Source organism: Brachycentrus maculatus, unplaced genomic scaffold (assembly GCF_059751285.1).
Source record: "Brachycentrus maculatus isolate JH-2025_06_01 unplaced genomic scaffold, ASM5975128v1 h1tg000105l, whole genome shotgun sequence".
NCBI lineage: Eukaryota > Metazoa > Arthropoda > Insecta > Trichoptera > Brachycentridae > Brachycentrus > Brachycentrus maculatus.
The window spans coordinates 1,237,817-1,309,905 of record NW_028280859.1 but is presented as its reverse complement, the minus strand read 5'-3'; the positions used below and the strand labels follow the sequence as shown (position 1 = coordinate 1,309,905).

Here is a 72,089-nt window from a genome sequence, read left to right as displayed (position 1 = left end):
GAAGATCTTACTCATGCCGGAGTCCGCGCTAGCTAGGGGACGCCAGCCGAGATTGTGGTACCGTGCCTATAACATTTCTCATCGCACGCGTTAAAAAAACGAGAAGAAGTCACGGAATACGTAAGGTACCTACTTAATACGAGTTTTCTTATCACCGGCAACATATCGGAGACACGTTGACCATATCGCCCAATCGCCAGGCGTTGCTCCGCGCCGGGGGCGTGGCGGCCGCCGAACAGAAATGGGAAAAGAAGAATATGCGACCAAAAAAACGAGACGCGTTCTTCTCCACAGACGAGTCGGCGTTCCTATTTCGGGAATTTGAGAATAAGAGGCGGTTGGGGCATTGAAAAATGTCAGCGCTGACCTCGGGGCGGGCCGGCCGACCGGGCTGTGATGAGAATGGATTTTGTACACATTGTAGAGCGCATGGTATACCTACCTACTACCTACCTATAGTCAGGATCGTAAACATAATACATGTGTGTAAAAATGTATTCCTTTATTTTATTATTTTAAAAAGTGTTCTGCCGATAAAACAGTGTGCGACAGAGAAAAACCAACATGGCGACGTTACGTCGATTTTATGAAGAGTAATGATTTTATTGAAACTTTTTTGATAAATTTTTGCATCAAAATATACACACGTTGGACACTTTGGACACGTTGCGCGTGGCAACGAGGATTGCCTGGAACGACTAGTTGTGATCGGTAGCCTGGAGGGAAAGAGAGGGAGCGGAAGATCCCACACGATGGACCGATCAAATTAAGGCAGCAGCAGGCACCTCAGAGGTTGGAGCGCTACGTGCAGCGCAGTCAAGGGATAACTGGAGAAGAGTCATTGCTTTTGCAAGGGTCACAACCCTTAGCAATGAGAAATAAGACGGAGAAGATACCAGACGTATGCTAAAAATTAATAACATGCGTAATATGCGTAAATTCTCACAAAAAACGGTTTTATATCGTTAGTTTAATTTTTTTTTCGTAAACCACGTGTTCCAGTTTAGTCACACGATTATATCGAAGTTTTTCTTTTATTCTGAAGTTACATGTTACAATACTTACAACTTACAACTATACAATATATTGTCGACCCGAGGACCAACATGCACTAAGAATTGCAGAACAACATGCACTAAAGGCTAAGGTCTAACATGCACTAAGAGTGTGAATAGTGCTATGGCAGTGTCGTGTAGTATTGCTTGCTTGCTGGTGCAGTGATGAAGAGACGGGTGCATCTCGAAACCGGTAGATAAAAATCTTAGTGAGTGGTTATATACTTTGTAACATTACGGTCATTTTTGCAAAAAAATAGATATGACTAGCCACAAAGTAAACGCTTTCAATATCAATAATATATTTTCATTACACTATGTGTTATCATTGGACATACCAAATTAGAATTACACAAGCGCATCAAAGTCTCCAATTGAAATAATTGCTTGAGCAATGACATATAGAGGATCTCTACCTCGACAACGGATATGAAAATTAATCAACGGATAAATAAAATTAAAAAAATACTTAAAGGTTTATAAAATAGGCCTGCCTGCTTTCTATTTTACAACACAAATTTTCACTATGCCATAAAGTAAAAAGGACTAACTGCAAAGTAAATACCATGAACATGAACAATATTAATTAGATATTTTTGTTCATAAATACGTTCTGCCCAGTCCAGACCTGCGCATCTGCGCGGATAGTCTCGCATCTCGCCGTGGCGGCAGAGTGCTCCATTATTAATTTGTCTCCGTTCTGCGCGGAGCTGTCCGGAGCTACATACGACTATAGGATATACCTACAATAAAAAAAGAGATTTGAAACAAAAAACAGCTGAAACATGTCAAAACAAAAGCCGCGCAGCAGAAATAAAAGACGCTCGGCCAGAACGCGCGCTATATCCAATATTCATGCTGCGGACGCATACACCGATTCGCGCCGCCAGGGCTGGGAAAATTAATCTAAAAAATTAATTTATTATTAGATTAAAACCAATATTTTTAGCTTTTCCACTTTTTATTTGACCAGCGACCGGGTTTCGTCGTTACTGACATCATCAGACTGGTCAGTCAGATCATGTCATCACCAGTTTGATGATGTCGGTAACGACGAAACCCGGTCGCTGGTCAAATAAAAAAAGTGGAAAAGCTAAAAATATTGGTTTTAATCTAATAATAAATTAAAAATGCAATTCCATCACGAAGTGTCAGTGGATAATATAAATCTATCTAAAAAATTAAATAAATTATCATGGATAAAATAACTGGTCAAATTATAAGCGTCGTAAAAATTAAGGCGTCTTCACATTGACAATATTAATATTATTTATATATACTTATATATTTTTTATTTAATATAGTTAATTTTTTAAGTACAACATAATACATTTTTTAAACATTTATAAATATGGCAAACTTTTAGTTTTAGATTCGCTGTGCCTCTCCATATCATATCGGATATACTGACTTTATAGATTCCACCTTTCATCTTAAAGATTTAACATGAAAATCTCCATTAACAAGACAAAGAGCATGGTCACTTCGATACATCCAATACGATGCAAATCAATAATGAAATCATAAAGCAAGTTATGCAATTCAAGTATATGGGTGTCGAAGTGTCTAGCAGCAATAACCTGTACAATGAAGAGAGCAAGCAAACAAGGCCTCTGGTGTAGCTGGATGCTTAAAAAAATGAACGGAGAAATAAATAAATGCTGAAAAAGAGTAAGATGAGAATCTATAAGACCTGCGTAAGACCGATCTTGAAATACGGCACGGAAACAAGAGCCGACACCGCGAGAACAAAAAGCCTTCTTAGGACATCCGAAATGAAGACTCTACGACCCATTGCAGGCCTAACACTTCTCGACAGAGTTAGAAACTCTGAAATAAGAATAATCAGCGATTTTGAAGATGTTGTGCGATGGGGAAGAGAAAAAAGACGTTTCTGGAGAAATCATGTGGGAAGAGCGAGTTCGGATCGAGTAGTGAGAATAGCAGCAGACAGCAGCATAAGCGGGATCGCACTCCCAGGAAGACCTCCTAAACGATGGAGAGAGATGGAGAGCTGGTCTTCCACCTCCCAGGAGGGGACCGTAGAATGACAGGACATAATCCTAAAAAAAAGAAGAAGAAGAAGAGAATATACTGGATTATTGTCATCCTTTATGATAATCCTTTTTTATAAAAGAAGATAAAAGTCTGAGCATCCCAAGGCTTAGAGGTAGTTGTGTGATCGTTTAAACCCAAATGCCCAAGTGTTAGGTCGTAAACTCTGAGATGCTCAGACTTCCATTTTTTTTTCATAAAAAGGGAAGAATGCTACATGTTTCACATCAAAATTGAGACATATTTATTATAAAATTCTCCAGTATGTGAAATACTCGTAATTCGGATCTATAATAGGTTTGTGGGTTATTCCATTTTAAAAAAATCATAGGTGGTAGAATGGTTTATGTAACACGTTCATAAAAAAATTAACAACAGACAGATGACAACAGGTCGTGATCCCTGTAAGTACCCAGAATTCCATATTATTAATTCCTTGGTTGATTACTTTATTGTTTTATTTTATTATTATCATTAAAGGCATTTTATCAGCCCTGTTCTTTAGGCGAGTTGTAACGAATCCGGCGATTAAGCATCCAAGACCGTGTAGATGTAGGGCCGGCTCCTTGCACCGCCACCGTTGCGTGTAACGGCCAACAGCCAACATCCAACAACCAACAACCAACAACCAACAACCATCGTGTGGGAAGTGGGATGCAGCAGGCGGCAGAAAGGTACCTCTACATACCACGAGACTACGAAAGAAATAGCGGAGAACTCCGTGTAATAGTGGGGTAGGATTCCATGTTCCATTATTGATTATATCAACAATATTGATTCTTTTGTCCGCCTCCGTAGTGTAATGGTCGGCATGCTCGGCTACCGTTCTGGAGGTCCTGGGTTCGATTCCCAAGGGGGGTAAAATAAATACAAGTGATTTTTTCACTGTCATATTTATTCAATATTACCCTGGACTGGTACCTGAAACGTAGGGCTGATCACCTTTCCTTCATGTGTAAAACGATCAAGATAACACTGCGTTAATATGGCACAGTGCCCTATGCGCCATTGGGGTGCGGATAAGGGTTTTATTATTATTATTATATTCATTCTGAAGTCTGGGCATTTGCAGGGCTTGCAGCCCGTCACAGGCTGGTTTAAGTGATCACATTATATTTACACTTTATTTAAAATTTAAAAAGAAAGTACATATCACCTAAAATTGAATGCCATATCATCATCCGTTGATGAAGTTTTTTTTTATTATTTAAAAACGAAAAAAAAGAGCCATGGTCATTAGTTTTTCTAGGCAAACAATGATAGACCACACATAATTTAAAAAAAAAAAACAATATTTCATAAAGTATAGGGTTTTCCAATAAGAGGTTTCATTTTTAATAGCCCTCAATCTGGGCAGCTGCCACTTTTGAAGCTGTCATCTTTTGACATTTGACAAGTTAAAACTACGCGATTTATAAAAATGCAACGATACACGCTTCAACAGCGCATCGAAATCGTTAAAATTCACTACAGAAATGGTGAAAATTTTGCAGTCACAGTTCGCGAAACTAAAGCACTTTTTGGTCGTCGTGAAAGCGCCTTCTCGGCGATTGATTTATCTTAAAATATACTAGTTTTTTTCAAATATCAAAATGAAAGTGTTAATTTAATCAAACGTCATCAATAAAAAAAGTTATTTTTTAAAATTCTCTCACCATTAATGAAAATGATGGTTTCATTTCATTCGTCGTTCACTTTGTGTAATACCACTTTTATAAATTTTATATTTGTACTAATTTCAAATCGTAATAATTTTATTTTAATGACCTAATGATGGAATGATTTTCCGAAACCGGTAGTCACGAATATACATTCATTCAAACCCTTATCCGCACTCCAATGGTGCATAGGGCACTGCATCATATAAACGCAGTGTTATCTTGATCGTTAACACATGAAGGAAAGGTGAAGGAGAGGTGAATCCCTCAGCTTCAGGTACCAGTCCAGGGTAACATCGGAATAAGATTAGAGCGAAAAAATCACTTTTAATTATATTTTTATGACCCCCCCTGGGAATCGAACCCTCCAGAACGGTAGCCAAGCGTGCTGACCATTACACTACAGAGGCGGACAAATGTCAGGAATAAGTGTTTTTAAAGGTGGTATTACACAATGTGAAAAATGGATGATAAGGAGATTTACATATAAAATTAATTAAATTTACTGATCTAACAAAGCATGTTATATCTTCTTCTTCTAACCCTTATTCGCACCAAATGGTGCATAGGGCACTGCATCATATAAACGCAGTGTTTTTTTGATCGTTAACACATGAAGGAAAGGTGATCAGCCCTCCGCTTCAGGTTCCAGTCCAAGGAAATATCGAATAAATATTAAAGTGAACAAATCACTTATATTTATTTGACCCCCCCGGGGAATCGAACCGAACCCGGGTCCTCTAGAACGGTAGCCGAGCGTGCTGACCATTACACTACGGAGGCGGACAGTATGTTATACAGGTAGAGTATATCAGTAGGTATGATATTCGTGATACATCGCACAGTTAAAGGGCTAGCCCTGGAAACCGATTGCGAGCACAACAGGAGCCCATGAGAACGAAGAGATAAGTAGAAAAGTGTAGGACGAACGGAAGGAATGGCTAGAGCAAAGTGAAGTATGAAGAAGGGATGAAGGAATGGATTTTACGACTGCAGGAGACTTGAACCGTCTCAAATCGGCAGTTGTGAGACTTCTTCAGAACAAATATTACCAGAGTTCCGCGGAATGGCGAGCCAAGGTCGACTTTTGTAGGGCGACCACATATTCATTTTATTGGCACATGATATTGTTATATTACAGGCAAAACACTTCACAGAAAACTATGTGTTTTAAGATATTTAAAAAAACGCCATTGATTAAATCTGGACATACATAAGTAGTATATATCGCTCACTCCTTTCAACAACGTCATATATCAAAAATAGTCAATTTTAGGTTGTGCGTGTTTTCGGAATGCCCAGAATATGTACTATATCCCAGCAAAAGCGGCATATTTTTAACTTCATATTTACCCGCTATAGGGCAGAAAGTGATGTTTTTTTGCGTTTTGAATAAAAGGTATTGTTTAATTATTTTCTTAAGTATACTAAATATTTTTCAAATGGAGAAAAAACATTCTAGTTTTACCTAAAAAGATCTGTTGTGCAGTAAAAAGTTCAATAAGTGGCTTAATATTTATTTTATTAAATATTAAGTTAAAAATATGCCTCTTTTGCTGGGATAAAGTACATATTCTGGGCATTCCGAAAACATGCACAACTGAAAACTGACGATATTGGATTTATAACGTTCTTGAAAGGAGTGAGCGAATTGTCAAGCGCTGATTTGAGGTTGTGTATTAGGTTGCAAAATGACTACGGCGAATAAGAATATCATTATAAGTATATTAAAGGAAATTATATGATGTATGCTGATTTTGTAAAGGCATAAAGGGTGCCCGATGACGTATGGTCACATCTCGCAGTGCCCCCGACCGGGATTCGATTACCTGGTGAGTTATTGCCGTATCCATTCCGCGGAGCGATCTGCACGCCAGCGCAACACTTGCCATGGAAGACTCGTGGAAAAATATCAATGCAATTATAAATTCATAATTTTAAAATGAATTATACTATTTTATTTATTGTTTCGGCATTAACTTTGTGGTAAGACATGTTACAATGATTAAAGAAAACACTTGTTTTTTACCACTTGAGTTTTATTATAGACTACATGTTTCAGAAGTTAAACTTCCATCATTCAGGTCTGTATAATAACTAAAAAATAAAATATATAATTGTTCTATAAATAAGGAGAGGGGAAAGTAAGGGGAAGGGGTTAGTCAAGGTGCGGAGTTTGAAAACAAAGGAAAAATGGAAAGCAAAGGTGAAGAATTTTGAAACAATATATTATTTAATAAATTATTATTAGAATTTAGGTTTTTTAGGATTTCTAAATTTTCAAGATAATTCATAATTTGGCCTTTATATGGAACAAGGTGTAATAATTTTAAAAATTATTACACCTTGTTCCATATAAAGGCCAAATTATGCCGCTAGCTGGAGTACAAATAACATACTTACATATATTTCCATTAAAAATGATTTAAAATGAGGAATTCTAGTTTGTAAAATTATTACGTATTTGTGCGATTTAATGATTTCATATTGGTTTAACATAGGATTGGTCACTACTTTAATTAACATTTCGATAGAATACAGTAAACAGAACAGATTTGCATTTAAAGGATTTTTGTGCAATGTTGGAAATGTAACTTTTAGGTGAGGACCTCCACAAATATCATACAAGGCTATGCCTAAAGAGCCAAAATGCAGATAAACTATATCGCTCACTCCTTTCAAGAACGTCATAAATCAAAAATCGTCAATTTTCAGTTGTGCATGTTTTCGGAATGCCCAAAAAATGTACTATATCCCAGCAAAAGAAGCATATTTTTAACTAAATATTTTCCCGCTACAGGGCAGAAAGTGTTGTTTTTGCATTATGAAGAAAAGGTATTGTTTAATTATTATTTTTAAATATACTCAATATTTTTCAAATAGAGAAAAAACCTTCAGGTTTTTCCTAAAAAGATCTGTTGCATAGTAAAAAGTTCAATAAGTGACTTGATATTTATTTTAAAATATTGTATTATATTTTTAAACTTTAAAAACGTTCTCCTGAAAAATCTAGTTTTTTTATTTATGACGTTCTTGAAAGGAGTGAGCGATATGTTCGTGATTATTTAAGAAATAAATAAGGAAATAATATTGTACAACCTGTATTTTAGAAACCACAAAAATCTTTCTTCTTCTTCTTCCTTCTTATATCTTTAATATCTTTAGCCCTTGGATGCTCAGACTTCCATCTGTTTTCGTATAAAAAACCTATAATTTTCACATTTCATCCGTAGGATGAATATACCATTGTCTCTGAATAAATAATAGTACATTTTGGTATCTCAACATAAATGAAGTAGAATATGGAAGTAAGGATATTTACAGGGCTTGTGACCTGTCACAGACTGGTTAAGTGATTTCTTTACACACTACACAAATTTTTAAATCTCCTACATTTATCATAAATCTCATGACGCTTTATGTGTGAGTTCACTGAGGCCAACAATGGTTAGTTTGAGAAAGCTTTTATTTAGCAGAGACCCTTTATGCAAGATCCTAACCGGATTATTTTACATACTAGAAGACGTGTGAAAATATGATTTTCAACTTTTATGCAGCTTATAATTTGACTTGTTATTTTGTCACAACATTTTGAGTGTGTCCAAATCCTTGTTCACAAATCTAGGTTTATCCACGTATGAATTTATATAACTCTGTAATAATAAGATTTGAGAAACCTAGATTTGTGAACAAAGATTTGGACAGCTTTTTTGTCAGCTTTTTTTTTGACGTGCCGCCACTGCAAAGTCATCCGCGGAATCTTTTGTAGTTGCAATATGAGCATTATAAACATCCCGGTACAAGACTTCCCATCCACACTTACAAGTCCATTCCTCTCTTACTTACTCCTTCTTCCGCTCTCCTGTCTCCTCCCGTCTCCCCCCCTCCCGGTCCTTCTATTCAGGCTTTTATTATTTCTTCTTTGTTCCTTCCCCGTGTCTGCCGATATCTCCTGCACTCCATCATACGTACACGATACGTCATCTTCCATATCTACCTGCGTATGTGTGTACCTACCCACATACGAATGTCATACGTAGGTACTAATACCGTGATTAAAACTTCAGTACATTTTTGAATTGCAGATTGAAGTTTCATTCAATATCCTTTAATGCTTACAATGTATAAAGGACATATTTAATATGAAACAAAAAAATTGACTAATTTTTTATTTTGACACTCAACATAGATGAAGAAGAATATACAGAAGTCTGGGTACTTACAGTGGTTACTACCTATCATAGGCTAATTTGCCCATGATTGACAACCACACTTCGTTAATTTTTGGAACTCGTACATATTTGAGTTCGCGGTAAGATCTTTGGTTGATTTTTTCAAGATTTTATTTAGCAGAGACCTTGACTATTATACACACACACACACACATATATATATATATATATATATATATATATATATATATATATATATATATATATATATATATATATATATATATATATATATATATATATATATATATATATATATATATATATATATATATATACAGGTCAGGATTCGAAATAACTGACGTGTATGTATGAGGAGATGCATGAATTCATCTCCTCATACATATTCTCTCCACCCCTGCCGTGATGATGGCGTGATGGTTAGTTTTGTGTGTGTATGTGTGTGCAAAAATGATGCAGAATGCAACGAAACAAAATAGATTTCAAGAAAAAATGGCATTTACGTAGTGAAAATATAATTAAAATTAAAATAATTAACACAAAGATCTTTCAACTTTTGATCGACCCCCAAACGACTTCAATCGCTTTTGGTGTTGGTAGAGCCTAGCTGAGAATCACTGGTATACGACGAGTAAAATTCTATGTTTATATCTTGTAAAAACTACCTAGCGGTCGCAGGGGAATATTCGGCTACATTAATATCATCCCAACTCCCAAATTGCGGGGCATTTATAATTATTTCATGCCGGCAACAATGCTCACAAATTCCACATTCCGGTAAAGATCGAGAACGCTACCGACACACCCCGCAATTTGGGCAGAAACCTCAATCGTAAATTCAAAAAGGCATCCATCATAGACTCCTCCAATTCAAAATGGGATCCACCGCAAATAATTACGTAAATTAATACGAGGAACATCCCTTAGGGTCCCCGTGAGGCGAAACTATGTCTAGATAATTTTTTATTGTCTGCAATTTGGAAAAATTGGACCTTTGTTGCGAAATAATACACAATAGCTGGCCAATTAATTAGGCACCGTGAGGGCTGGAGGTAGTGAATAGCGAAACGCAATCCCGAAATCCCGGGATCCCGGTGGTTTTTATCCTAGAAAATCGAAAAATGGAACTAAAAAGTCTTTACTTTTATATATTTTTTCAAAAATGCTAGTAATATTAGTATAAAACCACTCACCGAGATTTTTATATCTACCGGCTTCGAGACGTACCCGTCTCTTCACCAGGACAATCACTACCACAGCATGCAAACAATACTACCCTTCACTACCATAGCACTATTTACATACTTAACTAACTAAAGTTAGTTAGTTATTACCCTGGACTGGTATCTGAAGTACCTACAGGACTCATCACCTACCTTCATGCAGTACACGATCAAGATGATACTGCTTCGATTCATTGCAGTACCCTATGCATCATTGGGTACAGATAAAAGCCGGAAGAAGAAGAAATCTGTATAAGATGACATTTAATAAAAAAATGTTAAAAAAATTATCAAATAATTTCATTTTATTTAAAAGTTGGAGATTTTTATCACAGAAATGCTTTTTTGTGATTCCTGGACTAGAATCGAGATTCCGGGATATAGGGTTCCCGGGATTTTAGGATGTCGGAGTCCCGGGATTTTGGGATACCGGTATCCCGGGATAGCACACCCTATCCGAAGGTAAAGAAATAGCGGTTGCAATTAGCCGTTTACCAAACTAAATAAAAGATCGTGGTATATGACAGGTTCACAATTGGCACTTTTATATCGCCCGCGGCCCGCCAGCTCCAAAGCTCATGGAATAAAACCTCGTTTGTTGCGATTACTGTAATTTATTTTACAAAGAGCCAATTAAGCTTTTACAGAAATGTGCTTTCGGTTGTAAATGGGATAGCCTGAAAGGAAAAGAATTCTTTTATATGAACTTAATCATTTATACACACTTATGTCCGTTCTTTTGTAAACGTTTTATGCTGGAAATCATATTAAAAGCGCTATTTTACGGGTTGATTTTTCATGAAAATATACGACATAAAATGACAGGTATTATCTACTAAAATCGATGTTTTGTCATTTGTAAATACAATTTTATATCGAACGATATAAAATATTTTCGGAAACACATTGAAAATGTAAATATTTCATATTATCTACATTGAGTTATTTTCGCATGGTACAAAATCCGTGACGTAGAAGTCGTTATGTTTAAATCACAACACTCCATACTTTTATCTACCTACTAGTATTATTTACAAAATATTATAACATAAAAATTTACCTGCAAATTTTCTGATTACCTTATAATACTCTTCATATTAGGGTAGATTTATGCCCGAATTGCAACAATATAAACTGTACCTGTACGTACTTGTGCTATGTGATATATTTTATTCCGTGTCATTGTTGCATAATTCTGTTTTTTTTTATGGTCCAGGCAGAGATCACTCTCCATATGGGTAGAATGCCTTATTTAAAAAAAAAAATACTCTTCAAAAATCCAATACACCTAAATATCGTATTGAAAACATTATACTATACATCATTCAAACATTGTGTATATATATATATATATATATATATATATATATATATATATATATATATATATATATATATATATATATATATATATATATATATATATATATATATATATATATATATATATATATATATATATATATATGTATATATATATATATATATATATATATCCGCCTCCGTAGTGTAATGGTCAGCACGCTTGGCTACCATTCTGGAGGTCCCGGGTTCGATTCCCAAGGGGGGTTAAATAAATATAAGTAATTTTTTTCACTGTAATATTTATTCAATACTACCCTGGACTGGTACCTGAAACGGAGGGCTGATCACCTTTCCTTCATGTGTAAAAGATCAAGATAACACTGCGTTTATATGACGCAGTGCCCTATGCACCGTTAGGGTGCGGATAAGGGTTTTTTTATTAAATTATATTATATATATATATATATATATATATATATATATATATATATATATATATATATATATATATATATATATATATATATATATATATATATATATATATATATATATATATATATATATATATATATATATATATATATATATATATATATAGCTTCTGGTTATCCGCACACGTGCGCCCACACAGCCCAGCCCTACTCGCCCTCCCATTCGTATTTCTGTAATCGCATAAACCACATGTTGCACAAAAAATGTGGAACGTTTATGTTTTGGGATATGTTTCAAATCATTAAATTCTAGATTCTACACCCTTATTTTATTAATACCCACTTTGGTCAATTTAATAACAGTGCTAGACACGTGCCAAAACCATTTTTTACAGGCGTTTCGGAATAGCTTCCCAAACGGAAATTAAATATAGAGAAAAACAGGCCAAAATTCTACAATGTATAATTAAGTTAGCCAAATATCTCTAATTTTTATTTTATACCTGCTTTAAAAAAATATTTTTATTTTTCTAATTCTTATCCTATTTTGCTCGTAGCTACTGATAATTATAATAATAAATTTGGACAATTTATACAGCGTCATTTTTTGTAAAATACTACCTCAAGGACGCTTCATTGTGATCAAATTGGAAAAAAATAAATTGTGGAATTGATTTAGCAAACAAAGGCATTTTTTTTGTTTTTCTAAACATCGTCTCACTCTCGCTATTTCTGACTACTGGTGGAAGGGCATTCCACGCCATCGGACCCGCAACAGCAAAAGCACGCTCACCTAATTTAATGTGCTGGTTGCGAGCTGGTAACATCACTTTACCCATAGCAGTTGTTGTAGCCGATCAAAGCATGAGACGTCTATCAACCAATTCGTCTGGAACACACAGTTCTTTTAGATACTTTGGAGCCATATTATATATTGATTTATACATGAGTAGGCAGAGTTTATACTCAACCCTTTCGGGAAATAGCTACCAGTGCAGTTGGTGAGGTAGTGGGGTGATGTGACTGAATTTAGAAATTACAAAAAAATAGTCTCACAACAACGTTTAACACTGATTGCAGTTCAGTCATTTCAATGTATGCAAATAAAGCATGAAGTTGGTAAAAGAAGAATGAAATAAGACTGAATGGAGTCGCAATGCGATGTCTCAGTGCCGCAAAACCATGTAGGTACATATGATATATGTTCGAATGGTGACGTTAGGAAAGAAAGCAAGGCTGAGATAAGCATTATCGATAAAACTAAGAAAGCTGTGTTGAGATGGTTTGGGCATGAGAATTAAATTAGTGAAGAAATAACAGTAAAACAAATTTATGAAGCGAATGTGATTGGTAGCAGAAGCAGAAGAAGACCGAGAAAAACTTATAATGATAAAGCATTTCAAATACTTGGACGTAGTCAGGTTAGTTAAGGTTAGGTTAGCTTAGATTGGATTAGGTTAGGTTAGTTTTCTCTCTAGAGTTCCCTGTTGAATCACCATGGCAACTCATACCTTAAACGAAATTCATATATTTATCGTTTCATCAAAATCGGTTTAGGATGATAGGGATTTTGATATGTTCAACTCGAGCTGATCATTATCAGCGCTGAGATCATTTAACATCGTCAGTCGACATTGATATCGTGATGTCGCTCACTCCTTTCAACAACGTCATATCAACAACGTTCAACATCAAAAAACTTGATTTTTCAGGAGATCGTTTTTAAACTTTAAGAATATAATGAAATGTATTAACAATAAATATGAAGACACTTACTGAACTTTTCCTGTGCAACAGATCTTTTTAGGTAAAACCTGAATGTTTTTTCTCCATTTGAAAAATATTTAGTAAGTATATTTATAAAAATAATTAAACAATACCTTTTCTGCAAAATGCAAACACAACACTTTCTGCCCTGTAGCGGGTAAATATTATGTTAAAAATATGTCACTTTGGCTGGGATATAGTACATTTCCTGGGCATTTCGAAAACATGCACAACTGAAAATTGACGATTTTTGTTATATGGCGTTGTTGAAAGGAGTGAGCATGTGTCCCTTGTTTCGTACAATTCATCTTTAACCTAAGCTTTGATTTTTCCTCTTTCTCCTTTTCCTCCCTCCCGTCCCTCTTCCAGGTATTTTCAAAAATGTGAAATTTTGTAATTAGAGTAGCACAAGTGCCCACTTGTTTTGATTTACTCGTATATGTCAATAACTTGATGTAACTGTTCTATTAATTTCCCAAATAAAATAAAGAATAGAAGCAAGGCAAAACAAACATCAGTTGAAGTGAATAAATGACATTAGTTCGTTAGAAAAATTCGATACGAAATTAGAATTAATATTTCACACTAACGAACATCGCATGTCGGGAATCCTATTGGCCGCATATTAAAAATTGTTACATTGAAAATATAAAGCGGAACACTACGGAGCTGACCCCGCGGGTGGCTTACTTAAAAATGGGCAAACTCGAGTTGTTCTAACAATTTTAATAAGGCAAATAAATTATAAATTTGATAATATTTATCATCGGTGTCCAAAGGGTTGGCAAGATGACCACAGGACGATGAATGCGTTATGATCTGTGGCTTCGGACGGTTTGTCCACACTCGACGAACTTCGTCGAATCTTCGTTATGCATTGAAACTTCTGCAATGTTTGCTAACGTTTCAGCCACCATTATTGGCTGTCATTGAGGTTGTGTTTTTTAATCACACCTGTTTTTAAAATCATGACATGTTTTTTTTTATGTTGGTTTATCTTATTTTATTGATCACACCTATCGTTTCTGCCACCATCGTAGGAGTTGTCATCAAGGTTATGTGTTTTCTTTAACACATAACTCTGTTTTTCGACTTTCATGGCCTATTTTTAATCTTGGTTTATCTTTCATATTATTGGTCATACCTATCTTTGTAATAATCATTTAAAAAACATTATAAATCGGTTGATTTCAAACCAAAAAAACGGTTTTAAACCGTTGAAAATCACTTTTGATGCTTTAAAACGGTTAAACCCAACAAATACAATTCAAGATATGTTGGTCGCAAACAAGATCCGACCAAATTTGCTATCTTCAACAGGTCAACCTAGAACAGTCGGTGATAACCGACTCACATCTGCTTTTAAAGCCCACATCTTCCGTGAAACTTCAGTTGTTTTAGTGGTTTCAATTTTATTTTTGTATCAAATTGACACCCTGTTAAATTCATCTTGTACGTTTTCTAAAGAAATAAATCGGAATAAGTTCGACTGTTACTGTTTTAATTCTAACTGTAAAGTTATCGAGTGCAGCTACCGTACTAAATGTCCCGGTTCGAATCCCAGTAGAGCTCAAAATGAATATGATTGATTTTTAACTTTGATGCTTGTTTTATATAGACGCCAGGACTGGTATCTGAAACACAGGATTTATCACCTTACCTTCATGTAAGTAACGATCAAGAAAACATTTCATTAATACGATGCTGTGGCCTTTACACCATTGGGTGCAGATAAGGGATAAAAGAAGATTAATATCTATAGAAGTATTTGTTCTTTTCCGAATTATGTTAATCAGGACTATTACTACACAATTAAAATGACCTTTTTTACGAAGTCACAAAGAAATAAATAAAAAACATAAACAATTTCTGTACATTTAACGAATCTCCTATTTGAACATATAAACTGAATGTTAGAAGACAGACTTCCACGTGTCGTCCTTCAAAGAAACCCCGAAGGATGTAGACCCTTCATCAGAAAAGTGGAGAGATGGCTAGCGGTCGATATCGCAAGAGAAACAGGCACAGACAGATCTATAGAAAGACGATGAAGAAGAAGAAAACGACATTCGTTGAGCGTGGACAAACGTGGGTACTGTATAGAGCGACAATAATTCACGGTACGGGATGAATTAAAGCGCAGCATCGACACGTCGGCGGAACCCTTTCAGTGGGACACGCATCGCCGCGGTGTGGCGCTACTCGCCAGGTGACCACGAGACTACGCATCCGTGGAACAATTACTTTTATACCCGATTCAATTATACCTGCCGACATCCGTAATATCCTAACTAACTAACCTTCACGCCGCTTTCTGCAGGGGTAGGCAGACAGAATTGAACGCCACACCACTCCAACCTAACCTAACCTGACCGCATGATTCTGTAATATCCTCATTTCTCCTAACTACTAATACCTTTCGCTGCCTACACTGAGATACGTCTAGTAACTTGGTGGAGCTTTTTCGAAATCTGTATTTATTTAGATTGTCAGTGGCAGGGACATGTTGAAAGGGACAGGGAAAGTTGTTGAAGGGTCTCTTGTTACTCTCAAACAAACAATTCTACAAGCGATCGGCGTCGCGAGAAGGCAGACATGTTATCTGCGCATATTTTTTTAGGAATTCATATTGGAATTTGATTATTTTTACATATAAGTATAGAAAAATTAAAAAATATATATAATTTTTTTAACTCCTAACCAATAACTCTTATTTTTCAGAATAATATATTTATTTCGAAGAAAAACTTATTTTTCAATACTAAAACGGTGTTAAAAGCAACAAATTCAGTTAGGTCGGTACATTAAATGTTACCAGGGTTTAAAGAAAATCAGTTTGCGGTTTGTCGATTATCCCGCCTTAAAAGTGAATTCACGGTAAAATCAAGATACAATTTTGTTTCACATTTATTAAAAAAATTATTACTCAGTTCTTAAAAAAATAACTTTGCAAAAGAGGCCTGTCGGGAAGTCTAGATGCTTCTAAATTAGATTTCAGGGCCTCAGATATGTTTGCAACACGAAATATATATTTTTTAATCCGCAATTAATGGTCACCCTACATCAAGGCCCCGAGAATCGTGGTCGACTGACACAGCATGATATGGTCTGTTTGTTTAATACATATAAGAATATCAATAATTTATTTAAAATATTAAACAAATAAATAAACAGTTTAAATTAAAATGTTAACCGGTAGAGCTTTAATGCTCTTGTGACTAGATATTTTTTTTTAAATATTAGTTTTCTATCTAAAAGACTATTAATTATAATTTATAATACTAATTATTTTGACAAGCATTTAAGTACAATATTTTTAGAGTGTCCAAAAATTTTGAGTCACAAAATTGTTTAATGTATAAGGGTTTGAAAATGTATGATGAGATGCCTGAATGTATGTAGAATGAAAAGAGTCTGAAAGAATTTGAAAATGTATGTTTTGTTTACTGTAAAAAGATGTAAATACATTTATATGATGTAAATTTAGCGTAAATAATAGTTTATATTAGTGTAATATAAGCTAATTAAAGAAATAAATTAAAATAAATTAAAAACTAAAATACTTGTTCACAAATCTGGATTACCTATCTCCAATTTTAGAAGTTATTTTTCATTTTTTTGTATTTTTTTTACATTTCTGCATCGATGAAGAAGAATATGGAAGTCTGGGCATTTTTACGGGGCTTAAGACCGTCATGGGCTGGTTTGAGTGATCATTTTACACGTGTAACATTTACCAACTCTACCCATGATTGACAACCACACTACTCAAATTCTTGGAAGTTCTAGTATTTGGACACACTCAAAATGTTGTGAAATTCACAACTTCATCTAAAATCGTAATCAATTTATATACTAGTGGCGTTTTTGTTGTTGTTGGACCGTATTTATTATTTTTTGTTATTGTAAATATGAAGAATCGTTCCAGTTTTCATAATAAATAAATGAAACCTTTATCATACGTTTACGCGGGAAACCAAAAAATCCCAAGGAACGACGTCCTCCAAAAGGACTCAAGCGCTTCTACATAATACATCAAAGGACATAATAAACCAGAACCTTATATTATTACATGGAGGTATACTAAAATGCATATTTACTTTTATTTAAACCTAATTTTGTCCGCCTCCGTAGTTTAATGGTAAGTACGCTCGGCTACCGTTCTGGAGGTTGCCGGGTTCGATTCCCAAGGGGGGTAAAATAAATATTAGTGATTTTTTCACTGTAATATTTATTCAATATTACCATGGACTGGTACCTGAAGCGGAGGACTGATCACCTTTCCTTCATGTGTAAACGATCAAGATAAAACTGCGTTAATATGACACAGTGCCCTATGCACCATTGGGATGCGGATAAGGGCTTTATTATTATTATTATTTACAATGTAATCGATTTTTTTCTTGATACTTTTTGTATTGAAAAAATTAGTTTTTCTTCGAAATAAATGTATATTTTTGAAAAAAAAAAGTTATTCAAACGCAAAGAGTTAAAAAAAACGATAAAAATATTTTTTCAATACATATTCCAATAATATGGAGACACGTCAGGCTCTTCGCGCAGCCGGTGGCTTACTGAATTGTATGTTTGCTAGGACCCCCTTAAGTGAGTTTTTTTAAATACCATGGTCGTATGATATTTTCGGTACATTATTGATTTTATAATTGTAATAATTAATAATGATATTTTTGTATTTGGTGTACAAGTATTTGGACACACTCAAAACGTTGTACCTATATAGTTTATTTTATTATATAAAATGTAGTTCCACCAAGAAATATCAGCAAAAAACTTAAATATAACTTAATGTATTAAATACTCTTCAAACCCTTATCCGCACCCAATGGTACATAGGGCACTGCATAGTATAACCGCACTGTTACCTTGATCGTTAACACATGAAGGAAAGGTGATCAGCTCTCAACTTCAGGTACCAGTCCAGGGTAATATTAAATAAATATTTTAAATATTAATAACATTGAAGTATATGTTTTGTTTATTGTTTCGGCATTTACTTTATGGTAAGACATTTTAAAATTATTACAGAAAACACTTGTTTTTATACCACTTGATAAAAAATTTCCCCCTCTCCTTATTTATAGTTTTACCATAAGTAAGGAGAGGATTTATTTACCATAATAAAACATAATAACAATTTATTATTAATTACGTTTTTTTTAATTAAACACTTGAATATACCACTTCATGAGCTTTATTTATATATACTACTAGTTTCGAAAACTTGGTAAAAATTAAAACATTAAAAAATCAAAAATAATTAACATATCATTCCAAAGTTAATGCGAAATCAATAAATAATATAATTACGTTTTAGTTAACATTTAGACCTGAGGATGGAAGCTTAGCTTTCGATAGAAATAAACTACTAGAGTCATAAATAAACTCAAGTGGTATAAAATCAAGTGTTTTGTTTAATAATTTTTAAAAATATGGTTTAAAAACGATAAGAAAATATTACTTGTCGTTAGTAGTCCTCTTTTCGGTTAGAAAAGACAATATTTTATTGAAAAAATATGATCTTATGAAGGATTTGTCAAAACCCTTGTTGTCCCTTTATGGTATTTGAATGCCCTACGTGAAGGCTGTCATTCCGCCTTACGTCAATTTGCCATTTTGGGGAATAAGCGAGGCATCCTTGAGGATAAAGGTACACACCCGTTCATATTATTTAGAAAGGCGTATTCAGGATCCAAGGAGGAAAGGGAATATAGGTGAAAACGGGAGAGAAATGATATTTTGGGTAATAATATATCCAAAATTAAACACGGTTATTGGATTGAATTTTTTTTTATTTACATATTTATGAAAATATCTGACGCATTTTGTCTTTTAAAAACATTATCAAACACAGAGTTTTTTTATAATGTCTTAATAAGACGAAACGCGTCACATATTATAATATGCATCGCTCACTCCTTTCAAAAACGTCTTAAATCAAATATCGTCAATTTTACCGGAATCCCCGGAATATTTACTATATCCCAGCAAAAGAGGCATATTTTAAACTTAATATTTACCCGCTACAGGGCAGAAAGTGTTGTTTTTGCAATTTGAAGAAAAGGTGTTGTTTTATTATTTTTTGAAAAATACTAAATATTTTTCAAATGGAGAAAAAACCTTCAGGTTTACCTTCAAAGATCTGTTGCACAGTAAAAAGTTCAATAAGTGGCTTGATATTTATTTTTAATACATTGTATCATATTTTTAAACTTTAAAAACGTTCTCCTGAAAAATCAAGTTTTTTTATTTATGACGTTCTTGAAACGAGTGAGCGACATGTAAATAAAGGTAGAATTCAATCCAATAACCGTGTTTAATTTTGGATATATTACCCAACAATTCAAAATGAAATTCTACCAACTGTCTGCAGTTACAATAAATAAAAGAAATGATATTTAAAGTCGAAGGATATCATCTCTGGTCCATATTAAGAAGAAAAAAACTAACTCAACAATATTCTTTTTTAACATCTTAACAAATATGAAGAAGAATATGGAAGTCTGGGCATTTACGGGTCTTACGACCATCATAGGCTTGTTTAAGTGATCACACGTATAACATTCACCAATTCTACCCATGATTGACAACCACACTACTCAAATTCTTGGAACTTCTATACATATGATCCAATTTCGAAACATTGTTCTTCAATCACTAGACATCTATTGGTGAGATGAAAAGAAGCTTTTTATTGAGCAGAATCTCTTTTTTGTATAAATTTGCATGTGAGGTCCGAATCCTGGTTTATAATCATATACATGAGAAACGCCATTAAAATATAATTTTCATTTTTATTATTTTAGCTAATAATTTGACCAGTTTATAACATTTTGAGTGTGTCCAAAATAACTCCCATAATTGGAGATAATCGAGATTTGTCAACAAGTATTTGGACACACTCAAAATTTTGTAACTCACTAATCATAATGTCATACAAATCTGTCTTTGCAAACATTCTTCACCTCTTCCACATTCAGGCGTCTTCTCCTACATATCCGCCGATTATTCCAACTCAACAGGGGTAGGCAGAAATAAAAGTACGCCACAACTCCGTATTTGTAAACATTATTGGCCTCTTCCTTATTTATTCATCTTTTAAACCATATCAGCCGATTATTCCGACTCCTGACCGGATCACTTAAAAGTATTCTAAATTCTTTCGATTACCAATTTTTTCTTGGTCCTAATCTGCTTCTGATTCCAACTGCATTCGCCTCATATGTATGCCTCTCATCCATGATCACTACAACCAGCCTATGACAGATCGTATGTCCTATAAATACCTAGTTTTTAATATTATTCTTCATCTATGTCAAGATGTTAATATGTATATAAATAACCCGTGCGTGGCTAAACCCAGATTTGTGAATAAAAGTTTGGTCTTACTCAAAATATTATGAGATATAGCTGCATAAATCAAATGCAGTACCTTATGTACCATTAAATAGAAATATACAAATTTTAAAAAATGGAAAGAGTGGGAGAGACTCATTAAAATATTTTTATTTCACCTTTGCTGTCTGTGAACATCTCTTTATAAGATAATTTTGAATGAAAGGAAGTACGTTCGCCAATGTTCCCTAGGGTATGTAATGAAAGCCTGAAAGGTTCCGCTGCTGAAAGATCCCGTCCTGAAAAGGCTCTATTTTTATTCAGGCTGCTTCATCTCGACTTTATGATCCGAGGGACTCTTCACTCATTCAGCCATATGAAAAGGCACCCAACATGAAATTATTTTGATCTTAATATGAACATGCTAAACAATAGACTGGATGTAAAAGTTACAAGTAACATGTTAGAAGCATTCATTTCACCCTCTCTCCCCTAATTTACAGCATACTATTAAATTAAATACATACGTTAAATATCTCTAAGTAAGGTTCTGATGCGGGGTCGTAAGTCGAAATGACGGAACTCGAGATTTATTTGTTTTCATTTTAAGAGTCCGTAACGTATTTATATGGCATTTTTTTAAAGCAAACATCAGAATTTAAAAAGCTGAAAACTTTAAACGGGAAATTGTTTTTTTAAGAAAAACTAAAGTTTTTTTTTTAAATTTCTTAATTCTAAAATATGATCAATGATTAATTAAGTTAATCCAATACGGTACGAGGAAGAATTCTACAAAAAAATTACATATATTAAATGTAATATGATAAATCTGTCTTAAAAGGAGGCTTTGAAACCATAAGACATTATAATTAAGTTATAATAAAATGTTTATAGTGATTTTAAAACAAAGTCATTTTTTAATTGTACAATAGAAAATCACAAAGTTATTGCTTCAAATATAAATGAAATTTCTTGTATGATTTTTGAAGATATTTTGTGGCAAATTTCACTAATGTTTTTTCACTCTCACTCTCAATTCAATTTTCTACTTATTTTCCAATATTTATTTTTATTTAACATTATCTTTTTTAACATAATTTTTTTAAATTAAATAAGCATACTAGCTCGTTTATGCACCAATTTTTCTGTTTTAAAATTCTATATGGTCAGAAGTTTATTATGTCAATTAACTTTAAAGTATATTGTTAATTTGATTGCAAATTAATGAATTCACTATAAAACACTAAAAACCGAAATTTAAGCAAAAAATGGAAATAAATATTTAATATATTTTCTTTATTAATATTATTAGTGTTGTTTTTTTAATGGCATTAATCATTTGAGAACTGCTATTAGTTGTAAAAAAATATTTTAATATTTTAATTTGTTCAAATTGTCGAAAAACATCATTGTTGAAACTCTCTTTAACATTTAATTTGTCGAATTTCGCCCTGCTGTTCGGGACAGACATGGGCCATGGATAAGCCTCAGTGTCTGAAAGCCTTTCTGTCCCCCCCCCCCCATCCGCTCTCCCCACCTAACACCCCGCCATCTCACCCCAAACTACTTCCTCTCAATCTTCACCCAAAATCCCAACCCAAAGTTTGTACAAACCACACTTCAACATTCAACTGAGAAAACGACATAGTTCTCAGATTACAATATACTTTATTTTTTATGTGTGCGATTCTCGTGTATGTGATTATAATCCAGGATTCGGACCTCACATTCTAATAAAAGAGTTTCTGCTCAATAAAAAGCTTCTTTTCGTCTCACCCATAGATGTCTCTAGTGAAGTTCTAGTGATTCAAGAACAAGGTTTCTAAATTGGTTCATATATATAGAACTTCCAAGAATTTGAGTAGTGTGGTTGTCAATAATGGGTAGAATTGGTGAATGTTACACGTGTGTAAAGTGATCACTTAAATCAGCCTTTGACGGTCGTCGGTCCCGTAAATGCCCAGACTTCCATATTCTTTTTCATCTTTGATGAGATGTCAAAAAATAATATGAAAATCATAATAATGTTGTCAATACTGAAGACGCCTGAATACAGAATGTAATTGGAGATAATCCAGATTTTGTGAACGAGTATTTGGACACACTCAAAACGTTGTATATTTATTTCGTCTCTGTTGAGACTTCTTTTGAGATAAGTATCGAAAAATTCTAACCACTGCGCCGAAAGAAAGTTTTTTTTCCATTTTTCACGTGATACGTGGTCACCATATTCTTGTATCACTAGAATGTGGAATCTGTAACACCCTTCACTCCAGCCGGGGCGACCTGTGACGTCAATACACCCCCCCCCTCTAGAGCCACCCTACCGCCCCCTACCCTTCAGTCTCCGACACAGACACGCCCTGGTATATTTTGTCAAAGAAAAGTTATCTCATTCGTATACATATAAAGAAGATACGAAATCCTTTTATGAAATGCAAATAATAAATAAATAATTTTCTAGAATTTAACAAATCGCTCACTCCTTTCAAGAACGTCATAAATAAAAAAAACGTGATTTTTCAGAACAACGTTTTTAAAGTTTAAAAATATAATACAATGTATTAAAAATAAATATCAAGCGGTTTATTGAACTTTTTACTATGCAACAGATTTTTTTTAGTTAAAACCAGAAGGTTTAATCTCCATTTGAAAAATATTTAGTATATTTAAAAAAATAATTAAACAATACCTTTTCTGCCCTGTAGCGGGTAAATATTAAGTTAAAAATATGCCTCTTTTGCTGGGAAAGTGTACATTTTCTGGACATTCCGAAAACATGCACAACTGAAAATTCACAATTTTTGATTTATGACGTTCTTGTAAGGAGTGAGCGACATGAGTTAATATAAATCTTTAGATTTTTATCCACGATACATATCAATCTTTTCTCATTAGAACTATATAGGAATGAAACAACGAAATGAGACAAATATACAATATATTATTTAATATAAATCATACGTGTTTAAGCGTCTGTATTATAAAGTAAGTCATATTATTTTTTAACATCTCATCAAAGATGAAGAAGAATATGGAAGTCTGGACATTTACGGGGTTGACGACCGTCATAGGCTGGTTTAAGTGATCACTTTACACACGTGTAACGTTCACCAATTCTACCCATTATTGACAACCACACTACTCAAATTCTTGGAAATTCTATATATATGAACCAATTTCGAAACATTGTTAAAATGTATTATATTTTAATAAAGCCTCGTCTTACGATCGCGGTGCGTTTCTCAAATTATACCGTTAGCCGAATTGCCGCTAGCTGGAGTAGGTACCTACAAATAACATATAAGCTTCATCACTTTATACCCGTGTAACATTCACCATTATACCCATGATTGACAACCACACTACTCAAATTCTTGGAAATTCAAATTATTTGAACTAATTCCGAAACATTGTTCTTGAATCACTAGAACTTCACTAGAGACATCTATTGGTGAAATGAAATGATGTGTCTAAAAAAATAATAAAACTGTCTAAAAAAAACTCTTGTAACTGTGTTAAATAAAGTGATGAAATTATGTAAACCTGATTACGATTTTTTAAAAGGATTCACTCCTCTCAAGTCTTCCTCGAAGAGCTTAGAATGAGGTCGTATATTAAAATGAAACATGAGGATGAGCACTATCTTTCTCAAAATGGAATAAAATAAAACTTGAAATACCCGATGGTATATCAGATCTGTTATTCCCGGGTATTTTCAATTTCCCGTCATCCAGAAACAGGAACAAAATGGCAGCAACACGTTTGTTTCATGTTCTGTAAGTAAAAATGGCGAGTAATTCCAGCGAAGGATGATGTCCATTCTGTACAGGTGGTAATACAAGAGAATCCCAAATCACGATGTAAAACTTAGTTAAGCAGAACAATAATATATGTGTGTGCAGAATAGCGTTTGTTAATTTGAGCTTTCGAAAATATTATATTAAACTAGACAAAAACTTACAAAATCACTATATGTGTACCTTACTATGAATTCGTTGTGGTGTCTGCCGATCAAACAAAATTGTTTGGCAAGTTTATATTAGAAAATTACAAACGCACTTTAAAGTATTAAATGTTGATTACATATTTTTTTAAACTTTCATTTATCTAAAAAATCCATAGGCAATCTTTTATATTAGATTTTACATCTTAACACAGATGAAAAATACGAAAGTCTGGGTATTTACAGGGCTTTCTACAGGCTATTTCAGTAATATTTTTTCTGTAGAAGTACGTCTCGGAACTTTATGTTTTATGTTTTGGCGATGAGAAATAGCATTTAAATCTGTTTTTTGTTTCTTGTTTTTATTGTAGGATTGTGGCCTGTTTTTAAGAGGCATCATTACTCTCCTGCGATGTTGATTTCCAAATGTCAATCCATCTCTTTGATGCTCTGCCCGGGAGTCGTCTTGCTTGAGATTGGCCTAGCAATGCAATGTTCTAGTATGGTTCCTAGAATGGAATTATCTTGGCTAGAGCCAATTGGATTAGCCAATCCCTGTTTGAAACTGGCCACAAAGTCTACAACAAGAAGATTATGAGCCCTCTGACCTCCACTACTGGATATAGGCCTCTTCCTCATCTTTCCATTTCCTCTGGTCGGTTGCTGCTTGCAGCCAGTTTCTACCCCCCACAGCGACTATGTCGTCGGGCCGTATCTTTTGGGGTTTTCCAACACCTCTTTGTTCTCCCAAGGTCACCATCGTAAAATTCTTGGGGTCCATCCTCCTTCCAAATCAAACAAAATTCCCAAATTCCAGATAATGGGTGAGAAATATAAAAATCTAGGATGATCTTTATGCTTGATATTTTGGTTATTATATGTATGTAAGTATCGGCTAGTTTCAGCTGTTTTATCAGCTTCCATAAATTGTGAGATATTTCCTCTCCGTGTAAACCACATTTACTAAACCGGCCTTCCCAGTCCGATAGCCTTCACTCGTTATAGACGAGATGCATCTGCCAATATAGCGCTTTATAATAAACGTCGGGTTCCCGAGAAGTCACGAACTGCTGGGCGCACGTTTCAGTAGCTCTCCTGCTCCCGCTACCGGGAACTCAGAAAGTGCTGGGATGAGATTTGCACTAGCGCCTGGCCGACTCGCAACGAGCTTGGCAGTCTTGATACGTGTATGACTAGGCATTCCGTAGCGCCAATCTTTACATCTGATATCCTTGATACTTATCATTCCCTGGTATTTATTTAGTCTGAAAACTAATTATTGAAAGATGTCACCCTTGTGACATCTTTCAATAACTAAGATGAGATAGACCTAGTCATAGCGAACTTTATTGCTGCCTACGTATACTAACACAGCTCTGATCTTCACATCAGATTCACTGATCCCCTTATCACTTATCACGCCCTGGTACCTAAAAAGTTATTATTCACCTCAAAAAAGAATTTGTTGCTTTATAGGTACCCGAGAATGTTTGTGGTTTCGAATAATGATAGAGGATCGACTCACGGCGCCCCTCTTTACTTTCTACGGCGCACCAGCGCGCCGCGGCGCACACTTTGGTAACCCCTGGATTATACTGTTTTTACGTCATGTTTCTCTTCTGTTTTATTCTTCAAAACGACCAAAAGACTGTTGAACTATTTCGACCCTTGTTTTTATATTTCCCTAAGAAGGCTTTCCCAAACGCAACCTAATCCATCTCCTCCGAACTGAATCTAACATCATGCAGCAAAGTTGACCTGCGAACCCTTTAGCGTTTAGCATCCCGTACGGAAGGGGGTGGGTGAATAATCCCCACCCGGATGTTTACTCGTCAGGACAGGAGCGACTCGACCGATCAACCCCTATTCTCCTCCCCACATCCCTTTCAATATTCAACTATGTGTCTTCGCTTTAAAACAGGCATACCTTTATACACGCATGAGGTTGTATTTGAATTTACTCTATTATTACATAAAAAAAACTTTTAAATGCAAGTCTATTATGTTTACTGTATTCTATTGAAATCTCAATTAAAGTTGCGTCAAAACGTGACCAATCCTGTGTTAAACAATATGAAATAAAAATTTTATTGTTTTTCGCAGATACTTTGTGGCACATTTTATAAACTTTGTAAAATTAAACAACTTTGTTTTAACCACTTTTTTATCATAACTTAACGTATGCGAGCGCGGCTTCATACTGTTTTTGGGCGATTCCATTCATAGTTGTTATTTGGAGTTGCTACGAAATGCACAATAAAAATAACATTTAGGAGTTTTTAAATCATATTTTTACATGATATTTTTAAATCGTATTTTTACATGATATTTTTAAATCATATTTTTACATGATATTTTTTAAATTATATTTTTACATGATATTTTTAAATCATATTTTTACATGATATTTTTTAAATCATATTTTTACATGATATTTTTAAATCATATTTTTACATGATATTTTTAAATCATATTTTTACATGATATTTTTTAAATTATATTTTTACATGATATTTTTAAATCATATTTTTACATGATATTTTTAAATCATATTTTTACATGATATTTTTTAAATCATATTTTTACATGATATTTTTTAAATCATATTTTTACATGATATTTTTTAAATCATATTTTCATATGGTGTGCGGAGTGTGTGGGAGTTTTTGGTAAGGGAATGTAATTAACTATGAGTATTTTAATGTTTTAGAATTTGATAAACCCTGATGATGACAAGGTTCTTGCCGAAACCGGTGGGTTAAAGTGTACTAATAATAAAAAAAGTGGTTAAAACAAAGTTGTTAAATTGATAAATAAATAAATAAAGTTCAATATGAAATCATTAAATCACACCAAAACGTAACAATTTTTCAAGCTAGAATTCCTGAATACTTAAAATCATTTATAATGGAAATGTAACGTTTTGGTGAGGACCTCCACATTTGATAATTTTCAAATTTGTACTGTTTTTTATTTTTTTTTTATTTAAAGGAATACTAGTAGCCTTATATTTTTAGAAGCTCGCCTGCATGTTGGATTGTAAGGATCGGATAGGCAGAAATACAACATATTATACTAACACCCAGACCAATTTAAAATAAATATAAAAAAATCACACGTTTACATCTCAACATGGATGAAGAAGAATAAAGAAGTCTGGGTTAATTAACAGGGATTACGATCTATCTATAATAGGCTGATTAAGTGATCACTTTACACACTTGCAAAATTCACCATTCTACCTGTGGTTGATAACCACACTACTCAATTTTTCGGAACTCCTAGATGTATTGATTAATCTCATGATAACTGTGTCACTACGTACTGACATATGAGTTCACAACTGCCATCTGTGTTGGATTGAGAAAGCTTTTATTTAGACCAGACCCTTTTATATGTATGCATAATGCTAACCCTTATCCGAACCCAATGGTGCATAGGGTATTGCATCATATTGACGCAGTGTATCTTGTTCCTTACATACATGAAGGCAATCCTGCACTTCTTAGACCAGTCCAGGATAATATTAAATAAATATTAGAGTGTAAAATCACTAATATGTTTTTTGTTTGGATTTTTTTACATACTGGGAAACGCCTGAAATCGTGATTTTCATTTTTTCGTGTAGCTTATTATATGCATTGGCAGTTTGGTGTGGGGTTCTATTCTCTCTGCCTGCCCATGCAGAGAAGCGGTGTGGTGGTTAGTTTGTTAATTAGATTTATTTTTCTTCTGAAAACCACACCTAGGTATTGTGAACTTACGTATTTTTTTTTTTAATTTCTATAAAAAATCATCACCTAAAATGTCTAAAAATCACGATTATTAAATTACCTATTTTTGTATATTTTCTGCACCCAATAAAAAAATAAACAAAACATTATTTATTTTCTTGAGAAATAAAAATACTTTGTTTTTTGATCCACTCACATGAAACAAGGTTTTTTATTTCTCAAAATAATAGTTCAAAATGATCCACAAAGTTAATGCTTTCAATATTCAAAACATAACATTATTTCCTTATATCATAGGAAAGTAAATCCCAGTATTCCGACCGATTAGCGATTATATGGGCATTACACCCATTGACGTGCACAATGGTCCATTATTAGGCGAAATGGACGATAAAGGGGTCCGCTGGTGTCCTGGGTCCCTACACATGTCGGGGAGATGGTCGCTATATGGTGCCCGGGAGGTCTTTGTGTCACTGTCACACTAACAATGCGAATGGAACAAGCCAACTAATGCTTAACTAACCATGCAAATTGTTATTCGTTGCAAATTTTACAAAAAAAAACATAAAAGTTTTGCGAGTCATCCAAAACAGGTAAATTATTATTATTAATATTTATTATTATGGGCACTTTGACATTCGTTTGAAAATGCCATCACAAGGCGAAACAATTGTCACAAATTTTATTAGATTTATGTTTTGTACTTACTGATATTTCGTGGTGGAACTGCATTTTATAGAATAAAATAACAAGTATGTAATTTTTTCCAAATGAATTTTATTTGACCAGCAACCGGGATGACCGGTCTGATGATGTCGGTTGCGACGAATACTGGTTGCTGTTCAAATAAAATTAATGTGGAAAAAATTACTTACTTGTTATTTTATTCTAATAAAATACAATTAAGTAGACTCGTTAAAACCAATGTTTGATTTTAACATTAAATATATAAATGTAACACATATATAAATATATATATATATATATATATATATATATATATATATATATATATATATATATATATATATATATATATATATATATATATATATATATATATATATATATATATATGTGTGTGTGTATATGATGTAAATTTAGTGTAAATAATAATTTATATATTGAAATCTGGATTATCTCCAATTATAGGAGTTATTTTTTATATCATTTTTTTTATGTGGTGTGGGTGCGTCTCGAAACCGGTAGACATAATAATCTCGGTGAGTGGTTATATACTAATATTATTAACATTTGTAAAAAAAAATATGTAAAAATGACTAACCACAATGTAAATGCTTTAAATATAAATACTTTTGAGAATATAAATAGAAATAAATAAGTATGCACATGTTTTTTTACATATCCTATTATTGGCAAGGTTTGATCGAGGGCGCCACCCATATTGTCAAAGGCTCTAGAGAACAGGTAGTATTGTCGCTAAACGGATTAACGGCAAATCTGTTTTGTCCGTTGGATTTACGCGCCGCTAGAAACGAAACACACAAGGCCACCCTTGCACAGCCCGGGGGGTCGGCGCCTGCGGAACATGACAATATTCATCCCCTAAATTGGGGCGGCCATGCGCAAAAATGAAAAATAAACGCCGAACTCACCCCTGAATGCTTTTATCCGACCTATTACCTATAAAATATAAAAATATCTTCAATCTTTTGACTTTGTTTAGATTTTATTCGCCTACATAGTCTAGTGGTTAGCGCGCTAGGCTACTATGCTGGAGTTCCTCGGTTCGATTCACATGAGGGTTAAAATAAATATTAGTGGTTTTTCAGTGTTATGTTTATTCAATGTCACCTCTCCTTCGTGTGTTTCATAAAAATATTATTTAAATACATACTAATAAACACATACATATATACCTACATAAAAATATGACAATGAATAAAGCCTCCCCCTATTATCTTATACCCTATTACCTCCACCATAAATATCTCTAGTGAACTCGCGCATACTGTGTTACCAGTTTGATCAGCATATCTAGAAATTTTTAGAATTTGAGTAGTGTGTTTGTCAATCATTGGTAGAATTGGGGAATGTTACATGTGTGTAATGTGATCACTTAAATCACGCCTTTGACGGTCGTAAGGCCTGTAAATGCACAGACTTCCATATTCTTCTTCAACTATGTTGAGATGTCAAAAAATAAATCCAGGTAACATTACGTAAATGTTTTTATTCGTCATAGGCTGGTTTAAGTGATCACTTTACACAGTGTAACATTCACCAATTCTACCCATTATTGACAACCACACTACTCAAATTTTTGGAGGTTCTATATATATGATCCTATTTCGAAACATTTTACAAGAGTCACAGGAACTTCACTAGAGACATCTATTGTAAGATAAAAGAAGCTGCTTATTAAGCAGAAACTCTTCCAATTGTGTGTGAAGTCCTGGATTTAGAGAAAATAATGTTGGGATTTAACGAATAATTGGCCTTAAGTCGATCATACCCCGTACTTATTAGTTTGCGTTGTGGTCGACGCACCTGCAATCAGCGGGCAGACACCGGGTTCACGACACGGAAGGAACCTCCGAACGCATCCAGATCGGCGATTACCGGCAATTAGCCGGGATTACGGGACGCCGGGATGCCGGGATGCGGGGCTCGAGGCCCGGGCGTGGGAAGGCCCGTGCGTGCGCCCGTAAAGCGCTGCGACCAAATCCCATGGCAGAATTAACATTACGCACTCATTTTGTTCTGTTTTAACTGGGGATCGAGATCACCGCGGATCAACGGGAAGATACCATGTGAAAGCGAAAGATGCAACCCTGATATCGCTCACTCCTTTCAAGAACGTCAAAAATCAAAAAACTTGATTTTTCAGGAGAACGTTTTTAAAGTTTAAAAATATAATACAATGTATTAACAATAAATATCAAGCCACTTACTGAACTTTTTATTGTGCAACAGATCTTTTTAAGTAAAACCTGAAGGTTTTTTCTCCATTTGAAAAATATTTAGTTTATTTTACTTAAAAAAATAATTAAACAATACCTTTTCTTCAAAATGCAAAAACAACACTTTCCGCCCTGTAGCGGGTAAATATCAAGTCAAAAATATGCCTCTTTTGCTGGGATATAGTACATTTTTTAGGCATTTCGAAAACATGCACGACTGAAAATTTACTATTTTTGATTTATGACGTTATTGAAAGGAGTGAGCGATATGTTCATTTATTCAATAACAAAAATTAACTAACCTTCACGCCGATTCCCTCACGAGTAGGCAGAGAGAATAGAACGCTACACCACAAGAGAGAGGGAATATGGGTGCAATCATAGGAGAAAATATATTTAATGTCGGAGGATATGTCTGGTTCATATTAAGCAAAAAATCTTACTAATCATTTCACACCAATCTGTCTTTGCATACATTTTTCGCCTCTTCCGCATTCATTCATCTCCTCAAACATTCCGACTGCTGACCTGACCACGCCGAAGCATTTGTTAAACCTAAGTTTTTCCTCTGCTTCTACAATATAATAGTTCCAACTACACTCATTAATTTGCTCATAAATTTGTTTTTTGTTCTTTCTCCATTCATTAGTTCCACGTTCAACACACGTTTCTTAATTTTATCGATAATGGTTACCACAGTTTTGCATTCTTTCCTTATACCACCATTCGGTCATCTATTATACGTGGTTTTGCCGCATATTTGTCTCAGAGATTTTGACACACTCAACATATTGAAAATAATTTCTTTAATGTTTTTTTGCAGATACTTTGTGGCACATTTTATAAACTTTGTTTTGTTTTAACAATTTTTTTTTATTATCAGTACACTTTTTAACCTACCGGTTTCGAAAAGAACCTTGTCATCATCAGGGTTTATTAAATTCTCAAACATTAAAACCATTAAAATACTCAATTACATTCCCTTACCAAAAACTTTCACTCTCTATTTTAATGTTTTTAATGTTTTAGAATTTAATAAACCCTGATTATGACAAGGTTCTTGTCGATACCGATAGGTTAAAAAGTGTACTTATAATAAAAAAAGTGGTTAAAACTAAGTTGTTTAATTTTATAAAGTTTATTGAAAATAATCTTATATGATCCTGTAGCACATATTCCCATTGGGTTGAATGTGCCTTATTCATATTACGCATGAAATTATCTGAAAAATCCCGGGTCGCGAGTCCTGTCTGCAATAAGCAAACGGCAACTGCACGACCGCAGTACCAACTACCGATGTGGGGTAACGTGTCTTATTATCGACACGCCCTGGCCATATTACGGCCTCATCCCCTACAAACCTCAATCCAAATAATTCATTTTATTTATAACTCATATTATTTTTGGACATCTCATCAAAGATGAAAAAGAATAAGGAAGTCTGGGCATTTACGGGGCCGACGACCGTCATAGGCTGGTTTAAGTGGTCACTTTACACACGTGTAACATTCACCAATTCTACCCATTATTGACAACTACACTACTCAAATTCTTTGAAGTTCTATATATGTATAAGGTGAACCAATTTTGAAACATTGTTCTTGAATCACTAGAACATCACTAGAGACGAAAAGAACTTTCTTAGAACTTCACTTTGGTGAGATGAAAAGAAGCTTTTTATTGAGCAGAAACTCTTTTATTAGTATTTATAACTAACTGTCCCCCGGCCACGCGTACTGTGGTTCTGTCTGGTTAAATAGAATTGAAAGAAAATAGTACGCATACATTTATAATATGCATAATCTCACAATGCTGATGAAGTTATGAAAACATCAAATACAGATAGATAAAAATAAGCAGATATTCGAATGTACCGTTGTGTCTAAATTTCAAAGCAGTCGCTGCATAAATTTTGCATTTGTTCCACTTAGGAGTTATTTATATCTACATTTTTTTATTGATATCCATACATGAGAAGAATATGGAAGTCCTTACATTTACTTCAATAAAAAATATATGAATTACTCCTAAATTGGGCGAATCCAGAATTGTAAGCAAAAATTTGGACACACTCAAAACATTAATGTAAGTATATATATTTTTTAAACTGGTCAAAAAAAATTGATCAATATTAAAATCGATTTTTACAGGCGTCTCCTAGTATGTAAAATGATTTGGGTTAAAATCTTACATATATTTTATGAAGTTTTGATGGTAAAAAACTTACTTAACTCAACCACAGATATCGCCCGGAGCTCACACGTGAAAAAAAGGGTAGAATGTCGAATGTCACAGTTTTAAATTGAACACTTAAAATCAGCCAATGACAAATCGTAAGCTCTGTAAATGCCAAGACTTTCATATTCTCTTAATCTATGTTGAGATATCAATGATAATAAAAAACTTGTTATTTATGATGAAGCACTTTTTTATAAATAATATTTTTGGCACGTTAATAGGCTCCTTGCCCATTAATACACATGAGGAACACATAATATGGGTTCACATAATGTACGGCAGGATTTAATTTCTTGTAAAGCATCCACTAAATATACAGGGCACCATGCTCGGCTCGATAATGGTAATGACGCCTCCCCGTGGGAATATGCAGAGGTCGACGCTGTAATTAGTGAGTTATGTGACGTACTACTATGTAAACAAAACAATTGGTTCTCTTCTAAGATACTAGAAAATTCTTGTAGAGTGACAAGACATAAAATTAAAATAAGAAGAAAATTTCTTACCAAATTGTGAACAAGTATTTGGGCACACTAAAAATGTTGTGAAAGTCAAGTGATCTCTTAAACCAGCCTATGACAGGTCATAAGCCCTTTCAATACCCAGACATCCATTTTCTTCTTCATCTTTTTTGAGATGTCAAAATGTAAAAAAATAATCCCAAGTGGAGAAATCCAGATTTGTGCACAAGTATTTGGGCACACTCAAAATGTTGTAAATAAATTAACTGGTCAAATTATAAGCTAAAACAATAAAAAATAAAAATTATAATTTCTAGCGTCTCTCATGTGTGTGATTATAATCCTGGATTCGGATCTCACATGCTAATAAAAGAGTTTCTGCTCAATAAAAAAACTTCTTTTCATCTCACCAATAGATGTCTCTAGTGAAGTTCTAGTGATTAAAGAACAAAGTTTTGAAATTGTTTCATATATAAATATAGAAATTCCAATAATTTGAGTAGTGTGGTTGTAATAATGGGTAGAATTGGTGAATGTTACACGTGTGTAAAGTGATCACTTAAAAACCAGCCTATGACGGTCGTCAGCCCCGTAAATGCCCAGACTTCCATATTCTTCTTCATCTTTGATGAGATGTCAAAAAATAATATTGGAAATATATTCCTGAGAAACGAGTATAAAGTGAAGCATACTTAGATATTAGGAAAGTTGATAATGTTGTGCGATAGGGAGGATATGAGGTACCTACCCACCTACCCTTAATAGAGGGGGTGATTTCGGGGTCACAGGTGTGGTTAATCTATCTGAGTGACCCCTCGGGTAGCTTCCTGAGTAAATAACCTTATGTTATATGAAAATGTGCGCCGCGAGTATGTGAAAATCATAAAATCCCTTAGCGGTCTCTTGCAATACCTTTATACCGCCTAAAATCATAATGAGATTTTTTTATAAGAACGCTCATGAATTTTAATTTTTATGCGATGATAATCAAACATAAAACATATTATTTTTTGACATCTCATCAAAGATGAAGAAGAATATGGAAGTCTAGTCATATTCTTCTTCATCTTTGATGAGATGTCAAAAAATAATATGTAAATAACTCCTGTAATTGGAGATAATCCAGATTTTGTGATCAAGTATTTGGACACACTCAAAATTTTGTAAACATAAAACAATTCAAAGAATAAAAGAACAACCATGTAGTTTTTTTCCACATGAATTTTATTTGACCAGCAACCGAGTTTAGATGAAACCCGGTTGCTAAATGCCAGACTTCCATATTGTTTCATGTAAAAAAAATGTAGATGTTTCTTTTCGAATTAAGACATGTATAATAAAAAATATTCTTCGTGCAAAGTAACTCATTTGTTTGAGGCAAAGCGGACCAACCTTACGGTTTTTAATACGGAAAATAGCTTAGAACGTAAATCGCGAGTATGGAACCTGGTAAATTAAGATTTTAATCGAATTTTGCACACCCAGTACTTAACCCCTTACCGTGACATGACATGTAAAAATGGCTGTCTTTGCGCGCGCATCCACACAGATCTAAACGGATAAGCATGTTGAATTAGCCGTATTTACTGGCTTTATCTCCAGCCGAAATGCCAAAACTCTCCGCTTAGCATGCGGACACCTCACCAAAAAGCGACTTTGAATACTGCATATGGATCACAGGTGTCAATCCAGTTTATGATACATATAAACGGAGAATCGTCGTCTTCTTCTTCATCTTTCTTTCTCTGTCCTCCACTGCTGGATATAGGCCTCCTCCGCATCATTCCATTTCCTTCGGTCGGTTGCTGCTTGCAGCCAGTTTCTACCCCCAACAGCGACTATGTCGTCGGACCATCTCTTTTGGGGTCTTCCGACGAATCTTAGGAGCTCAAAATAAATTTATGAAGTAGGTACCTACCTTAACTGTAGATGTTTAGACCACACTTTCGACTATTTTTTCCTAGAACTTTGTGAATTACAAGTAATTATATGTAGTAACTTAAAAGGTAAATCCACTAACGAGTAGGTATAGGCTAGAAAACTCGTAAAGTTGAAGCTTAAGTAGGGTCACGATAAGCAGTGTTGCGTAAGCTGTAACTAATTTTTAGAGTCACTTGGACGTTAGGTCATTCCAAAAAATACTTTGAAATGAACTCTCTGGATTTTCGCATAAAATCAGCGCATGTCATCCTATTTTGTAAATTGCTTAACTCGCTCATTGTTTCGCCGGAATCGCTGGAACGTATATGTTTTAGAATTCCCAGTCGAATCACCAGGGTAACTGACACCTTAGCGCTTCCCACTAGTAAAACAAACCCTAAACAAAATTCCTATGTTTATCAATATGGAGATTTTGATATGTTCAACACCACCATTGTAAGTCCACATTAATATAGTGTTGCGTCTCTCGTTTCGAACAATTTGTCTTGAGTTTTGATATTTCCCTTTTCCCCTTTTCCTCTTTTCCTCCCTCCCACCCCTCTTCCGGGTATTTTCACAAATTTACAAAAAAAAATATAGTTGGAATAGTACAAGTACTTATTTTGTAATACTCGTAGGTATATGTGAATGACATAATGTAACTGTTCTGTAAAATTCCACGACCAAACGTCGCTAAGTAGCTTTTTGTGCTGTGCTACGTTTTGGCTGACCATTGTCAGTTGTTTGGCGCTACTTGAAGATAATTTCTACCGAAGAGCGGAAAACCCACCTCGCGGTAATTGCCATGTACCAAATACATAATTATTATTGCGAGTTGCCGCCTGGAATTAAGTGCCGCCTTTTTAGAACACGCTAAAACTAAAAACAAGAGATAACGCACTCAAGTTTTTTTAAAGTTACAATTTACTCGGATTTTTAAGTCACGTACCTAACAAGGTACCTACCTTGGAATATGGAAATTAGTATTTCAAACATGGCAACCCTGGGAATCTGGCGGGAAATATTAATTTGACAGTTTGGCTGTCAAAACAGCGGAGTGAAATTTCGATATTCGTATGAAATTCATTGTTCGAATTTAGTCGAATATGGTTGATACCAAACCACTTTTTTACGTAAGAAATAGTCATTCGACATCTCAACAGAAGAAGAATATGGCAGTCTGGGTATTAGCGGGGGTTATTACCTGTTATAGGCTGGTTTAAGTGATCACTACACACGTGTAATATTCATCATAATAACCTATGATTGACAACCACACGACTCGAATTTTTGGAACTATTATATATGTCCAATGAAATTACAAATTAAACACTCTTTTTTACCACTTGGGTGTTATATTTTCTTACTAGTGTAAGAAGCTACAGATGCTTCCATTTACAGGTTACAATATAAAACGTTGATGAAAGTGTGTGCAGCTTCCGAAACTTGTCTTAACAAAATATAATATTCATGTGGTAAAAAACAATTGTCTTATTTGTAATTGAATCCTGTCATACCACAAAGTGAATGCCGAAACAATAAACATCTATATTCTACATCTATATTCACCTATGGTTGATTTGATCTATGTTGAGATGTCAGTATATAAATAACTCGTAAGTGGAGAAACCCAGATTTGTGAACAAGAATTTGGACACACCCAATTTTGTTAATATCTATATAGGTACATACTTTTGTTAATATTAATTTTACTGTGCTTCACTTCATCGAAGAGAGCTTGCTATAAAAAAACTTGTATGAATCAAAGGAGGGATGTAATTGATATTGGGATTGCTTGAAAATCCGTCAATCTTTCATGCCACGATATATTTCGATTTTTTTAAACTATTTTCCCATTTTTCAAAACCGACTTCGTGGTACGGTATTAGTTCGTTTGCAAAAAAATGGCTAGTAAAATTTTAACGTAATCTTCGAATGTAGAAATAATATACGAATATTAAAACCCTACAGTTCATTTTTTTACCTTGAGCGCGGGAAACCTCCCGCCATAATCCGATCAATGAAACTACGAGTGTAGGTACGAATTGGAGTAACACAGTCAGGTAGGTACCTCGCTACGTTTCAACATTACCATAGACTCGAACCCTAACCTTTAACTCTATCACTTCTGTAATCACTTGTGATTTCCGATCGGTAAACGCTATAAAAAGTAGATACGAACTGATTCGTGAGCTGTGAATTCTCTTTGTCCACCATTATTAGCGGGTTATTTGCAGCGCCCGGTGAACGGCTCCTTGGGATATTGTTTATAGTGGAATATCTTCGGCAAATTGGACAGAGAATTACGCGGGAATTGACTCCCGTAACAATCCGACGGAATTAGGTACTGCCAACAAAAGGATCGGCATAGAGATGTACCTACCTGGTACCTGTACATGTCTAGTCTACATTGTACTTACTTGCGAGAAGACTGGAACACACCTAGCAAAGGCTGGAACAGTGGAATGTATGAGTCGAGTGGAACAGGGACGTATCAACATTTAGCACAAAGTAATACTCGTATATTATAGATGTTCCCAAGAATACCTAATATCCAGAACATATCATATACATGCACCGTCATATCGTGTCGTTAATACTTCTTGCCAACGTTTCGTTTAGCATTACACCATCTATCATAAGGGCTGATGTGAAGCTTCAATACAACCTATAAAATCGACACAAATTCCTAAAGGCTCACAGAATAATAACCCAGAAAAGTATCGTGATCAGAATTGTAATACTACAAGTTTGACACTAAATATAATTTTTCTATAAAAATATGATCTGCCGTTATTTTCCTGAAAGGTATAATTCTAACTTTGAAGTCGACAATCTTTTTAACGAGAATACGTAAGAACATATCCTCGTAAAAAAGATTGTCGAAAAGAAAACACAAAACTTGCCGCAAAGTTTCTTTTTGTATCGCATTGGTTACAAAGTGGATCGACTGGACGATCCTCAACATTATTCCATCAATTTCTCAAAATACTTTAAGAACCTAATAAATTCTAGCGCTAAACGAGTTCAATCTAACATATAATTACGCGCAGCAAGACAGCAAAGGAAGATCAAAGCAGTTTCGGGGTATATCAATACAGCTTTCGATTTCTAACACCATTCTACCGCGTAGTGCTGAAACAGCGCTAAGCAGGGTCCTATTGTATTCTATATGAGCAGATCTGAATTAGTAATCATTGCAGTACAAATATTTCCATGTGTTGGGAACAGGAAGGATAAACTCAGTTTGCTCATTGCTGGGAGAAAACCACCTAAAACTCCTCAGGAGAAGCCGGACTACTGACTATCGTCTGTTGACGATAACGGAAGGCTTGTTGACAGCGTTCCGTTCCACTAGAAGATGGTTAGGCATTTTGTGTCCTAGCTTGGTTTACGGTACCAATGTCCTTCACTATTTTTATCATATGTGATACCACATACCACCTCTCGATATGGGCTTTAGCGCCATAGAATAAGAAGAAGAGATCAACTGTCGATCGTGATTACCGATTTTCGACCGACCAATTGGGCATCCTTGACCCAGGACATGATATAAGCTATCTATGAACACATGTCGCTCACTCCTTTCAAGAAATCATAAATCAAAAAACTTGATATTTCAGGAGAACGTTTTTAAAGTTTAAAAACATAAAATAATATTTTTAAAATAAATATCAAGCCACTTATTGAATTTTTTACTATGCAACAGATCTTTTTAGGTAAAACCTGAAGGTCGTTTCTCCATTTGAAAAATATTAAGTATATTTAAAAAATAATTAAACAATACCTTTTCTTCAAAATGCAAAAATAACATTTTCTGCCCTGTAGCGGGTAAATATTAAGTCAAAAATATGCCTCTTTTGAAAACATGCATAACTGAAAATTGACGATTTTTTATTTATGACGTTCTTGAAAGGAGTGAGCGATATATGTACCCTCTACCGGCAAATGTTATATCGTTTTCAACAACTGTACACCACTGGGATTAGGTATCGCAAATTGGATTGTCTAGATCTAGTGGGTAATGGCTGCAAATTGTAAAATTACGCTAGGACAGTGTGAAAGGGCCCGAGACGCGGAGAAGTGGGGTCCCTCGTTAGAGCTCGCTGCTAGTGTTGCGGGCTCGAGGAAATTGATTGTCCAACCGCTCCGTTATTGGCAGGCAATAAAATTAATTTAACGACTGACAATATCGAATAACGGAAGAGCGAACTTGTACCGAGAACCTGCGAATGTAAATGCTGATGAACGTTTCCATTTCGTCTTGTCAAGGGAAGGTACTGGCGATCTATTAGGTTAACCTACGCTATAAACACTTTTTATTACAATCCATAAAATATAACAAATAGGTACCTACTGGATTATCGGTCTACCTAAGTACCTACTTGGAAATTATTTTTAAAGTACCACATTACGATTCTTAACGTCATCTCTTTACTTTTATTATTTTATTATTAGTGATCACAATACTTGCACGGGTTACATTCGTGAGAACTATTTTACCCATCTGGATTTTTCCTTTTTTTATTTGTTATAAATTGATTTTTTTTTTTTAAGAAGAATTGTTAAAATATTTGTTTGGATGATAGGATATTTTTATTTATTATGTTTTTCTTATATTTTTAAGTGTTATTCCTAATATTTTTATTATTATTCAATGGTGAAATACAGAAAAGGTACAAGGCTGAGATAAGCTAAAATTAAGAAGGGTATGTTGAGATGGTTTGGACACTTGGAAAGTTGGAGGGAGGGAAGAATGATATAACAAATTTATGAGACGAATGTAATTAGAAATAGGAGCAGAGGGAGATCGAGAAAAACTTGGCATGATACATTCAAATATTTGGGCGCGGGCTGGTCAAGAGTAGGAATAATTAGCGGGTATGTGCGAGCGAGAGACGAAGATTGTTTACAAAGACAGATTGGTGTGGCGTTATATTCTCTCTGCTTACCCCTGTAGTGACATGGTTGTTAGTAGGTTAGTATGTTAATATATCAGTATATTCTTACGGCAAAAGTTATAAATTATATTGAAAATGTCGATCTCCGACCTTACTTTGTGTCGTAATTTCTTTTCCCGCGGAAACTTCCTTCCTACAAAAAAACCTAATATATAACGATCACTAACGACCACATCTCTAACGACCTCCGGGCGCGCCTAATGCAGTGCTACCAACTAAAGGAAAAATAATTTTGGTGGTAGTGATCCCAATGGCCTTTGTAGTATAGTGGTTAGCTCATTTGGCTAGCGTGTTGGATGTCCCGGGTACGATTTCCAGAGGGGCTAAAGTAAACATGAGTGATTTTTCACTCTAATATTTATTCAATATCACCCTGATCGGATTGTAATTAACGATCAAAATAACCCCACTTCTATGCGATGCAGTGCCCTATGCAAGATTGATGCGTATAAGGGTTAGAAGAATCCTGATAGAAACATATATTTTAGTATAAAACCTACCCGCTTAACTTGCAAAATGACTTTTTTTTAGGAATTATTTATCTTGACTACTGCGTATATTTTATATTTATTTTTTAAAAATCTTAAATATTGTTCATAAATGAGTGACGTCACGTCACCTCAGGTTTGAGCTAGCTAGTTAAAAATCATTCGTCATCCTTATCACAATTTTTAATGAAAACTTTCATTGTTTCGTTTTTTCTGTTAACATGTCTATTCTGTGTTCAATATAGAAATAATCCTGACCCCGAGGTTAACCCAAGCTGTATTCGTTTTGACGTTTCATCGTTTTAATTTATTATTAGATTAAAACCAATATTTTTAGCTTTTCCACTTTTTTATTTGACCAGCGACCGGGTTTCGTCGTTACCGACATCATCAGACTGGTGATGGTCTGATGACTGGTGACTGGTGACTGGTCTGGTGACTGGTGACCAGTCTGATGATGTCGGTAACGACGAAACCCGGTCGCTGGTCAAATAAAAAAGTGGAAAAGCTAAAAATATTGGTTTTAATCTAATAATAAATTAAAAATGCAATTCCATCACGAAGTGTCAGTGGATAATATAAATTTCATCGTTTTCTTTCTACTTTCTTAGACACTAAGAAATAATTGCATCCATTATTTTTATTTTTAATTCAGGTACGCAAAATGCGCATTTTGAAAGTTAATGGTGAAACAGACCTTAGAAGTATTTTATAGTGAAATTTAGTGCACAAATACAATGACGATCATTAAAATATACATTTATATATTTTTAAGCAAAAATAATTATAAAAGTTCATCAAATTACTTTAAGAGAAATAATAGTACATACTCTGTTTTAAACACACTCATCGCTGAAATAAATTGTTTAAAGTGTACCATTTTTTAAAAAAGGTATTTTTAACCATGGTGAATATAATTTTAGTCAAACATTATTTGCATTTTTCAATAAAATAAAAATAACTTACCTTTGAAAAATATGAAAAATGTGCTCAAATCGGTACGCTTACTGACATCTGTATTTGAATAGCACAACATTAAAAAATTGAATATTCTAGAATCGAATCACAATTTTTTTGCTGATTCGATTCCACACTAATCTACTCTTTTATTATTCTATTCAAACACAGATGTCAGTAAGCATTCCAAAATTTAACACAAATATTATGGTCATGAAATTTTCTGTTTTACCGACTTTTAATAAACGTCAAAATGACAGGAGTGCGTTGTTTTCAAATAAAAATTCAATTTACTTTTCAATAAATTCATAAATATTTTTCATTTTTCAACTTGTGTATAAGTTTTTCACAGTTATAATGGGAATACTCTTCAATGTAACAATTTAATGCGACAATGATTATTTAAATTTAAACAAGTGAGGTTATAATTTTGAAAATAAATGGATACTTGATTGTGTATAAAATGGAAGGGTATTCAAAATCTAATTATGAAAGCAGAAAACGTCGACGATCCAGAAGTAACCACAGAGAATCTCGAAGTAGACGTAGATCTCGTTCTCGCAGTAGATCTAAAAGTCGAAATCGATATAAACATTCAAGTTCTGAATGGGGAAAAATAGAGAAAAGAGATCGAACTTCAGAATCGCACGAGAAAAATTATAATGATTCCGATTTCAGTTACATTGATTTCAAATCTGAATTAAATCGCTTACTATTTTCCGGTACTGGAAATGATCAAATTATACAAGATCTCAATGATTTCTGGCAGTTTGTCATTAAGTACGAAGGATTGCTAAAAAAGAATGGAAAGACTGTATTAAACGAACAAGCATCTGAAAATGCTAAATGTGACGAAAATGGAATGCCGTTAGAATACAGCAAAGTTCATTGTATCAATTTTAAATTGAGAATTGACATCGAAGAGTTGTATTCAAGAATATCTCCTTACGATCGAGAATATGATAGAAAGAAGAAGCGATTAACTAAAAGTATTGTGCAACAGTTTGTCGACGTAGTCATGTTATATCTAGACTTTAAAAATAAAGAAAAGTTTCAAAAACTCAAATCATTAAGAAAATTTCAATCAGAGTTGCCTGTTGCAGAATTCAGGTAGATATTTAAATTTATTCAAAATATTTATTTTCTGTATTTAAGGTTTTTTTGTGTATTCATGCATATAAGCAGTGTACAACTAACACAAGCTCATACGGATATGGGTATACAACCCCGAGTGCCCTAGCCATGGCTGCTATTCTCCTTTTCCTCTCCTATTACTGTCGTTTTTCTACGATTCCTTGTTTATTTCCTTTCCCATATAGCAGTAATGTCTTCCATCCTGAATTATTACATCATCTACATCCCATCAAGCATATTCCACTCATATATCCAAGAATCTGAAGTACAGGATCACTGGGCGATATTCATATAATCAACAATAGAGTTAACTCCACATAAATCCGATGCTGTGCCTTATACACCACTTAGAATGCATAAGGGTTAGAAGAAATAGCATGTCAATATTTTTTTTATCTTATTACTCTCACAATATCATTTAACTTTCAAAAGAATTACTTTCAAATGAATCCAGTTGTTTATCGACAAAGTACTTCAATATATGAACTAATAATATTGGCTTTTATGTATTATGTTAAAATTTATCCATGTATAAATTACAATAATTTTACTATCTGTTATCTAGGAATCAAATTGTAGAAGCTGTGCAACAAGAACAGGTTGTAATTATAGCGGGGGATACGGGCTGTGGTAAATCTACTCAAGTTCCGCAGTATTTAAGCGAAGCTGGATTCATAAGCATAGGTATGTTTATACTCAAAAGTATACCTAAGATATGACTGCTTTTTGCTTGATTTTTTTTTGGATATAATTATTTTATAAGTATCATAGCTTTCATCATTATTATCTCTGAGATATTGTATTAAAAAAATATGATTGTATATTTTTATTGTATATAATAATTGGAATTTAGTAGATTCAAATTCGACTATTGGGATCCAAATACTCCAAAATGATATGCGAAAGAGTCTTATTTAAGATAAATATCTAAATATTGCTAACAACTAAATGTAACTGACCTTTATTTTTCATTGATGTTTTTTCTTTCTATGATATCACTTCCTGTCTCATTTTTAGAACTAAGTAAATTTCATTGACTATCCCTCTTATTTTTTCATAACAAAAAAGAATCTATGTCATTTTTATAGGATATGTAGGTATCATCCTAGAACTGACAAAAAACATTATTATGCATCTTTGAAAACCCTTAAATTATTCTATAAATATGTATTATCATAAAAATATTGAGTTATTTATGATATTTTCAACTTATTTTCAACATCAAGGAAAGGATTTTTTCTAAAATCACAACAATATATGTAATGTAAATATTCTCATTTTATTAATATCTCCAGCTTGCACACAGCCAAGAAGGATCGCTTGCATATCTCTGGCTAAGCGAGTGGCTTATGAAACTTTGACACAAGCCGGTACGGAAGTGGGATACCAGATAAGGTTTGAACGCAACAGGAACCAGGGAACTAAGATATGTTTCATCACCGAAGGCCTCCTTCTCAGGCAGGTGAGAAAATAAACACGTTTTATACTAAAACAAAACATTTAAAACATTTCCATGGTGTCCGAATCCTTAAAAAAAATCCTGTGAGGACACATTATTGTAAATTTGAAATTATAAATATGTGTATGATGAAAAATAAAGAAAAACTACTAATGTTTACTTTTTTATCCTATAAAAACACTCAGTTCATCTATTTTATCTCCTTTCATTCTTTATACTTTCTGAAATCTAATAAAATATTTTTATTCTTTTATACATTAAACAATTTATCAATTTTATCTTTTATTCATATTTCTAGTTTTATAGTTATGGATATTTTCTTAAAACAATAACTAAATAGCTTTTCCATTTTTATGTTATGTCATCATGAGTCTGGTCTAATTAAAAAAAAATAAAAGTAAGATAACATATTAAGTTTTATTCTTTTATAATATTATACTGATCAAAAATTTCATAAAAAATTGGTCACCTTGTAATTGTCTCACGTCGATCTATCTATCATATACACATACTTAATAGATGTATCCACTTTACAACCATCAAGCATGGCAAGACTTTTAGTATTATGAATCAGCACTCTAGTTTGTTTCATCGCATTATCATCCCCTTCAGGTAGCGTCAGAATCAGCCCTCTCAAATTACGATGTAATAATTCTGGACGAAATTCACGAGCGTCACTTGCATGGAGACTTTCTGCTCGGAATACTCAAGTGCCTTATACAGTCGAGGAAGGATTTAAAGCTAGTGCTCATGTCTGCTACAATCAACATTGAGCTTTTTTCCAATTATTTTTCAAATGAGAATGCTGTCGTCATTGAGGTACGTAAAACTTTGAATAAAAATGGTATTTCTTCACATAATTAACTAATTTACTGAAATTAGCCATCTTCTTTTGTCCAGTATTTAACAAAGGCCTCCCTCTTGGACTTCCACAGTTCTCTGTTGGATGCGACTTTTTTCTAGTGCAGGTCCGCCACTTTCTTAATGTCATCGGATCATCTTATCTGGGGCTTACCCACGCTTCTACGTTCTAGGCCTCCAGTCAAGCACCTGGTTCGTGCATCTATCCTCAGACATACGTGCCACATAACCTGCCCAGTTTCACACTTATTCCGTCATTCTTTGAGCCACATCTGTTGTTACCTGTTTTCTTTCCTTTATCCAAACATTTGTTTCTTGATCCCTAAAGGTGGAGACTGACCGGAGCATTTCATTGTAACATAACGTAGTAACATCGCTCGCGGGGAGCATCAGCGAGCATCCGAAACTATGGATGGAGCGCTCGGCTCGGTGTACTGACTGCCTGAATGCTTGCATCGTAACGTGTTACGTTACGATGAAATGCTCCGGTCAGTCTCCACCTTAAGAGATATGTTTAGCATCCTTCTCTCCATTGCTTTTTGTATTACCCAGAGTTTATGTATGATTCGTTTTGTTAGAATAAATGTCTTGAATCTATAAGAGAGCACTGATAGTGATCACATAATTGATATTAAAAATAATGCTCCCAAATTATGAAAAGAAGATCTTCTCCGAACAGCACCATTTTCATCCTGATTCACAGCTTAACATTCAGGCTTTAACTTCTTTTTTAAGAAGTAGATCTATTCATTCTCGATTTATTAGCTCACCATTTTTTTATTAAGTTATTCCATTTTAGGTTCCCGGAAGACTCTATCCTATCGAGTTGATTTACCGTCCAATATTTGTGGAAGGGCGGCGGACCAAATCAGAGCGTCTTGATCCTCAACCGTACCTTCAAATCATGCAGTTGATTGATACCAAATATCCCAGTAAGTTACATACTATATTTGATATTCCGTGTCTGTCTGCTGTGCTGGTCGGAGTTGTGGGTGTCTGTGTACCGGCCAGCGTCGGGTCGGAGTCGGATGTAGCTGACTAATTGAACTTAATACTAATCCCTTTCACTGCCTGCACCGGGGTACTTCAAGAAAATTTGGTGACGGATTTACAAACTTGTTTTTATTTAGATTAGCAGTGACAGGTATATTGAAAGCTTTTAAATGTAAATTCACAGTAAAATAGGGATACAATTTTATATTGTTTCACATTTTCAATAAATTTCGCAACTTAGTTAAAAAAAAATATATTTTGCAAGAGCAGATCTGTCAGGAAGCCTAGATGCTTCTGGATCTGATCTGGGCATGCGGTGGGACAGCTTTCAATATATTTGATATTTTCACTAATTCATTTCTAGACCTTGTAATAATACATTTTTATTTTAAACTAGCTTAGACTGGCTCAGGGAGGTTGAACAATTTGGTCTTTAGTTCTCAGGGTATAACAGCATGAGTCTTCAATTGCATATCTGAAAAACTTACTTGGGAATAGTATCTGTCACCAAATGATAACACTTAAAACATTTTTACACAGGGTTTATTCGAGGTTATGTAGACAAAATGTTAACAGTATCACAAAGATTTATAAATACTAATTAAAACTACATATTAATTCTAGAGACACTGTACCAGACTAGATTGATTAATGTTTGTTGGTTGTCTGAATTTCTATTAACTATGGTGGAACAATAGTACCTAGGGATCTACCGATCATCACGAAAATGTCGATCTGTCAACTGTCAATCGCTGTATAGCAAGCTCTGGCGACCGGGGCGGCAAACTCGATTCTCCAGATGGCGCTGTCACATGACGTCACACACTAGCAAGCTCTGGCGACCGGAGCGGCAAACTCGATCCTCAAGATGGCGCGTCACATGACGTCACACACTGCAACGGTCGAAAACGATGACGTCATCTGGACTTCGGAAGTGGCTGGAGGAAGATCTCTGGAGATGGAGTATTGTAGACTTCGAAGCTGGAGAAATGAATCGGAAGTTATTACAGGGCACGAGGGCAATGAAGTTGGCGGGAATAGAACACCCAACGCCGGCGTGGACGTGTTTGAGAGACTAGTTGGCGGGAATTAAAACACACAACGCACGCGTGCACGTTTTTGTGAGACTATGTCGACTGCATTTCCACAGGTCAACTTCGGTTCGGATCACAGAGTCGCACACTTGAACTAGGAACACTAGAGCTCAGATCAAATACATAAAATAACTTCTTCAACGGATTATAGACGTAGTTTCGTGACAAAACCACAACCAGCACAACAAGCACGTCCGCTCGGCTGGACCGATCTTCCTGGAATGGCGTGGGGGGGGGCTGTTCTATGTAGGCCAGCGGAAGTGAATCATGTGACTACATGATTATTTAAATTTGACGCGTAATATCGTTACGAGTATTACAACCTTCAAAATGTTTTTTAACCATTATTGCTATTTGACTATATGTCCAATCAATTCAATTCAAGCCAGTGAAGAAGGCATTTCAATTTTTTTCATTTGTTTCTGCACATAGATATCAAAGCTACAAGATAAAAGAAGACTCTTTCGGGCAGCTTTTCACATTTTTTCGTCTTCATTTGCTTACATGACCCTTTTTTGTCCTAAAACTTCACTCACATTGATTTACAGAGGATGAAAAAGGTGATCTATTGATATTCTTATCGGGAATGCAAGAAATCACATCAGTTGTTGATGCCGCAAAACAGTATGCTGAGAAGTCACACAGCTGGATAGTTCTACCTCTACACAGCAGTATGTCCATCGCCGACCAAGACAAGGTGATAATATCTAATATGAAGATAGGTCATACATTCTAGGCAGAAAGCGGGAAAACAGAACGTGGACAACCGAAAAGACTTGGCACGATCAGATCAATCAGATCAATCAGAACTTAAAATGTGGCAGTGTCAAAAGTCTGCGTAATCGGAGGGCATGTATGGATGTGAAGGAGGCGAGGCATGTATGTCAGGACAGAAGAGTGTGGCGTTCCATCCTTTCTTCCTACCCCTGCGGGGAAACGGCGTGATGGTAGTAGTAGTCAACTACATATATTGTCCACAAATAATAATCTTTTTCGTATTCGACACATTCAACCCGATTACGGGGTTTCAAATCAGTTGTAAAATTTCCGCCGTGCTGTGTAATTATGATATTTTATTTATTCTCTTTAAATGATTGTTTTCTTGAGAACCATTTTTAATATAAATAACAAACCATTCAGATAATATTTTTTTCAATTAAACTTTGAAAATATATAAATGGTACAATTTATATGTAATTACTATTAATTAACAACCATTACAGTTTTTTATTGATATCGAAATTTCTGCATTTGTGAAAAAAAAAATTATCTCAATTTAAAATATCGCGAACCACTGTGGTGACTTTTTGTCCAAAAAATGTCATACAGTCACAGATGGTGGCTGAATGACACACTATTTTATTTCTACGCACATTCATCCATCGTATCTTTTTAAAATTAGCTGTTTTATAAATAGTTTCGTTTTTCAATGGCTTTATGGATAGTGTGAGTAGGTTATAGAGCTTTATAACATAATATTCAAAGTTGTTTTGAGCGAGTTTGATATTTATTTAATTTGTTTTTACATTTTTGTGGTTCCATAAATGTTTTCATGTACTTGTGATTATAAGGTGTTCTCAAGAGAAAACCGCCTCCGTAGTTTTTGTCCGCCTCCGTGGTGTAATGGTCAGCACGCTCGGCTACCGTTCTGGAGGTCCCGGGTTCGATTCCCAAGGGGGTCAATTAAATATAAGTGATTTTTTTTCACTCCAATATTTATTCTGTATTACCCTGGACTGGCACCTGAAGCGGAGGGCTGATCACCTTTCCTTCATGTATAAACGATCAAGATAACACTGAGTTTTAATTTGTTGAATATTTCTTCTGTGGACGTCTATTTCGGAACTTTGGATATAATTTTCATAACAGATTTCTGTGGACCATTAACACTTTAATAGTGCGTCACTCGTACCACCAACATGTTATTATCTATGTTATGTTTGCTATTCAGGTATTTGACTACCCGCCAGATGGTGTCAGGAAATGTATCGTCTCCACTAATATTGCCGAAACATCTGTCACTATTGATGGAATAAGATTTGTAGTGGATTCTGGCAAGGTAAAAAATCCTTTTTCTCTAATTGATATATACATACAAATAGTTTTATTATATACACAAATATTTCTATTTCATATTTTAATGAGCCCAAGCGGCTTGTTATTTAAAGTAGGCATCAAATACTGGTAGAGTAACTCAAGGACCACAACCTGGCACTTTTATTTCAAAAGATAATATTCACATTGATAGCAGTAATCTCCATGATTTGTAGTACAAATGAGTGGTCTTTCTTCTTCTTTAGCCTTCCGTCCTCTACTGCTGGATATAGGCCTCTTCCTTATCCTTCCATTTTTTCGGTCTGCTGCTGCTTGCAACCAGTTTTTACCCCCCACACCGGCTATGTCATCGGACCATGGTTTTTAGCGTCTTCCTCTTTTATTCTCCCAAGGTCTCCATCTTAAATTTCATGTGTCCATCTAGTGGAGCTTTGTCTTGCAACATGTCCTGCCCATTGCCACTTGAGTCTTGCTACGCGATCCATGATATCCGCTGTTCTGGTTCTGTTCCTAATTTCTTCATTTTAATAAGTGGTACATGGAGATAATGTCATAATCATGTCTCATTATGCTTCTGAAATAAGAAAATAGTAAAAAATAGTAAAACCGTAGTACAAAAAGGCCATATATGACTTCTCTCAATTCACGGCTGTTATGATAGAACACTGCATTCATTTTTCATCATTTTCTTTCAGGTCAAAGAAATGAGTTATGATCCATCATGTAAAATGCAAAAGTTGAAAGAATTCTGGATTTCTAAATCAAGCGCAGAACAACGCAAAGGTCGTGCAGGAAGAACAGGTTTAAATAAACTTCTGTCTTAAAAAATCTAATCTACGTACTAGATAGTATAATATTTATCATCATATTCTGTTTCAGGCCCTGGAGTTTGCTATCGGATTTACTCGGAGAAAGAGTATTCCGCTCTTGAAGCGTTCAGCACTCCGGAACTACTACGAGTCCCACTGGATAGTCTTCTTCTTCTCATGGTCTCCCTCGGACTGAATGATGTGCGGAAGTTTCCATTTCTGGATGCTCCGCAAGAAGACAGTGTCGAGAATTCATTACTAGAATTAAAACAACATGTACGTTTTCATACACCGGTGGACACGAAAACCATCACACTTGCTAAAAATTACAAGCTCTAATTAATTAAACTTCACATACTAATTGTTACCTGACCCTCGGCCGCATAACGGTTATTTTGGGGTCGGGTGTCTTTGAAGGTACAATTGAAAGATTTAATTTTTTTATGTTTATATGTAGAAAGAAGGTTAATATTTCTTTATTTTATTATAAAACAAGTTAATCACCCTTATTTTTCATTTCATTCATTCAAACCCTTATCCGCACCCTAATGGTGCATAGGGCACTGCATCATATAAACGCAGTGTTATCTTGATCATTAACACATGAAGGAAAGGTGATCAGCCCTCCGCTTCAAGAATATTTTTCATAACCATTAAAATTATTTTATTCATGGAAGCATTCAGGGGTTATGGTAACAGGTAAGTGTGATGGGTTTCGTGTCCACCGGTTTATATTCATTACAATATCCCTGGTTTGTATGCCATGGAGTAAAGACGTTTATTATAAAGTCAGGGAGTTTATGGCCCTTTGTCGGCATGTCTGGTTATAAAGTAACATGCAAATCTAAGTAATTTATGAAGATTATTTATGAACAAATACAAAAAGTACCAGTGTCTTTTTTGTTGAAGTGATTAACCCATTTAACTTACCAAGCTATGAGTGGGCTGCTGAACTGCGCTGTGGTTTTTCAGTGATGCTAATAGCATATCTTGTGAAACCACTCGCCTAAAAACTTCCATATCTTCTTCTTTTTCTTTAGCCTTCTGTCCTCCACTGATGGATATAGGCCTCTTCTGTATACTTCCATTTTTCCATGTCTTACAGTTATAGCGAATACGCCGCGAGTACCTAAGCAAGAATTAACTATAAATATGGGAGTCGAACACTGCAATATATCGTTCCAAACATTTTTAATTTTTTGCCGACGGACGTTAGAGATCAAAATTAAATATGGAGCAAAGGCAAAATAAAGGAATGGGTAAATGATCAAGAGTTAATTTTATGAAAATTGTAAAATGCTTACATTATTTTTTTCTCTCTTTTTTGTGTGTATATTAGGTTAAAATCGTTAAAAACAATAAAAAATGTATTAAAAAAGAGCTCCACCGACAAGACACTCAAGATGGCTTGGTGGGTCTCTGCAAAAAAAATTGTTCTAAATATGCAAAAATTGTGATTTAAATAAATGTATACAAATAAAAAAAAACTTATACGAAGACATGGGCTGCTCAAAGAGGGTTTCGGAAAATAGACCAGATTGGCGAAGGAGATGTCAGTTGTTGCCGATCCACAGGATTGAGACCAGAGAAGATGACAGTCAAAGTATTAATTAAGTTCAATGGTCCTTTTTCAGTATGCGCTCTCTTCGGACGAGCGTCTGACCCCCTTGGGGAAGGCCCTGTCCCGCTTGCCAGTGGAGATAGTCCTGGGGAAGATGCTGATCCTGGGATCCGTGCTGCTGCAGTCCGAGGCCGTTCTCTCTCTTGCCGCAGCACTCTCTGTGCAGTCCCCTTACACCAACAGGGCACACCGAGATATAGACTGCGAGGTTTGTTACTCATTTTAACTGGCACTATTTCGACGTACCCTACATAAAGTGCTCTTACTACATTTTTGTCAATTTTGAGATATTTGGTGTACGTTATCAGCGGATCGTTATCTACAAATATAAATAAACAAAAAAATATATATGAAATAAATTACGCCTAGTTTTCAGGCGTATAAGACGCTATCTACATCGAATTTTTGAAATGAACTGAACTCCTAAAACGCTGACTACTTAATTTTAACAAAGCATGAAGTTTTAAAACGATTTAATGCGTTATTTTATCATGTTTTTGAATGTATAATACTAGTTTAGAATTTCAGATAAAACCTTTAATTAATAAAAAAAATATATGTTGAAAAAATCTTCTAAGCTCTCTCCTGTAAAATAACAGATTTGCAGATAGAGTACTTTATGTAGGGGCCATAGATTTGATTAAAAATTTATTGCACGTATTAACATCTTCAACTATTGCTTTATTTGGTGATGAATTGGGATATTAATTTTAAAGAGGAAGGATCAATTTCGATGATGTTTTCCAAGATTGTGTTAAATGAATATTGCAATGAATAAACAAAACATATTTATTTTATCCTTCCTGGGAATCTAACCTGGGACATCCAGCCTAGTCGCCTAACGTGCTAACCGCTACACTATGGAGGCAGACAAACTAATTTTAATTGTACATAGGTTACAAAAATAGATCTAGAAAAAGAGTGACTTCTATAACATGACAAATTGACAGTGTATCTTCGATAGCAGCTTGAAGCTAAATTTCAATACTACCCAATCATGAAAACCGAAATTGTCAAAGACCATACACCCTTTTCAGTAAAATAAATAATATTTTGTATTTTAATAGCATTGTTAACTTTGTGGTATAGTAATATTACACTCTGTGTAATTATCATTCATCAGTCACTTTGTGTAATACAACTTAAAAACACTACTTCATGACTACCGGTTTCAAAATAACCTTCCCATAATCAGGTCAGTTTACATTTGATAAGGAGAGTGTTGATATATTAACCTTTCATTTGAATAATTCAATTTGAAATTAATATCTGCGCTCATTTCCAGACGGCTAGGAAACCCTTGGATTCGGACCACGGTGACCCCTTAACTCTGTTAAACACATACGCGGCCTGGCTGCAGATAAAGCAAGAAGGCTCCTACAGCAGACGCGATCAGAGCAGTGACCATCACGCCACCAATTCCAAACACTGGTGTAAGAAAAGAGGGCTAGAAGAACAGAGATTTTATGAAATCACTAAACTGAGGAGCCAGTTCAAAGACTTACTACAGGTAAGTTTAATCCATCAAGCATTAACCTGTTAACCGGGCGGGACGCATAAATATGTCAAACGTAAACAATATCGGGTACGGGTAGGATAAATGAATTCGTCCTTGAAATATATGTTGTGCCCTGGAACGGGCGGGACGTATATTTTTCCAACAACAAAAATATTAATCATCCATACATGTCTCGACATGAATTTAAGACACGGAGTGAATCAGTATTCGCGCCCATTACAAGTTGCGTAATTGGACAGCGGACCGCCCGGTTAACAAGTTGATATTACACAACAAAGACTACTTATCTCGTAATAATCGCTTACTTTTTCTTATATTTCTAAATCTTTTATTAAAAATCTATTACATCTGATATTTTTCCAGGATTGTGGGTTATTGGCAATGAAAGAAACACAAAGCATGTCATCTGCTGAGCGGGCGCTAAGGCATGGCCAACTCAAACATCTCAAAGATATGAGAAGGTAAGTCACTTTGTTCGGAAGTACTAAGGATCTGCCAGGCAACTTAACCTCACCAGTCTGCAACAACCTAACCTAACCATTCAACACCTTAACCTAACCTAACCTGATCCTGCCTTCAAATATCCCGAGACTTTTTGCATTCTTGGAAATGATACCATTATCTCAACCACCTTGTTTCAAATTAATTGTGATTTTTATAATACCATATTTTACGGACTATAAGATACACCTTAATTTGTAAGCATTCATTCTGTTTACCCCAAAAAATCAAAATAGTTTTTTTTAATAAATTCACATGAATATAATGCGAAATGCAGAGAAAGCTCTCATTAATTTGTTTCATTTTGTATTGAAATGAAGCCAAAATGTTGTTGCCACGGAATTTTGGGACCGTTTTTTGTTGGAGACAATTTTTTGAAGAAATTGCATACAAAATTTGCATCTTATAGTCCGTAAAATACAGTTCCATGCATTTTTAAACACTGACTTGTAATCTATAATATTGGTTTCACGTTTTCATTACTTTAAATACCATCATGTATAATAATATGTATTAAATTTATCTAAAATAGATCTAAAATAATGTCAGGTTTTTCAGATCTTCATACTTCACAATACCTGACTTTTTTAAGTGCTCTACATAGCTCCCTTTTCATCTTTCCCCCTAATAGACTAGCATAGACTTGGCCTTCATATAATTATCAAGATAAACACATTTGGATTTAGATACGGAATGGTTATTGTTATTTGTATCGGTATTAGTAATCGGTATTGTTATTTTTTTGTAGACAACATAAAAGTCAGGCGGCCGATGAGAGCAGGAAGCGAAAGAGACTGAAGATGGAGAGCTGGGAGATAGAGGGAGATGGAGTAGAAGGGGTCCCCCCGGCAGACAGTGGAAGTATCGACATAAAGGATGTAGAATTCCAGATGGCTAATGACATGAAGAAAGTTCAGGTTAAATGCATTTTTTTTACCTTCTTTTTTTTGTAGATCCTAGGGATCTGTTTGTGCCTCTGCATGTCGCTCTTGGGATGTTGACTCCCAGCTGTCTTTCCATCTTTTTGAAGGTCTGCGGGGGTCTGCGTCCTTCAGGGTTACCTTGAAAGGCGATACGTGGCAGTCTGTCTTCTGACATTCTGTTTACATGTTCATTCCAGTATCCTTTTTTTACCGCTATGCTATAATTAGTCAAGGCAAGTTTACATTAAAAGCATTTTGTTTTTGAAAAAAAATATCAAACACATCCTGATAAACTGTTAATGAAGTAGTTTGTCATCGCATCCTTAAAGTAATTGTTCAATTAGAGTACAATCGACGAAAACAAAAAAAAAAATGTAATGGAGATAGGAAGAAACAAAATAAATCATGTCATTGGTTACATCATAATTGCACGATTCATGGCAGCCAAGTAACACATTATTGTAAATTTTTAAAACATAAAGATTTGTTTGATACCTCAGCTTGATTGATGAGGTCTATTGAGATGGAAATATAGAAGTCTCGGTATTTGCAAGGCTTATGACCAGTGATTGACTGGTTTAAGTCATCACTTTACACTGCATGACTTATTCCATTCTAACCATGATTGACAACCCCTCCCATAACATAGCGACCATTCGGTGTATTTATTTTTTCCTTTGGGTGTTTACGACGGACGGAATTTTACTGTCCGGTACTTCAGTTAGCTTTTTAAAACAATGATTGGCTAGGATTGGCTTGTACTTTTGTCCATCTTTCTTCGGATCGGTGCTCTTGATCAGTGCGTAAACACGTTGGGTGTAAATTCGATCACGCTAAACTGTTGTAGTCGCTTTTATTTTTCAAAACTGGACGGTGAAATTCCGGGCAGTGCACAAGCTTCCTTATGCATTTATTTATATATTTATTTATTCCATTTCAGGATTTGATATCTGGCAGCAGTGCTACCAGTCACAGAGACATGTCCACCCTGAAGCTCATCCTCTGTCGAGCCCTTTACCCGCAGGTAGCCGTTGCGGATGAATTCAACCACTGCAAGGTAAACATTGTAAACTTACCTCAATCATTCATCAATTATTTCATCGATTTACCACTTCATAGAATCATTGGCATTTATCTGATGAGTAATCTTGTGTATGAATTAATTTTTAGAAGAAATTTGTAAGGATGATATCCAACTATTACTTTGATTTTCTTACTTATGTTTTTGTATTTATTTTTGATATTCCATTATTTGTTTCTTACATCTATTCTTTATCCACTTATTGCTTTTGAACAAGCAGTGTTCGCGGACTGCGCATGTGTCTTATCGCGCCAACTTGAGCACTACTCGCGCGTTTACTTTTTGATTGCGTTACAAAAGATAAACAACCGAACTGAGCTTGCCGGTTGCCATTCTTCAAAAAATTACCAATTTTTATCTTTTGATTTTTTTTTTTATTATTATACTTAGACTTTTTATATCAGGTTATTATTTTTTACATTTTTTATTGTTTTTGCATTGTTTGTTTGTTTTTTTTTTAACTAATTAACTTGTAAATTACATAAACTTAAAAATAATATAGTGATATTTTTTGTTGTATTTTTTGTGAAAAAAAAACCCTCTAGTGAAAACACTCTATGGAGTGGTTAATATTTCTTTTTTATATTACTATTTATCATATTTTTCTGGTTTAAAATTATTGTAATTAGCTCCATACTATATTGTACATTGTATTATATTGTATCCCCACACACAGAATATACCTTTGTAAGATTTTTGTTTATGTTTTAAATATATAATTGAATGCATGTACCATGAAATGATGAGAAGTAAAATGTAAACAAATATTATAAATCAGTATAACTGTGTCCACTTTTATATATGATTTTTTTTTTCTAGTCTGTGTCCGAACAGTTATTTCACACTTCGAACAAGGCATTTGTATCTCTACACCCGATGAGTTACTTTGGTAGCCATCCGCAAGTATTGCAGCTGGAAGAAAATGATATTGATATGGACAATACGAGCTATAAGTCCAGATTGCCTCTCAGCTCTAAACATCAAATCGTTTGTTACCTGTAAGTTATTTCAACTTTCTTGAAGTATTTTTAACAGCTTTAAAGAATGTGTACTATCAGGTAGTACTAGAACTTGATAGAAGATTCGATGATTTATTCAAAAGAGTTGCACTATTGGTCGAGCAAAGATGCGACAGAGAAGAGCAGAGATGTAGCCGGGCAGAGGACAGAGAATGGAGTCCAAGGTTGATTAACATGAGAGAGATAGTAGATGTAATGATTGAACACTTATATGATTTTAAAACCTCCGTTTATATGCTTTTTTTGAGACATTACGGAATGACATGATACACTTTGTATTTATCACCCACCTAATTATCCAATTACTAATAGCTAATTCTCACATATTATCATTTAATACTTGGTGAATTACCTAAACAGACATGATACTGTCGTGATATCTTAATGATATATTAATGATACAGTACCTATTATAAAGTTTTCAATGATCTACAAACTGGCAAAATACGCTAAGTAGTTTGAAATGTCATATTTGTGTAGCTTTAAAAGTAAATTCAAGTTTAAGTTTAGTTAGCTGGTTTTTGTATTCAGACTAAAAGCTTTAAATAGCGGGGATTATTCAAACAGGGATTTAGATTTTTTACCCACGATGTAATCTATTCAAATATATTTTGCAATGATTAAAGAAAACACTTCGTTTTTCACCACTTGAGTTTTATTATAGACTACATGTTTCAGAAGTTAAACTTCCATCATTCAGGTCTGTATAATAGCTAAAATATAAAATTGTTCTATAAATAAGGAGAGGGGAAAAGTAAGGGGAAGGGGTTAGTCAAGGGACGGAATTTGAAAACAAAGGGAAAAAAAAGGAAAAATGGAAAGCAATGGCGAAGAATTTATTTATAGAACAATTTTATATTTTATATTTTAGTTATTATACAGACCTGAATGATGGAAGTTTAACTTCTGAAACATGTAGTCTATAATAAAACTCAATTGGTAAAAAACTAAGTGTTTTCTTTAATCATTGTAACATGTCTTACCACAAAGTTAATGCCAAAACAATAAATAAAATATATTTTGTTTTTTATATCTTTATTTAAGATCTTTGCTTGAAACGACTAAACCATACTTGATGAATTCTATGAGGATGCCAGCCGCACAAACATTGCTGTTGTTTGCTCACTGCATCGACACAAATCTCTCATTTTCGAGGTGAGTTAATGATCAGAAAGGGGTAATTACCGCACATTACCGCAAATCGGCCCGTATATAAGCTGCGCGATTTCTTCCAGATTGGTTTGTGACGCGTGGCTGCAGCTGGAGTTCCCTACACCAGAAGCTGGATTCAACCTTCTTTTGAAAGCGACACAATTGAGAAAACAGTGGGATTATTTGATCAATGACAGATTAGAAGGTATGCCATTATTCCTCTTTGCTCTTAAACAACCCTAATCCCAACCATCTTCATCCTCAGACTCCACTTCACTAAGACCTCAATAACTTGCACCCTTATTATTTTATCTTTATATCTCCTTCTTCTTCTAACCCTTATCTGCAACCCAGTGGTGCATAGGGCACTGTATCATAATGACACAGTGATACCTTCATTGCTACTTATATGAAGGCAAGGTGATCAATCCTGCACTTAAGGTACCACCAGTCCACAATAATATTGTATGAATATTAGAGTGAAAAATCAATAATATTATTTTAATCCCCCCTGAAAATCAAATCCGAGCCCTCCAGCATGGTAGCTAAATAAGCTAACCATTACACTACAGAGTTGGGCACTTAAAACATACATATACATTTACGTCTAACATAATTTTTTCATTGTATGTTATAAAATGTATATGCTATATATAAACCTTAGTGGTCTGCCCACTTCACCTCAAGGTTTAAAATAAATTAAACATGGTCTACTCAGTATCACATCTACATTTATTTTCTTTAAATATTTTATAAGAGTTGGATTCTTTCAGCTGTTGATATGAGCGTCGAGAGCAGCTTGGAGAAGGATAAGCCAAAACCGGAAAAGAGATCCAATCAGCAGTTACAATATGAGCTATCAACTGGCCTTAGTGCTTACATGGCTACAGAGATCTGCTACACCATCAAGAGATTGCTTCCGGCGGATATGAAGAACATCTTCAATGGCGCGGAAGAAGGAACAATGTTTCCTGACTTGAATCCTAACCCCTTCAATGAAGAGTTCGTCTGCCATCCACATGATAAGAAAGGAGGAATATGGATAACGGATCATGTGGTTTTTGGAAGGTAAACATTTATTTTATATTGTTTAAATAAACACACAAAGGATTCGCAAATTTGAAACATTGGTAAAGATATAGCTCGAACTGATTTTAACGTATTATTTTATGAGGTAGTTGAATGTATTCTTTAGATCAATGAGTTATTGACTGTCTTTCAGTTTTACTGGCATTTTTGCAATAATTTGTTTTGTCTTTATTTACAAAAGAAAACTTCATCTTTTGGGAGATATATATTGAGAAGAAGAAAAAAGATTGAAATGGCTAATACGTTTTTTATATAGTTTCATTATTTGATTTAAAGCTTCATTGTGAAATATTTCAAAGTTCCTTTGACCAAATGTGGTATGTGTTTGATTTTTATGTGTTTCTGCATTTAATCCATACATCAAAATTAACAAAATGCACATGTCGCTCACTCCTTTCAAGAACGTCATAAATCAAAATTCGTAAATATTCAGTTGTGCATGTTTTCGGAATGCCCAGAAAATGAACTATATCCCAGCAAAAGAGGCATATTTTTAACTTAATATTTACCCGCTACAGGGCAGAAAATGTTGCTTTTGCATTTTTAAGAAAAGGTGTTGTATAATTATTTTTTTACTTAAACTAAATATTTTTCAAATTCAGAAAAAATCTTCAGGTTTTACCTAAAAAGATCTGTTGCACAGTAAAAAATTCAATAAGTGGCTTGATATTTATTTTTAATACATTGTGTTATATTTTTAAACTTTAAAAACGTTCTCCTGAAAAATCATGTTTTTTGATTTATGACGTTCTTGAAAGGAGTGAGCGATGTGTTCTAGTATCATTAACACATACGCTCAAACTGCTAATGTTTTCATATGGTGTATCATTGGTGATTTGTTTGATGTTTAGCTGGAATATGTTTTATTGTGATTTGTGTGAGTAATTTTTAAATGCATGTGTAAAGGTGAAGACTGACCGGAGCATTTCGTCGTAACGTAACATTTGCGGCGAGCATCCGACTTCGAATGGAGCACTCGGAACGAGCGCTCGGAGCACTCGGAGCGAGCAGCTCAGCTCGCTGTACTGACTATACGAATGCTCGCATCGTAACGTAACACATTACGATGAAATGACTCTGGTCAATCCCCACCTAAAGGATTGTTTTATATTATTTTTTGACATCTCATTAAAGATGAAGAAGAATATGGAAGTCTGGGCATTTACGGGGCTTACGACCTATAAATAACTCCTATAATTGGAGATAATCCAGATTTATGAACAAGTATTTGACACACTCAAAATGGTGTAAGGATTGTTTTAGCGTATAGTTGTTTGACTGCTATGAGTTGTACTCTGTTAAATTTTTCATCAGTAGAAATCTGTCTCGATATTTTTAATTAAATTTTTTTATTGTTTTGTGTACGCATTGATTTATATTAAGTTCAATAAGTATAATAAATGTTTTTACTAATTTCCAGTTTGCAAGAAACAGAATGGAGTCACGGCTTGTATGAAGAAATCCTGCAAACTCCCTGGACTTGCGAGGGTTGCGGGATCACGGTGTGCCTGTCACCCCTGGAAAAACTTCAGCACACAAAGTTCACTTGTTCTCAGAGCAGCCAAAACAAATCCAACTCGCAATCTGTTCCGGAAGAAACCATTCTCACCTCAAATAAGCCAAATGCTCAGAAATACGAGTGTGATAAATGTCACTCCAAAATGATGCTCACTCCTATTGAAATATTGCGCCATAGAAAGAGTTGTGCATCGTAGTGTTCATTATATAAGCTGTGCATTATTGGGGTTTTAACTATAAATGTATTAATGGGTACTTTTTCAGTTACCGGATCGTGGTGAATAAGATCAGGTAAGTAGTTGAGGAGAGGAAAAGGATCCCAAAAAGTAACGAATGATATGATAAGACATTTAGGGTTCTAAGGATAGATAGTAATTTTAAGAAAATAGCGCAATAAGTTATCAATTTATTGATTTGACATAAGCATTGGAATAACGTGATGATTTCAATATAAAAATAAATATTTTCATAAAATCACTTTTGAGTTTATTCAGTAAACACGACTAGTTTCGAGAACTACAGATGTTCTCACCAACAGGTTTGTATTTTCACCTGTCGATCATCTGTACATACTGTAGTTCTCAAAACTAGTCATGTTTGCATTAATAAGCTGAAAAGTGGTCATAATGCAAGTGTTTTATTTTTTATAATTAAATTCAGAATCATCTTTACTGTTTATACTTTTAGCCGTTGCATGTACATATAATATATGCATAATTTTATGCATATGCAAATCTTACCTTTCAGGTATCCAATAAAATTCGCCACCCTATATTAGTACAAAAAAAGTGAAGAAAAAAATAATAAATAATTTTTGAATATATTTTTTATTCATTTACAGCAATCGGTGGATCAATACACATATAAATAGATACACTTGAGTGCCAAGGTTTGTGAAGAGTATAATGTACAAATAGTGTAAATAAAAAATAATGATATATTATAATATAAACCGCTCCATTCTGTAATCAATTAAGTTATAATTTTATTGACAAAAGCTCGTGATCCCATTGTATAATCAGTCAATAGAAATATGATAGAAAAAGTTCATAATAAATTATACTGATGAATTATTATAGATTTTACAAAATATCAAACGACTAATTTATTTGTAGAAGAGTTATTCAATATTCATTTATGATTTAATTTAATTACAGAGAAAAAAAACAGTAATTACGTAGTAACAAAAAAGAAAAAAAAATTAAATAGATTTTTTTTTAAATAAAGATTAAATGCTTTATTTTCGATTATCTTAAATATAATAAATTGAAAAAATACACTACAATTTTACATTCCATAAAAAAAAATATAAAGGAAATAAGTCGTAGAATGCAACCCACGGTTATAACTATCGTCAAGATAAGGCAATTTAATCGGCTATGCCAAGTGCTTTGCATATCTCCCGAGAGCCGCCATCAAGCTTGCCTCTGTTACAAGGCAAGGGTTTCCGCTGACCAGGATGTCCCTGTGCCGACAATCATTGGCAGTTCTTGTCTGAACTTGACTGACTTGTGAGCAGTCGACAGAAGAACTTCGAGGCAATTTGTAGATTCCCATATGCACCACATAAGGAGCGGATATGGATCAATGAAATAATATTTTGTGGCTTAAAAATTTATTTTCACATTTTGAATCGCTTCAGTTAAATAGTAACATGGTTATGTGACCCCAAATAATCGAGAATATATTATAAATAAATTTTATGTACATGTTTCTTTCAATTTATTAATTTTGATATCAGTTTGTTTTGTTCATTTAATTGTCTCATGAAATGAAGATATTTTTGTAGATAAAACGTGGATGATCACACAGAAGGTATACATTCAATTGGAGAGGTACGACATATTGCTTCTACATGGATTTACATCAATTTTGTATTTCTTTGACACAATTTAGTATCGAAGACTATTTTTCTTCACACTTAACACTTATGTTACGACACAAAAAACATTTATTTATTAATATAACACTATTTCACAACAATATGTATTTATAACAGAACCATTCAAGGAAGACAAACACTAACAGGATTTTATTTAGATGAATGAGCTAACACATATATGTAGTTTGTTACAGTGGTGTGACATGGCGCTACGTTGGCCCAAAATTATCAACTAAAAAGAGAAAGGAAGTTCTACCACCCTATTTCATCTTTTCATACATAATCTTCATCTGTCTTTTGTGCTTCTTTTATTTTACTCGAAATACATTCAGAGAATACGAGAACGAAATACATTTACATTCGAAATACACTGTCACAGTATTGTGATAGTTGAGATAAAACTATTTTCAACTAAAAAGTCCCAAAATGTGCTGCGGTTTCTAATATGGTAAATGTAAGAATAAATTTTATTAATTAATTCAATGGTTTGTCCATTTTTAATTAAACTTTTACTTGGTCACACGTGTCATAATACATTTTAATAAATAGTGGTATTTACCAAGTAAATGGGCCACATAGCCCCCTGTTACATCACAGTAACAAGAGTTTAAAATAATTTGCATAATATGCAAGAATATTTTTTATCACAAACAAGAACGGACTACGATTTTCTATTTACATAAAACATCACATATAAAAGGTTAAGATTCACACAACAATTCCTTGGACAGAGGCGAAGAGAAGTATTTATGATTGTATTTTTTTTCATTTCAAATAATAAACTACAATATGTATTCACTTACGATAATGAACATAGTAATAATAATAATAAAACAAGAATGGTAATAAATAATACATGATTTCAATTACATTTTTATGTCTTTCTTAATGTCTCAAACAACTGAATTAAAAAATAAAAATATATTTAAAGATAGCACTGTAAACAATATACCAGGAAGAAATAAAGGCATTATAAATGCACTCCGAATTACCTAAGATCTATGGAAGCATATGGAATAAAGGTAATAATCAAATGACAGTACAGTGTGTGTGTATTTATATACGGGAAATGCGCCATTAAAAAATGATATATTAAAGTTCCTCACATATAAATTGAGATTTTACACTTCTTTAATTTATGTATGAAATATTAAATCAGACACTGATTTTTTGAGTCTACTAAGTTGTATTTTATCGTTAAAAAAACATATAATTATCAATTTTGTGACAGTTGTTTCGCCTAGTTATGGCATTTTTAAACAAATGTCATTCGAATGGACATTCATTTGAAAATGCCACAACTCGGCGATAAAATTGTCACAAAATTGATTTTCAAATATTTTTTTAATAATAAAATACAACTTAGTAGACTCAGATAATCAGTGTTTGATTTGACATTTCATACATAAATTAAAATAAAGTTCTACAAATTAAACGCCAAATCTATAAATACTTCTTTAATTACTAACATGGTAATTAATTTTTCATGTTTTTAAAGGATTTCGAGGAAAGTTTTTCTATCCAAAATACATTTATTATCTGTCAGCTGAAGTTCATAAGCGAGTATTGATTGGTTTCAATGCACTTCAGTCGTGATAAGAAACTGCCTGATCATTTTATGATAATAGAATGGAACTTTTATTATGCGTCCAATATAACGCTTTGCTATTGAACTCGGGGGGGGGGGGGTGATTGTCATTGTCATATGTTTACCAATGAAATGTTTAATTACGAAACATTAAAAAAATTAAAATAATAATCTTAATAGTACCATGTAATTTAGCATAAACGGTTAAGAAAAAATGTGTGATATTTAGGTTAAACTTATAGTATTTGAGCTTTAAAAAATAAACACACAATAACCAAATAGACTACAATCTTAACACATTGTTGGCGGGCGGTTTTTCATCAACCCCGACCCTAATTAATACACTCTTTAGGGTTGTTAACTAATCACAAGTAACCGCAAGCTCAACTCTGATCTGTACAATGTTTTTGGCGTCTCACACTGAACCCAAAAGTAAGCAGATAGAACGCTTATAAGCGTCTCCCGCTCTCTACCAACAGTATGTTAAAGACTCTTTTAAGCGTTTCCCGCAAACAATATGTTAAGATCCAATTAAATAATTGCATGTGCTGATATCAAATACTCAGCATTGTTTTACAAATACATTTTATTTGAAAACTATATTATGTGTTTATTTTGAATTTCGTGTAAACCTACATAAATATAATTGGCAAAATAATTATAATATCTTTAAAAATTTGTGAATTCTTAAATCCAATTCCTTGTTACTAAGCTGAATAATTAAAAATCAAATTATTGCAACTTTTTTTTTCAAATATAGATAAAATAAATATAAAAATTATTGCTTTAATATGTTGTATCACAGAAAGTTCACAGAATTGCAATTATAAATATACAAGTCCATCCAAATCAAACCTGGCCAACTCCAAATATAATGAAAAAAAGCTTTTATGAAGTTTTTGGTACATTTTTCTCATTACATGTTTTATAAATCAAAGTTGAAAAATCATATAATATACATATAACACATCAAAAATTTACACCAATATTACTTTGTCTATAACCCATTGTTCCGCAAAGTTTGTGCCGCGGCACACTGGTGTGCCGTGGTGATTAGTTGGTGTGCCGCGAAAAAAGTCTGGTTTTGTGAAGATATTAAATAAACTTTGTTATATTTTCGCATTATATTTTGATAATAAATCAATATTAAAAAAAACATTGTTTTTTTTCTTTGTACCTCTGAAATATTTTAATTTGGCAGATGTACCTTGAACAGAAAAAAGTTTGCAGAACACTGCTATAACCAACTCTTCGGAACAAACATCAATAGTTTCAGTCCTATGTTTCATTTGGAACAACTTGTACAAATAATCAATTTAAAAAAATACTGGTTAATGGAGATTTCACTTAAAATACACATAAAAAAATTGCCTACCAAAAATACACATGTAGTTAGCATAATTACCCCTGAAAATTTGTGCTTAGTTTTCCAACTATTTTCTTTTTCAGTGATACAAAGTATAGTAAAAGTATTTTAATTAAAATGACTATAATTAAAATTTTGCCATAATTTCAAAAATATAATGAAATTTGAGGCAAGATATTTTAATTTTAAAAAAATACTTGCGATAGTTTTAAAAAAAACTTCATCAAAAATTTTTAATAAAATTATTACAAAAGAGAAAAAAAATATTTTGTATAAAATTATTAAAAATTTCATTTCATTAGATACTTTTGTTATCAGCATCGTGCATCACAAGTATTCTTTTTTTTTTTGACAAATCGAAAATGAATGAAACGAAAGAGTTTTTGAATTTTGGTCCCTCCCATTCATTTCCGAATTAACAACCTTTTATTGTACGTGAAGAATGCATGAATGCAATTTGAATAATGGTATTAAAGCCACACCCTTAATTAATTTTTATTTTTTTTACACTCGTTTTTACCCTTTTTACTTGTTTAATCTCTATCATTGCATTAATTTTTTATTTATGTATGTAGTTAGATACGACGTAATACAAATTTTATTTTAACAACACGTTCATCAATAGACATGGAGAGGAAAGATGTAAATACCATTTAGGCTGTCCTATTATTCCGCCTCCGCCTCCGTAGTGTATTGGTCAGCACGCTCGGCTACCGTTCCGGAGGTCCCGGGATCGATTCCCAAGGGGGGTAAAATAAATACAAGTGATTTTTCACTGTCATATTTATTCAATATTACCCTGGACTGGTACCTGAAGCGGAGGGCTGATCACCTTTCCTTCATGTGTAAACGATCAAGATAACACTGCGTTTATATGACGCAGTGCCTTATGCACCATTGGGGTGCGGATAAGGGTTTTATTATTATATTGTTTAAATAATTTGCATGGTGAGGAGATGGTTGTATAATCACAAAATAATTATTTATAGCTTTCCTCTTCACACCTTTCAAAGATAACATCGACTGATCGTTTCCAACACTTAATTAAGGAAACATCATTATTTCAACCTTCCATATGTCACAGTATAAAATTTAACAACCTTTTGTATAAATTCTTACATTACAAAAAACATTCAGCACTTTTGTTTTTGAAAATGACACTTTTTTTCAAGTTTTCATTGATATCACGACATGGAGAAAAAGTTATTGAGATGGCCTGATTTCTAACTGTGCGGACAGTGTAAACGTGGTCCTTATTCCAGCGACAGAGTTCACTAGCTCTCATTTTACTTAGGCTTTTGATTTATCCAGTTTTGAACTACACCAGACTTTTTTGCGAGTCCATGTTTCAATAGTCGGAATGAATCCTTTCATATGGCATATGTGAGTGTTACCACTTGTCTATTAACCTCTTGACCGTGATTATATGTGACACTAGACAAATGTGTCAGTCATGTGACTATCACAGATTGAGATTTTCAATACCCAGGATTAAAAACACAATATCTTAGAATGGGACACTAGGATTGTAATAAATTTTTGCTTAAACTTATTTATTGTACTGTGTGTTGACATCTGTCTAAATAATGACACGGCAAAATGTTTTGTTTTTATTTTATTTTTTTGGCAAAGCACTTAAAATTGAGTGATGCATAAAGGCAAAATGTTTGCTCTTCATTCAAATCAGGATCTATCCCCTTAAGGATGACTTTTCTATGAATCCCACTTTGAACCTTTTGATTCGTTATCTCTTCTGTTAATTTGCGACCCTGGTCTTCAGTATTACACAATTTTACTATTTGACATTTCCCGTAATGACTTGGCGCTGATCCGTAACAGGATGCTGATATTCAAGTCTCTTTTTTTTATTAATGACTTTGGTATTTTAGTTTAATTTTTTGAAACATGTATAAATTCCATGCGAAAATTTTCAGTACTGCCATCTGTTGTTGAAATTTTTATATTACACAACTAGAGCTGAAACCTATATTTATGCACAATAACAAAAAAAATATGGTTGCTCAATCATAGATAGAATAGTGCACACTTAAATCAGCCAATGACAGGTCATGAGCCCTATAAATATCCATCTCACTAACTTCTTCATCTACACAGAGGTATCAATTTAAAACAAATAATACTTTTTTTTAAACAATATAATATATAAATTAAAATCGGTGAATTTGACAAAAGTATTTTAATTTTTTTAATAAATATTGACTATATATTTATTGTCTAAGGCCAATATTTCACCGATTTAGGACTAGTTGAAATTTAATGACTCGAAATTGTTAAACACGTTTAAAAACATAATTTAAAATTAACATCACAGTGTGATATTCAAGAATAATAATCTTATTTGCATGCAAATTTTAGTAGCTTAATGTATCAGACGGTACGGATATTTTGTAACAAAAATATGCAATTTCACACTCAGGTTTTATATTTGCTTGACTCGTAACCTTGAGATTGAAATAAATAAAACTATAAATTGCAGATTATACAACATGTATATATGATGTAATACATACTTTGTTACACTGCAACCCGTACATTACAGAGTACGAATAATAACAAAACACAAAAAAACATTAGTTTTGAAATTGAGTAATAAGCGCACTCTTTTTTTGTCTTAAAGTAATATATAAGGTACGAAACTAAATTATTTAATAATGATGATTAACGTTATCATAAAATAATAATTCATACTTAAATAAATTAATACATAAAGGTAAATTGACCCTCAGTGGCAGATAAAATGTGTCATTTAATTTAGTTTTTATTTTAATCATATAAGCTCAACTGACGACTATTGCACTGTTTTTTTTTATTGCTTTATTCATATTTGTACTTCATAAACTACACACAATGAATTAAATTTACATATATGGAATAAAATTATATAAGTGAATTCAAAATGATTTTAAAAAAAAGCTAGTAAAAGAACATTAACAACATTTAATTTATACAATACCAATTAATATTTACTTTACGGGAGAGATATGATTTGTACATAAGACGCGAGATAGTTTATTTTTAATTGAAAATATTTCATCTACACTTTACAAATATCGTCTAGTCATTATTGAAACCCAATGATGCACGGAGCACTGCATTGGATCGATATGGATCTGATCATGAATTATTATTTATCATTACAAGAAGACAATGTGATCATTTTTGCAAAAGTTCAAGCAGCATACTAAATTGTAAAAGTGAAAATACGCTATTTAGTTATGGTAATCCTCTCCGGATACCAAACCCGGGACCTCATGCATAGATTACCAAAAGAACTACCACTACACACTAGAGGCGGAAAAAATATATACATTTTGTTTTTCAAGATAATTATCATTACAAAAGAATTTATAAATAAACAACAGATGTGAATTTGTTTTAAAATAATATGTTTCATATGCCTTACAAAACTAATAAAAGAAACTCATAATCAATGACGGATTTAAATAAAAATATGTATATGATTATTCAGCATTAAAAAAAATGGTAGTTTCACTAGAATGCTGAACCATATTTGCACTAAAAATGCATAAAATGATATGGTGGAATTGCATTTTATCAAAATTGACAAAAACAGATTCGTGGAAGCTGACGAGTCTTTTGAGGAGGCCTCCGCATCGGGGTGATGAAATATTTACTTCTTACTCGGAGTAACAACCCGGGCGGCCGCGACTCCGGTATTGGTGCAGTTACAGATGGCCTCAAACAGTCTGACGATGAATCCGCGGGCTCTTGTGCCGATGCGCCGTTTCAAACCTGAAAACAAAAACAATAAAACTAACAAGCGTCCCTGAAGAAAGCAAGGTGTTGCCGAAGCTAGTCAGATAAGTACTTAAAATAAAGAGGTGGAGCACAAAGTTCTGTTATTATTTATAAATGTGGCACATTGTTTCTAGAAAAAATATTACAATTAATAAACAGGAATATTAATATGAATAAAGGCCAGAAAGAGACAGGCAAATTGCAAAGAATTATATTTTCAATTGGTGTGAAAAAAATCATTCTATTACTACTGATTTTTATTTTTTAAGACTTGTATTTCGCATTGAAAGAGCATTTCAAAACTATGTTTTTAAATATAACTTAATATATCAATCCTAATAATATTATTTTGTAAAATATTATATTTGTTATGAAATCACTATATATTATAATAAAACTTAATTATAATGTCGATCAGCTTCGAAGTAAACAGCTTCTTCCTCAAGACAAATTAATACTAAAAGATTAAATGAAATGATAAATGTTACTTTAATTTAATTAAGAGTTAAATGATCGAATAGTCCTCAGTAAAAAATGTTTCTAATTTTTAACCATCCCTGCTTCAAATATTAATTTTATCTTCATAAAACGTAAAAATAAACCCTAAAATGGTTTGAGGGGTCAAAACCTCAAAAAGACTATGGTAATAAATGCTTAGTTAAAGTAACTTACTATCTAACATATTAAGAGAAAATATAGGCGAACTTCCATAGAAATCACAAAAAGAAAAATGTAAATCATGGCAAAAAAAGTTCATTTTACAAAAAAAAAACACAATATTTTTTAAATGATTACATACACTTTGACTTTATTTGGTCAAATCCTTTTATCAATACTCTAGGATTGCCACAAGATATAACAAATAATAATTAATTTCTTAGTCAAAAATATTTAACACTTTGTATGTGATAATAAAAAGAAATATAAATGATTGTATATAGTATTTGTCTGTACATGTAGTCATATAATAAATTTTGATGAAAAACAACCACTAACATCATGTTAAATTATACCAATTGAGACAACAAGGCATTATTCACTTTAGTTACTAGAAACAGTGTTGGCGGATTATATTCAACATAATAGTAAGTAAAATAAGACAAAGAACAGCTGTTTCTTGTTATGAAAAGATTGATGTATTTTGAACGTTTCAAATGCACCGTAGATTTAAAATAATAATGGAATTTTTTTCATCAGTGCATTTTGAGTATTTAATTAATTAAAATAATCACACAACTTTTTCCTCACAATCCAAATATTACTAACAATCAGTCATATACAAATTCTCTGAATCGATTTAAAAATTAAAAACAATCAAAATTATTATTGAAACAAATTAATTCTTGAAATAATATGATTATTTACGATTTTCATCTTTTTACGATTCATCACATTTTCATTTAAAACATATGAAATTAAAATAAATTAAAAACATATTATAAAACGGGCAAAGACTCAGAGGCACGGCAATGAATTTACAAATGTACGCATTTGTAATGTCATAGAACTGTTGCGCAGTAAAATCTAATTTTGCATATTCTTTCAATTTCAATCCACTCTAAAAAACTATAACCATTACATTTAAAATAAAAATTTATACCATACCTATAGTTAGAACCTACCTACTGACCTTTAAATGCACTCAATGGCGCATAGGGCACTGCATCAAATTGACGAAATGTTAATTTTGACTATTGATTATACATATTAAGGCAAGGTGATCAGTTCTGTGCTTCAGGTACGGGGGTAGTATTAAATAAATATTAGAGTGAAAACACTTATATTTATTTTGACCCCCCTGGGAATCAAACCCCTAGGACCACCAGCATGGTAGCCAAATAAGCTGGCAATACATAGTTACCACCCTTTAATTTTTTTTTATGTGAAAATATGATACTGGCTCATTTTAAGCAACATAATGATACAGTAAATATGAGCAAATATATTTTTTTTACTGTCATGGACTCGTAATT

At 33.6% G+C, this 72,089-nt stretch overlaps 2 protein-coding genes across 2 annotated transcripts in view; one reads left to right on the top strand and one right to left on the bottom strand.

Annotated features, from left to right (window-relative positions):
• Positions 1 to 42,876: 42,876 nt before the first annotated feature.
• Positions 42,877 to 62,701, top strand: LOC148310127 (putative ATP-dependent RNA helicase DHX34). The gene is made up of 19 exons (XM_088258992.1): positions 42,877 to 43,782; positions 44,372 to 44,490; positions 45,102 to 45,268; positions 45,878 to 46,084; positions 46,926 to 47,058; positions 48,762 to 48,910; positions 50,165 to 50,272; positions 50,964 to 51,069; positions 51,148 to 51,353; positions 52,712 to 52,906; positions 53,984 to 54,208; positions 54,581 to 54,678; positions 55,467 to 55,635; positions 56,582 to 56,698; positions 57,542 to 57,720; positions 58,786 to 58,896; positions 58,977 to 59,098; positions 59,667 to 59,961; positions 61,403 to 62,701. The coding sequence occupies exons 1-19, from the start codon at positions 43,136 to 43,138 to the stop codon at positions 61,695 to 61,697; spliced, it is 3,648 nt and encodes a 1,215-aa protein (XP_088115118.1). The 5' UTR covers positions 42,877 to 43,135; the 3' UTR covers positions 61,698 to 62,701.
• A 6,126-nt stretch (positions 62,702 to 68,827) lies between these two features.
• The window catches only part of LOC148310126 (uncharacterized), a 6,247-nt gene continuing 2,985 nt past the window's right edge, over positions 68,828 to 72,089 (bottom strand). Inside the window, exon 3 of the mRNA XM_088258996.1 lies at positions 68,828 to 70,110. Within this exon, the coding sequence (XP_088115122.1) occupies positions 69,989 to 70,110 (122 nt within the window). The 3' untranslated portion in view covers positions 68,828 to 69,988. The remainder of the gene's footprint in view (positions 70,111 to 72,089) is intronic.

Excerpts from the sequence above, each read along its gene's own strand:
- LOC148310127 (XM_088258992.1), top strand. The coding sequence starts at position 43,136 with ATGGAAGGGTATTCAAAATCTAATTATGAAAGCAGAAAACGTCGACGA. Across the intron at positions 51,354-52,711 it reads TACTAGAATTAAAACAACAT|TATGCGCTCTCTTCGGACGA; the intron begins GTACGTTTTCAT and ends GTCCTTTTTCAG. Across the intron at positions 59,099-59,666 it reads GATCAATGACAGATTAGAAG|CTGTTGATATGAGCGTCGAG; the intron begins GTATGCCATTAT and ends GGATTCTTTCAG.